Source organism: Canis lupus, chromosome 11 (genome assembly GCF_048164855.1).
Source record: "Canis lupus baileyi chromosome 11, mCanLup2.hap1, whole genome shotgun sequence".
NCBI lineage: Eukaryota > Metazoa > Chordata > Mammalia > Carnivora > Canidae > Canis > Canis lupus.
In genome coordinates, this window is record NC_132848.1 from 42,221,540 (window position 1) to 42,293,628 (window position 72,089).

Sequence of the window (72,089 nt, forward strand, 5' to 3'; positions counted from 1 at the left end):
CACTAATTCTCCAGATTATTTTATTATTATAAATTTATGTGTTTTCTGACTCTGGTTCCCTTAAACATTACCTCTAGACTATGAGTTCTCTGATGTTCTGGAATATGTCTCATATACCACTTATATCCATATTTCCTGTAAAGCACTTTATATATAACAAGCTTTCAGCAATTTATTTTTATTTTTATTTTTTATGAAAGAATGGATATGGTAATAGTAATAATTGCTAATGTACATGATCTGAATACAGTGAAATAATGATTTATCTTTTCCAATTTGAATATCTAGAATTATGGTTTTTCTAGAAGAAATTTGAAATTACATTTCTAACCCAAAATCTAAATAAAAATGAATAGTTAGTAGCATCCAGGAAGAAGAGAAATCTGTTATGAATGTTAGAAAAGTGAAGTGGTTTTCATAATGTCTATCAGGTGAATATATGACAAAAATTTGGGTGCTCCAACCTTTGTCTGAAAGTTGCTGTTTTTAATTGTTGTAGATTTGGCAGTTCTTGCAAAATAATGGTAATTGCACTGCCTCCACATTTTTGGATTTTTCCCTTACTATCTCACGGGCATAGACTGTGACAAATTAGTATTTTGGTTTCTTGTAACATGAGTTTAATAATATTTACCTGATGTGGCTGTTAAGAGGATTAAATGAATACTATATTTAGCACAGTGCTTGTCATTCATTCAACAACTCCTTTAGCACTGAGCATGTGTCAGCCCTATTCTATAGGCTGTTGTAGAGCAGAGGCCAAAAAAAAAGATGAAATTTCCCAACAGAATTAGTATTCCTACCAAGCTAGGACCTCAGATTCCTTATTCCTTTACCTAAAATGATTGATTCTCAAAGCATTAATTGAATTTTGGTTCTTAAACCCATCTTCTAATCTTTGCTTAAAAACGATATAGATATGTTTAATGATAATCCTCTTATATGTTGCTGGATTCTATTTGCTGGTATTCATTGAGGATTTTCACATCTATATTCATAAGGAATTTGGTTTTTTCCCTTATATTTGTAAGAGATCTGTAATTCTTTTTATATGTGATGCCTCTTTTTGACTTTGGTATCAGTCAATTATGGCCTTATACAACAAGTTGAGAGGTATTTCTTTCTTTTCTACTTTTTTAGAAGTTTGTAAACATACTATTTTTATTTATGCTTATTAATATTTGATTCATATTTTCTATTTTTTCTTCAGTAAATTATAGTAGTTGTGTCTTTTGGGGGATTTCTCCTATATTTATCCTTTGATATCAAATTTATTAACACATAGTTGTTCATATTATTCCCTTCTAATCATTTTTTAAAGATTTTATTTATTTGTTTATCTATTTAAGAGAGAGAGAATATTAAGTAAGCTCCATGCCCAAAGTGAAGCCTGAAGAGGGGCTCCATCTCATGACCCTGAGGTCATGACCTGAGCCAAAATCAAAAAATTTTTTAAAGATTTTATTATTTATTTATTCATGAGAGACACACACAGAGAGAGAGAGAGAGAGAGTGAGAGAGGCAGAGACACAGGCAGAGGGAGAAGCAGGCTCCATGCAGGGAGCCTGATGTGGGACTCGATCCCGCGACTCCAGGATCACATCCTGGGCTGAAGGCGGCGCTAAACCGTTGAGCCACCCAGGCTGCCCATCCTCCATCTTTTTTTAATGCTATATCATTAGTAATGTTTCCTCTTTAATTCTTTTTTTTTTTTTTAAGATTTTATTTATTTACTCATGAAGGTGAGAGAGAGAGAGAGAGAGAGAGAGAGAGAGAGAGAGGCAGAGATAGGCAGAGGGAGAAGCAGGCTCCATGCAGGGAGCCTGATGTGGGACTTGATGTGGGACTTGATGTGGTCTCCAGGATCAGGCCCTGGGCTGAAGGCGGCGCTAAACCGCGGAGCCACCAGGGCTACTCTCCTCTTTTATTTCTGATATTTGTATATTCAGGCTTCTCTTTTTTTTTTTTTTTTTTCTTGGACTTTCTGGCTAACAACTGCCAGCTTTGTTATCTTTTCAAGAAACCAACTTTGGATTTTATTTATTATCTTTATTGCTTACTATTCTTTATTTTATTAATTTCTTTTCTAATCTTTTTTATTTACTTCCTTCTGCTTGCATTAGGTTTAATTGTCTCTTCTTTTTTCAACATCTTTAGGAGGAAAGTTAGGTTATTGATTTGAGATCTTTTTTCTTTTATACTATCAGTATTTATAGATATAAATTTCCCTGTCAGAACTGTTTTAGCTGAGCTTACACTGGTATGTCAAGTTTTTATTTTAACTCATCTCAAAAAAGTTTTATCTCTTTCTTCACCTCCTTGTTATTTAGGACTGTGTTGTTTAATTTTTGCATATATATGAATTCCCCAAATTTCTTTCTATTATGCATTTCTATTTCACTCCATTGTGGTTAGAGGATATACTTTGTTCAAAGCTTTTAAATGTATTAAAATTCATTTTATGGTCTAGGATATAGTCTATCCTGGAGAATGTTCCATGTGCACATGAGAATGTATATAATATGCTTGCATAGAATGTTCTATAGATGTCTATTTGGGCTAGTTGGATTATAATGCTGATGAAATCTTCTATTTTATTTTTCATCTCTCTCTAGATGCTATATCTGTTATTGAAAGTAAGCTATTAAAGTTTTCAAATACTATTTTTGAATGTCTAATTTTTCCTTCAAATCTGCTAGATTCTGCTTCATGCAATTTAGGAATATGTGGTGAGGTACATATATATCTATACTTATTAGATCTTCCCCATTATTGACTCTCTAATAATTATAAAATAAACCTTAGCATAGCTGTCTATGATTGCTACTTGTATTATATAGTAGACTGGCTATGATCACCCAAAAATATCAGGTTTTACTTCCTAAATTCCCCATTACTGACCCTCATATCATTATAAAATAAACCTTAGTATATGGTTGCTACTTGCATTATATAGTAAGCTAATGATCACCCAAAAATATCAGAACTTAATTCCTAAAACCTAAAATCTAATTCCTAAGACTTAAATCCTAAAAACGTTATCTGAGTAGAAGGTATGATTAAAGATATGATTAAATTACAAGACGACATAATGAGATTACAGGTAGAAGTCTAAATCAATTTACAATAAATAAATAAATAAATAAATAAATAAATAAATAAATCCATTTACAAGTGTTATAAGAGAGAGACAGAGGAAGACCTACTCACAGAGAAGAGTAAGAGACAATACGGCCAGAAAAGCAGAAATATGAGTTTTGTAGCCAAAAAAGAAAAGAATCTAGCAGTCACTAGAAGCTGGAAGAAGCAAAGATTAGATTCTACTATATTTCCTCCATTAGGAGTGCAGCCTCTTTAATGTTTTAATTTTGGCTCAGTGAAACTTATTTCAGAATCAGACTTCCAGAAAAGTGAGAAAATAAATTCGTGTTGTACTAAACTATCCAGGTTGTGTTAATTTGTTATAAATTAACCATAGGAAACTATCACAATGGACATAACATTTTCCATTCTTGGTTCAATTTGTTTGTATCATTGAGTCTAGTTTGTCCCTTTGTAGGGAGTATATAATTAGATCTTGATTTTTTTATTATTCTGAAAAATTTTATCTTGAAAATAAAAATTATAAAATTTTGTTAAACATTCTGTAGGTTGTCTTTGAGTTTTGTTGATGGTATCTTTTGCTGTGCAAAACCTTCTTATCTTGATGAAGTCCCAATAGTTCATTTTTGCTTTTGTTTCTCTTGCCTTCATGGATGAATCTTGCAAGAAGTTACTGTGGCCAGTTCAAAAAGTGTGTTGCCTGTGTTCTCCTTTGTTATTCTATATGTTGGCAAATTGAATACCAATAAAAAATAAATGTATAAAAAAATAAAAATTAAAATTAAAAAATTTAAAAAAATAAAAATTACTCTACCCTAAGAAAAAAAAACAAAACTTTGTTAAACAGTGAAATCAGTACTCCTGGGGAATTTTATAACATTGATTGAATATATTCGAAAGGAATAAAGATATAAAATCAATAATTTAACCTTCCAACTTAGAAAACTGGAGAAGAAAAATAAATTAAGTACAAATTATTCAGAAGAAAGTAAATAATACAAATCAGGACAGAAGGGCAGCCCAGGTGGCTCAGCGATTTGGCGCTGCCTTCAGTCCAGGGCCTGATTCTGAAGACCCAGGATTGAGTTCCACGTCAGGCTCAATGCATGGAGACTGCTTCTCCCTCTGCCTGTGTCTCTGCCTCTCTTTCTCTCTGTGTGTGTGTGTCTCTCATGAATAAATAAATAAAATCTTAAAAAAAAAAGGCAGAACAGAAATCAATTAAATTAGAAACAAGAAAAGGTGACAAAGAAAATTAACAAAACCAAAAGCTCATTTTTAGAAAGATCAATAAAATCAATAAGCTTCTAGCAAAGTGAACTAAGAACCGAGAGAAGACACAAATTACTAGCATTAGAAATAAAATAATGGTCATCAGATGTCTCATGAACATAATAATCTAACAAAGAAATATTATGAACAAGTCTATTTCCACAATTTTGATAGCTAATATGAAACAATTCCTTGAAAGACACAATCTGCTGAAACCTCACAGAAAAAGAAATAGGTGCTCTGAATAGCTTGCATTTATTAAAGACATTGATCAATAATCAAAAACCTCCCAAAACAGAAAGTACCATTCCCAGAGGTATTCAATGACGAATTCTACAAAACTCTTAAGAAATAAATTCTAAATTGATAATTCTAAATTACCAATTCTATTCTGTGTGCTATCTTCTTAATTCCTAATCAAAGAAAATAGTTTCCAACTCATTCTATGAGACCAGAGTCACCCTAATGCCCAAATCAGACAGACATTACAAGAGAACTAAAGACCAATAATTCTCATGAACACAGTTGCAAAATTCTTCAGTAAAATATTTGCAATTCAAATCCAATAATGCATAAAAAGAATTATGCATCATAATCAACTAGGTTTTATCTCAGATATGCAAGGCTGGTTCAGTCTTTGAAATCAATTAATGTAACCATCACATCCACAGGCTAACGATTTAAAAATCACATGATTATATCAATAGATGCAGAAAAAATTTAACAAAATCCAGCAGTCATTCATGATAAAAACTCTCAGCAAACTAGAAATAGATGGGGATTTCCTAAATATCTACAAAAAAATCTACAGTTAAGATTACATTTAATTATAAGAAACTAGAAATTTTCCACTAAGATCATGAACCAGGCAAAACTATCCCTTCTCATCGTTGTTCCTCAACATCTCACTAGAAATCCTACCTAACGCACTAAGACAGGAAAAGGAAATAAAAGATAAATTAGGAAGAAAAAATAAAATTCTCTTCATTCACAGATGACATCATTGTCTACAGAGAAAATTGGAAAGAACTGATTTAAAAAAAAAGAAAAAAAATCTCCTGGAACTAATAATCAATTATAGCAATGTTAGAATTGTACAAGTTACAAGGTCATTATATATTAATTTATTACCAGCAATGAATAAGTGGAATTTAAATTAAAAACACAATACCATTTACATTAATGCTGTCTAAAATGAATTATTTAATATAAGTCTAACAAAATTTCTATTAAGCAAATTATAAAATCTTATGAAAATATCAAAGAAGAACTAAAGAAATAGATATTCCAAGTATATGGGCAGGAAGACAATATTGTCAAAATGTCAATTCTTTACAACTTGGCCTATAAATTCAATACAGTTCCAATAAAAATCTATTAAATTATTTTGTGGATATTTTTTTTATTATTTTGTGAATATTTTGAAACTATAATGCTTACATAAAAAAGGCAAAGACTCAATGTAGCCAACTTGATATCGGAGAACCCACATGATCCAACTTCAAGACTTTATATAGGTACAGTAATCAAGACAGTGTGGTGTTGGTGAAATAACAGAAAAACAGATCAATGTAACAGAATATAAAACATAGAAATGGGGGAGCCCTGGTGGCTCGGCGGTTTGACGCGCCTTCAGCCCAGGGCGTGATCCTGGAAACCCAGGATAGAGTCCCACGTCCGGCTCCCTGCGTGGAGCCTGCTTCTCCCTCTGCCTGTGTCTCTGCCTCTCTCTCTCTCTGTGTCTCATGAATAAATAAATAAATAAAATCTTAAAAAAAAAAAAACTGTTTCCTAAAATAGGCAAAAAAAAAAAAAAAAAAAAAAACTCTCAAAACTCAACAATAAGGAAATGAACAACCCAATAAAAAAAATGGGCAAAAGACCTAAACAGACATGTTGCAAAGAAATATACAGATGTTAAGTAAGCATATGAAGGAATGTTCCACATCATATATCATCTGGGGAATACAAATTAAAACAACAATGAGATAGCACTACACATTTAATAGAATGACAAAAGTCTAAAATGCTAACAAAACTAAATTCTGGCTAAGATGTGGAACAACAGGAACTTTCACTATTGCTGGTGGGAATGCACAATGGTACAGCCTCTATGGAAAACAGTTCAGCAGTGTCTTAAAAACTAAATGTACTTTTATCACAAGGTCCAGCAAATGCACTCCCTCGTATTTATCTAAAGGAGTTGAAAACTTATGTTCACACAAAAACCTGCACATAGATCTTTATAAGGTTTTATTCAGAATTACCAAAATTTGAAAATAACCGAGATGCCCTTCAGTAGGTGAATAAATAAATAAATAGGCTCATCCAGACAACAGGATATTATTCAATGCTGCAAACAAAGGAGCTACCAACACATGAAAAAAAATAAATTAGATGCATCTTGCTAAGTGAAAGAAGACAATCTGAAAAAGCTACAAACTCTATGGTTACAACTATGTGACATTCTGGAAAAGGCAAAACTAGGGAGACAGCAAAAAAAAAAAAAAAACAGTGGTTGCCAGCTGTGGAATTGTACTACTGCGTATTTATCCCTCAAATACAAAAACATTAATTCAAAGGGATACATGCACTCCTATGTTTATTGCAGCATTATTTGGCTGTTGTAAGCCAAACTATGGAAGCAGCCCAATGTCCACTGATAGATGAATGGCTAAAGATATTATATATATATTATAATATTATATATTATATGTATATTATATATTCATATATAATAACAATATTACATAAAGATATATAAATATATTATATACTATATAATGTAATATATAATATACAATGGAATATTATTCAGCCATAAAAAGAATGAAATCTTGCCATTTGCAAATGGCAAGATTTCATGGATAGAGCTAGTGAGATAATGCTAAGCAAAATAAGCAAAATAAGTCAGTCAGAGAAAGACAAATACCATACGATGTCACTCATATGGGATGAATAGGCAAAGCACATAGGACTTTTAGGGCAATGAAACAACTCAGTGTAATACAACAATTGTGAATACGTGTCAGTATATATTTATCTGAAGTCATAGAATATACAACACCAAGAATTAATCTTAATATAACCTACAGACTTTGGGTGATAATGATGTGCTGATGTCAGTTTATAGATTGTAATAAATGTACCACTCTGGTTCTGGATGTTCACAGTGGGAGAGGCTGTGCTTGTATGGGGAAAGGAAGCATATGGGAATTCTCTGTACTTTCTGCTTAATTTTATTGTGGTTTAAACTGCTCTGAAAAGTATAACTTAATAATTTAAAAAAGCATAGATTTAACATCAGTATAGAATATGGAATTTTAAAAACCTCGTTTATTTAGTCTGGTCACATTTAATATTATTACTGACAGATTTAGGTTTATATCTGTCACTTTACCTTTTGCTTCATATATATCTCATGCATTTTTTGGTCTTCTATTCCTCTTTTTATATTTTTTACGTTAATATCCTCCTGTGTAACATGTTAATACTTTAATGAATATTTTACTACCATTTTTAAAAATTGTTTTCTAAATAGTTGCTCTAGGGTTTCCTGTTCTGTTTGATGATCATCCCAGCTTTCTTTAATTCTTTGATCATGGATTCTCCAAATTTCAAATCTTTCACTATTCAACCACACATCTGGGCCCTATCTTTAAGTCAGTTTCTGTTGCTTGCTACCTTTCCTATATTGAGATACAGTTTTCTGGTTTTTTTTTTTTTTTTTTTTTTTTTTTTTTTCAGGCTCATAATATGTGGTTGAAAACTTAACCTTTTAAGTAATATTGCAGTAACTCTGGATACTGATTCCCCACTCTCACTTCCAGAATCTACTTTTATTATTGGTGTCTTTATTTGTTTAGTCTTGGCTAGACTATTTTAGTCCACTTTCCCCCATGTTGTAAAATTTCTGATGTCACTTCAAAGGGCAAAGACTTTGTTATCCACCTCAATTACCCTGGGATTACTGAGATTTTAGCTGAGCTTTCCTTGACTTTCTCCTTATCTAATATGTCTGTTAAACTCTCTGCCTTATTGTTATTACATCAACTATTATGTCCCATTAATGGCTGGCTGATTGCCCTATTACTTTCAACAATGTCCTTAGGCATATATTGCTCTACAATCTGATACAGGTAAATTCAGATAAGGACAATGTTTTAGACGAGTCTTTCGCAGTTTTTTCTATTTCTAGAAGGCTCTTCTTAGGTGTCTTTTTCCCTAGTTCTCTCTGGTGATATTATGGTGATTTAGTTTGTACCTCTTTTAGATCTACCAGTTCCCACTTAACTGATTACCATGAATGTCTCCAATGTTTTGAAGAGTGCCCTTGGTTTTAATTTCCCCGTATTTTTTTTCAGATAAGAAGATCTTGGTTTCCCTCTCCTCCTGTGGAATCTCCACCCTACAAGCAAGCTGCGATAAAGACTATCAGAGCTCCAGGGTTCTCAGCCTGCCATTCCTGAGGCTGACCCCTGACTTATTAGTGGGAGGTAAGTGGAGGAAGGGAGCTTTGACCTCACCAAGAATTTAGCCTCTGTAAATTGGAGGGGAGATATTGAGAAATACTGGTGATCTCTCCAGGTGACATACTATATTCCTTCGTTGGGGATTAAGGAGAGAAGGGACCTCGTATCCTTGTTGTATCTGCCTAGAGTAGAGCCTCCATCAAGCGAGCTGGTGGGGTAGGGTGGTGAGTAAGTGGGTCGTCATTCATAGAATTGTGTCCTTACTGAGATTTAGTAGATTTTCTTGAATAAATGTTTCTCTATTTGTTGTTTGTTCTTAAGATAATTTCCAGATATCCTGTTCTTTAAAAACATAATTTTTACCTGCTTATGTTTGTTTCATGGTAGAATAGGTCCACAAGGTTCCTCATACCACCATTACAGCAGTGAAATTCTCACACTAGTCTTTCTTACCAAGGATGAGTCAGGTGAGCACAGAGAAAGCTCCAGGATAGAAGATATTACCATAAAATCCTTCCATCTCTATAAGTCATACATCATTTAAAAATACCATTGTTCTATTAATAATTTTCAAAAAGGTATTCATGATTAATAAACTTTTATAGCTTTGTCAGTTTAAATATACAGACACACAGAGAGACACATACACATATTATTACCTCAAATGGGGACATGATGCTTCATTTTTCCACACTGAGCCATCTTGACAATCAGCATGTGTTGCTGAGAGTTATCCCAAACAACTACATTCAAATAATATTTCTATACTAATATCTAATTCTTAATTCAAATGATTACATATCTATGCTGTTTCAATAATTTTGGACTATTTCAATTATAATTCATCCCATTAAAAAAATTAGCCATTGAACACTTATTATGGGCCAGACAGGAAAATGGGGTAGAATAGAAATTTCTGGGGCACCTGAGTGGCTCAGTGGTTGAGGTCTGCCTTTGGCTTAGGGTGTGATCCTGGAGTCCTGGGATCGAGTCCCATATTGGGCTCCCCACAGGGAGGCTGCTTCTCCCTCTACCTATGTCTCTGCTTCTCTCTCTGTCTCTCATGAATAAATAAATAAAATCTCTTAAAAACATTTCCATTTCACTTAATTTTTTTTTCATTTTAAGGACATTTCATTTGACATAACACAATATGAAAGCACTGTTCAAAGAGTTCTGTTATCATTGACCTCTGTCAAACTCAATGTGTCTTTTCTCTTTGAGAGCCACTTCTCTGGTGCATTCCATCATAATCTCTCACCCAGGCTACTGCTGAATCCACTGAACTAGTGCATTAACTGCTATACACCAGCAGTAAATGATAGAATATAATGCACATCACATATGTAATATTTAAATGGAACATTTTAGTTTAAGATAATATGGATTCGCAGTTTCATCTACTGTTGACTCAGTTTCCCCCAATGGTAATATCCTGCAAAACTATAGGATCATATTACAACCAAGATATTTATATTATATTACCATCTACCAGTCTTATTCAGATTTCCCCAATTTTCGTATACTTGTGCACACACAAACATATGTGTGTTGCATGCATTTAATTCAATGCAATTTTGTCATGTGAGGGCTCATCACCATACACAATGAAGATATGGAGTAGCTCCATCACCACAAAGATTCCTCATATGGCCCTTTTCTATTTCATTCCTGAGATTTTCTGATTTTTCATTTGATTCAAGAGACTTTATAGTTAATCCTTCAAACACTTTTACGATGGTTGTTCTAAAATTCTTCCTAGGTGGGGTGCCTGGGTATCTCAGTCAGTTGAGTTTCTAACTCTTGATTTCAGCTCAGGTCATGATCTCAGGTTGTGAGATGAAGCCCTGTGTGGGGCTTTGCGCTCAGCAGGGAGTCTGCCTGAGATTCCTTCTTTCTCTCCCACTGCCCCTCCCCCTGCTTGCTCCCACAACACACTGTCTCATAAATAAATAAGTAAATAAATAAATAAATACTTAAAAAATAAATAAAATTCTTCCTAAATATTTCTGATTCATCTCAGTGTTAGCATCAGTTGATTATCCTTTCTCTCAAATATTGAGATTTTCCTATCCCTTGGTATGACAGATGATATTCAGTTGCATGCTGGATACTTTGGTTATTGTGTGAGGAGACTCTGAGCCCAATTTATATCTTTTATTTTAGGAGGCGGCCACCCAGTTGTATTCATCCCTCAGACCTTGACCTACTTTTGTAGGCTGTAGTTTTAATGACCATTTATTTTCAGAGCCTTCCTGTTACTCTTCGGCTCAGCTCAATTTATTTGCTGCTGCTCAGGCTGTCACTGGTTGCTGTTGGCACTGCTTATGATGGTAGAGATTCCCTGGGTGAGTTACTTGTTGCTTCTAAGTGAGGGAAGGGAGGATCTGGCCAATGAATGCTTCCCAGGTGGGGTTTCTTGTTGCCTTTGTGTTCTGGCCACACAGTGACTCTTGGTGGTGGAAGAGAATCTCAGGTTCAGTGCATGAGGAGAAATTTTCTCTTGGTCTTTTTTTTTTTTTTTTTTTTTTTTTTTTTTTTATTTATTTATGATAGTCACATAGAGAGAGAGAGAGAGAGAGAGAGAGAGGCAGAGACACAGGCAGAGGGAGAAGCAGGCTCCATGCACTGGGAGCCCGATGTGGGATTCGATCCTAGGTCTCCAGGATCGCGCCCTGGGCCAAAGGCAGGCGCCAAACCGCTGCGCCACCCAGGGATCCCTCTCTTGGTCTTTTACTGCTAGCAGGGTTCCCAGTAAATGCGTTGGGAGATTCTGATGGAATCGCAGTTTTGTCAGCTGATCTCCCATTTGATCAAGGGAAGAAATGAACCTCCTTTTGGCCACATTCTACGTGTAGGTTTGGATTCAGAAAATGTCAGGCCTGGGTTACTTTTTTCTATTGGATTGGCTTGTGTGATACTCTGCAACAGTGATGTACTTTCACTGACAATGTCTCCAATATTTTTCGTTCACTCTTTATTCAGGAATCTTCTTGATTTCTTCTTTATTATTTCTAGGATTTAAAGTTATACTTAGTGGGGAGGAGCAGGAAGAAAAATGTCAATTCCATCTTGTCCAGAGCAGAAATCTTTATACTATTGGGGCCTCTGGGTGGCTCAGTCAGTTAAGCATCTGACTCTTGATTTCCGTTCAGGTCATGATCTTAGAGTCCTTGGATTGAGACCTGAGTAGGGCTCCACTCTCAGTAGGGAGTCTGCTTGAGGATTCTCTCCATCTCCCTCTCTCCCTCCCCCACCAAAATAAATGAAATAAACCCTTAAAAAACAAGAAATCTTTATATATGCAATTTAAATCACATTTTAAAAGTAAAAAGATGAAATCAAATTTATTAATATATTATCCAATATACCCAAAATATTATTTAACATATATGTTGAACCACCATATTAGACAGTACAATTCTAGATATTTTCATTTATTATGTACACAGTAATTATGAGGATATTCTTGAAAAATATGGTAATATTTCTTCTTGCATAAATCCCTTCAAAGACTTTCCAATTGACAGTGGAAACATTCTAAAAATTCTGATCATAGCTTCCAAGGCACAGAATGAGGTAATTTTTCCTCATTTTTTCCCCTGTTGATTCTTAGTAACAATTCAGATGTTAGCTTAATTGTCACACCCTCAGGGAAGCTTTCCCCAAACCCCAAAATAAGTCAGGTCTCCCTGTTAATACCTCTCAACGTGCATTGTGCTTTTTTTGTGCAGTCCTTATCACAAATTTATATAACATATTTAATTATGTAGCTATTTGTTTGTTGATTATATTCCCTTTTACACTGTATGCTCCATGGAAGCTGTATCTTATCTATCCTATTCACTACTGTATCCCCAGTGCCACGTACAATACCTGTTGTTCAAATGAATAAATGAATTTCACTAATTCAAATGTGGAAGCTGGAAACCAAAATCATCCTATTCTGAAAATGATAGTCACAGAACTTCTAAATGGTTAGTTTTAAAATGCATAAGGAATATTATTTTAAATTATTCTTACTGAAATACTAGCTCATTTCTTGTTTTATGGTATAATGAAATTTATATGAAATGCTTATTTGCTAGTATAGCCTATGTTCATAATCCCAAATGTTATCTCTCTAGATACTATTTGCAGTAGAAATATAAAATGGATTCCCAGAGAGACCCTATAAATTGTGTCTTAGGCAGACACTAGTAAGTACTATTATCTAACATTAGGTTGTATTAGATAGTAATATTATGCACTAATCTTAGATAATAATCAGAAATTAAGAAGTTTTCCTTGGTAGTTTTGTTCTTGAGTTCTCTTTCATCGCTGAATTAGAATATGATGACTGAAACTGTGTTAAAGAACTAGAAAGACAAGCATCCCTGAGAGTGAACTTCAGCTTCCCATAATTTCAGTTATGGCCTCCAAATTGTTTCTTTAAGTTCTGTCCTACGGACATATTTCCAGCACCTTCTTGAATTATACAAGACAGGACAGAAATGTTTATTTTCACTGAATTTGTCTAGTATTTCCAGTAAGTTAAATTCCAGAGAAAATTAAAAAAAAAAAAAACTATGTAGCCTTTTGCATCTTTGACAGGCAACCAAGTTGAGGACTTTCATTTGAAGAATATTGAGTGCATGTGTGTGCATGTATGTGTGTGTGTGTGTGTGTGTGTGTTACTCTATAGTCACCTTCAGTAAATTCTTTATTCAGAGTTGGGTTTCTCTTTCCATCCATCACATTTGGGATCAGCATTTACCACTTTTCTTCTACTTGAGATACGCTGGAATTTTAACTTTTTGTAATTCTCTTTCCCTCAAATTATAGTTAGAATATCACAACAGCTTAAATGTTATAAAATCTTCCAAATTCAAATATCAGTGTACACAGCTTAAATGTTATAAAATCTTCCAAATTCAAATATCAGTGTACTTTGGCTCATGTCTGATTATGTATGAAAACATATGTAGGTAGAGCTAACGTATAGAAATATAGGAAAGAAGATATAGATACAGAGTCAACTACAGATATTTTGAAAGATCGAGGAATACAGGCATTAGATACTATAATACTCAATCAAATCTACAATTCTTCCTTCACTGGGATTACTTTTCAGTAAAGTATTTCCACAATTGGAGACAGAATTCAGCGTATGAAGATTATTAGTCTGCAATTTAGCCCCAAACTTGCAATGTATATTGTTTTACTTTAATTTTTTTTTTTTATAAATGAATACAACAAAGACATTGTTACATTGGTTTGAAATACCAATTTTGACCAGAAAAAAAGATTTGGATTGTGTCCACCTGAGTTAATCCAATATTTCTAAACAATATACTGGTTAAGTCAGTGTGCCACAGTTGTTGTTACTTCTTTCCACATGGTAATTAGAAAGACAGGTGACGGTACTGTCAGCAATTTGGCTATTTCATGTAAGCAAATGGAGTACACTTTTTCTGCCATTTGAAAACATTTTGTTCACTTACCCTTAATAGTGGCAATATTTCCTTATACACCCAGTTTTAAAAAGATCACTCTAAATGATCCTCCTTAATGAAATTTTGTGGAGTGCCCATCAAGTGCATACTGCTGTATTAGGTATACTCCTTAGATAATTCCACCCATTACAGAAGATAAGATTTCCTATATGAGAATTATAGTCTCTTCAGATCAAATGAGCTTACACTGAATCCCATTTCAACTGAGCATTATTTGGGTTCTTGGTATAAATCACTTCACGAGTGAGCACAGTGATTTTAAAAAAAAAAGTCATCACTAATTTTTAAACAATTTGAGAAAATGAAAACTGCAAAGACTATTGAATATGCATTGGTTTGGAGTTGAGATTATCCCATTACCTCAGCCATGCCCTTCACCAAATTCCCTTTGGAATCATTGTGAGGAGGAATTATACGTCTTTCTCCTCATGCCGGCCAGATCAGACACGTTTTTGTATCAATGAAGTCTGTTTCAAAGGCACATTGCCAAGATGATAATTTACCACAAACAAAATAAACAAGACGGAGGATGGGATATCAGATCCTGGCAGAAAGCGTGGAGAATGCAGAGAACGAGTTCTCTCCCAGCACCATTGGTGCTGCCTCTGCCAGAGCAAACCATGGTAGCAAAAGAGTCCCTGAAAATTTTTTGAGATTCTTTTAGATTACAGATTTTATTACAGAATCTTACATAGTTACACTGTAAATATGTTCACACTAGATGTACATATATACAGCTGTATATATGCATGTTTGTGTGTGTGTACATACTACATATATATCTCTGGTTGACCCTTGAACAACAGAACACTCAGGTCCACTTACACTCAGATTTTTTTTAGATAAAAAACAGGGACAGTGCTGTAGATATACTTTCTTCTTCCTTATGATTTTCGTAATAACATTTACTTTTTCTTTAGCTTCCTTTGTTGTAAGAATACAGTAAATAACACATATAACACGCAAAATATACATTAATTGGCTGTTTACACTATCCATTAAGTCTTCTGGTCAATTATAGGCTATTAGTAGTTAATATTTGGGAGAGTCAGGGATCCCTGGGTGGCGCAGCGGTTTGGCGCCTGCCTTTGGCCCAGGGCGCGATCCTGGAGACTCGGGATCGAATCCCACATCAGGCTCCGGGTGCATGGAGCCTGCTTCTCCCTCTGCCTGTGTCTCTGCCTCTCTCTCTCTCTCTCTCTGTGACTATCATGAATAAATAAATAAAATCTTAAAAAAAAATAAAAAAAATAAAAAAATATTTGGGAGAGTCAAACGTTTATATGCTGATTTTTGACTGTGTAGGGGGTTAGCACTCCCCTACAAATTGTTCAAGGGCATATATATATATATATATATACACAAATATACATACATATATATATACACACACATATAGTATACATACATATATTATGATGGTTCAAAATTAACCTATAACTAGGATTATATAGTTTCACAAACAAAAGAAAATTTTTTTTCCTGCAACTCTCTCCTTCAGGCCTCAATATTTTCAGGGAGAAAAAAAAAAGTACCAAAACTTTTGTCACACAGATTCAACATCAGCTCCAGCAGCTGTCTCCCTGTCACCAACAAAACAACAAAATAAATTATGCATTGTGCTTTTTAAAAATTCCTGGGGACAAAAGTGATTCGATCAATTTAAGATCCAATGAAGATGGCACTTTAATCTACTACCTCTGCTCTGCATATCAATGAGTTGTGTGCATGGTGGAGAGGAAGAGTTGCTGGAAGAACTCAAATAGATAAAAGATAATAGGACAGGGGAAGTTGTCAGTAAGTACCCAGAGAAGTGCTGGGAAAAATGACCCGAACTAGCCAGAATGAGAGACAGGATCTTCATGGAAATAAGGAAAAACTCCCAGATTAATCATTTGCCAACCATTGTAAAGAAAGCGTTTCAATCCCTGAGAAAAATGGAGCCAACATTAATAGAGGTGAGGATGACAGGCTCCGTAGAGAAGAACAGGAAAAGGCCTGTGGGAACTGGAGTTTAATACCCTGTATCCTAAGACATTGTGACATTACGTTATGACGCAGCAGGCGAAATTACGGATGAAGGATGGATCCCAGGACGGGGGACCTGGGGAAAATAAGAGCAGCATGTCCTGGGTAAGTGAGGGCATGAAAAACTAAAAGCAGAGAGAAACTAGCTGGAGTGTAAATCCACAGTTAGAGTTGGCAAGAAATTTAATCAGAGAAAGCGCTTAGGAGTGAAGCAGAGAGACACTCCGAGGACAAAAACCAAGGAGCCCCGTGGCTCTCGGTGGATCTCACTGGGAGAAGATCTGGGGAGGTAATGAGGTGTGGGCAGTGTAATTGAGAAGGGAACAGGAGGGAACTGAGATACATGAATAACCAACGTAGGGTTAAGAGACCATTTGGCAATTATTTTGTAGTAACTGGCTGGTGATAATTGGAGCTAGGAAGAAAATGGGATCTGCGGGTGTGACTAGACCCAAAGCAAAGCAAACAGATAAAGAGCTGCAACTATGAACATTGCACTGGCATAGTCCAGTTGTAGATTTCAATACATAATCACAGTTTTATTTGCATCAACTTCATTATACTTTTCACAATTGCATCACTCCTCCCCCCCCCCCCCCAAGAAGTCTGGGAGTTAGATCTTGAACATGCAGTGTCTTGTTCTTTGTGCTTTTACACACACACCCCCACCACATGTACATGTTCACGCAATTGAGTTCAGATTGACATGTATCAATATTCAAATGGATGTGCCCTCTGTTCAATATGTGGTTCAGTTCTAGGTCTGGAAATGAGATGATCCTCTCTTTAAGAAACACACAATCTAGAAATGGAAGAGATGGCTCCTTTTAAAACAGCCTAGCAAGTTGGCAGTTGCTATCCTAGTAATGGAAACAGAGTAATGAGGGAACCTACAGAAGAGAAGCAATTAGCTGCCATGGACAGGAAGTGCCACACTATTCCATCCAATTAAATAATTTGTATAAAAGAAGAGTTGCTCCCTATCACATGCCTGGATTATCATTTGGAGTAAATGCATCTACATTAGTGGTCCTGCCATTGCTAGTTGCAGAGTGACTCCCATCTCTTGTTTCTCTTAACTCTGCCTTTACGCTTAGAAGGAATCTCTTCATTATACCTTACTTCTGAGTGTTCCAGTGGTTTCCTGCATAGTGTGCAGGTCCCACAACCTTCCTCCTGATGTTTGCAGCTGATGTGCCTCTTTGTCTTAAAAATAAATCCTGACTAAGTGTAAATAGTAAGATACATTTTTTTCTTCCTAGAATGTCTACAGTTTGTAGATAGATCATGGGATACTGCCATTCATGCACTCCATTATATTGAGGAATTAACATGGTCACAACGTTTTATCAGCAAACTTTTAAATTTGTTTACTCTTATTTTATTTATGCTACTTTTATTTTATTATTTTATTTTACTTTGGGTTAGATAGGGTTTGCTTTGGAGAAAATGAATAAGAAATACTGGAGGAAAAATAGAATTGCCTCCTGGGTTTTTTTCCACTCCAATACCCAAAACTCTTAATATTGCAGCTCCTGGAAAATAACAGGTGCTGCAGGTGCCTTTTCACATGATTTTGATTATTTAGGAGCCATTCAGTTCAATGCTGTGGCTATGGGACTGAATTTTTGGATACCTGGTGACAGAGTTTTATACAATAGGTGACACCCAACTTTAAAGTGACAGCTTTGATAATTCGTAGCTGATGATTACATTTCCTTTAGATGTGAGTGTCCACAGCACCATGAGTGCCATCGTGAGTGGCATGCTGGAAGGAAACAATTGCACAAATAAGCACTAGGCTTAATATTAGCAGCAAAGTTTCAACTTGGGCAATGTGCATCTGCCACAAAGAAAACACATGTGGCATGGTTTTATCATAAAAACATAAACTTTCTAAGGTGGTAATCTTACTGAGAAAATGTTTTTATCTTGAACTTATAGCCGTCATAAAAGCTACTCTGGAAATTCTTCAATGGCCCAGCATTCCACCTATTTTATATACTCTGTGTCCCACAAAAATCCAGTGAGTACTGAGGTATGAATATTCATCTCAAATATAAAAACATTAAAGCTATCTTGAACAATAGCTGCTAAGAGACAATTTTACATGGACTAGAAACACTCTCTCATTAATGCCTTCTACATGGTTGTTTTCCAGTACACATAGCCTGACTTACTGGAACAACAGATCCATTATAGATATAAGAGAAAAAAGTATTTCTGCAGAAACTACGTTTATATTTATTGATCCATATTAGTTAACCTCCTTTTAAAATATCTGTCAAAATAAAATAAAATAAATAAAATAAAATAAAATAAAATAAAATAAAATAAAATAAAATAAAACATTTGTCCATGCATCTCTTGCTAACTGAAAGTGAAGAAGTGGAATGGATTTGCTCAGGGGAAGCAAAGGAGGGAGGGAAGGAGGAGTGACACAGGTCTATGTGTATTTACCAGCCTGGGGACCTTGCAGGCAAAGCAGCACAGGCCTGAAGTGATAACTTTCAGGCCGATCACTTTCTTGTTCTGACTTGGGGAGGCCACTTCCTGCCTCTGAAATAGGCATCCCCCTATGTGAAATGGAATGATGGTATGTGCTTGAGCCACATCACAAGCTTGCTGAGAGAAGCGAGTGAGAACATTCTCCTGAAAGCACCCTGAGATGCCCAGAACAGCACCCTGCCCGGTTCTGACTCCAGGATTCACATGGGTGACTTTGGACTCATTTGCCTCACTTCTCTCTACCTGGTTTCCAGATCTGGAGAACCGTGGTGCTGAAATCATCTCCTCTTAAGGAGCTGTTGTGAGGATCGTATGAGATCATGTGTGTAAAACATTTAGCAAAGCACCAAATCTGCTGTCATAACCCAACAGATGACTCCATCATTATTCTTTCTGTCTAAGCATTGAAAGTTTACTGGGGAAGCAGTTTGACTGAATTGCAATCCTTTGCATTTCTTTGCAGTGTATGCTGTATACACGGGAATGGTTTTTATGGTTCTTACTGTGTCTTTGCCCTTAAATCACATGGATTTCGGCAGATGATTTCCATTCATTAGGGTGCTCCTGGAACAGTATTGTTTTTCGTAGCAGAGGGAGAGCTTGCTTCGTTGATCGATAGCAGCGAACCTCCCTGGGATTATGTCACGTGATGAAATAGGCATTAAAACAACAACTAATGGGCACCTCCTCTTTTTGTTGCTTGCCTTTGTTACAATCTCTCTGGTGCAATGCTCTTGGCATAACTCAGGCAGCCTGCTAGCAATGCCAAGGCTAGCACTGTGGTGAAGAAGTGAAACAAATCTCTGCTAAAAGTTTTAACCAGATTTCCTCCATTTAAAAATGATGATTTATGGTTACGAGTCCTCAGTTTAATATGCATTAAGAATTCAAATGCTATTGCGATAATTTTTTAGTAAAAGCTGCTTTTTAGGACTACCTTTGCACATTTTCTTCACAAGCAATAATTCTTCATCTGTGGAGTAATTTATTTCTTCTGGTTTTAATATGTTACAGATGAATGGTTGTATGTCTTTCCTGTTAGAGCATTACAAGACAGGCCACTTTTGCATTAGGCTGGTACTACAACAGATACCTGTGGTGCTCTTCATGGTTCATGTGGTACTAATTTAAATGGGAAGTTGCACATATTTCATTGAAACACTTGGTAAAGCCAGCTTTCACAGAAGGGTGCAAATGATGGACTGTTCTCTGTGTGCAGCCGAACTGCTTTAAATGTGTCAGAGAGGGTTATGGATCATTTCATTCACCCATCAACTCTGGTCCGCTGTGTGTACAAATCACAGCATAGTGTCATCCAACAGAACATTCCTGACAATACTAGAACATTTATAGTACTGCCATTTTTAATAGGAGTTCTGCAACCCCGCTTAAATAGTATTACCTCTTTAACACTTTCCTTCCTGACCCTTTGCTCCAGCTGGCTTGGCTGAGGTTGTAAGGTTGACTGGGGTTTATTATCACCATTTAGTCTTGGTTAGAGAGTGTTTGGGTAAATCTCACCTCACACCACAGTTGGGTCCTAACTTGAGCGATACCTATACTCCTATTAGGTGCTATATGTACCTCTTTCTTTTATCAAAAGCAATGCACTGATGTCTCCGTGGTTTGTTCTCAGGCACAGTGCCCCATAGCATCTCAAACAGGCAGCTCTGGTTTCCAATAAATAAATTGAATAAGTGGACTGTAAGTGTTATTTGATTACTAAATCCCTTGCTTTGCCTTTAGTATTATTAGCTAAGAAAACTAAAGCATTCCATGATTATAATTTTTTTCCTAATTGTGAGACTCTGTCAATTGTTTTAAGATTTTGTTTTATTAGGATAAAACAGCTTGGGGACTACTGAAAATAAGTGTATTGAGGTCTGTTTTCCCCAGCTTAAATTATAGGCTTCTGGACAATTGGGCAAAAACCCGACTCAAAATGAAATGACAAAGATCCCACCTAACACTGTCTATACTGCCATCACGAAAGAGAGAGATACATCACATGTATTTTGGGAACTCATGGCATTGTTTATATATATATTTTTTACTTGAAGTGTAATTGGCATACAACATTATATTCATTTCAGGCTATTATTTATGTTTGGATGCTTATTTCAGCTGCCTGGCTAGTGATACGAGTAGTTGCTTTTATGTAAATTGGTAAAGAAATGTGGTTTACAAGTTAAAGCTCATTGCTGACTGAAAGAATCTAAGACAAGTTTTAAAAATGATATTATAAATATGGAGAACACTAAAAAGGCAAGATGAAGCAGATTGGCTGATATCCCTGGGATTCTATGTAAAATACTAATCCAGGTCCTGGAGTAAGACTGTTTTGTTGGAGTAAATGGAGTCAGACATAATGCAAACATTCAGAGATCACCTGCTAGGCAACCCTCAGAATTGAAAAATTACAACCTCAGGTAAAAAGTAAGCAACATCCTTCAAAAAAAAAAAAAAAAAAAAGTAAGCAACAGATATTATTCATAATTCTTAGAAATTAGCTTTGCCTTAGCCGCTGTATTTATTTACTGGAATAAACAGGAGCAAAATTACCCGAAGAAGGGTTCTATTTGGGATGCATGGGTGGCTTGGGGGTTAAGCGTCTCCCTTCAGCTCAGGTCATGATCCTGAGGTCCTGGGATCAAGTCTCGCATCAGGCTCCCTGCAGGGAGCCTGCTTCTCCCTCTGCCTATGTTTTTCCTCTCTCTGTGTCTCTCATGAAAGAATAAATAAAATATTTTTAAAAAGAAGGGCTCTATTTGGAGCATGACTCTCTCAAATTTGAGGTTTATTGTATCATGAAATCTGTGAGCCAATGACCCTTATTTTCCAGTTCTCTTTTGAGGTGAATATTTAGTCAGTGTATGCACTGTTAGTTTCAGTCAATAATATGAATATGACAAAAATTGGAAGAGTAATGCCATCCTGTGGCCTCCAGGGAGATTCTGGCTGTGGTAGGACCTCAACTGCACAGCTTCTTGAAATGAGATGGAAATAGTGGGATCTATCATGAAGAAGGAAAGAGGACCTTGAAAATCCAGCCTGGGGGATCCCTGGGTGGCGCAGCGGTTTGGCGCCTGCCTTTGGCCCAGGACGCGATCCTGGAGACCCGGGATCGAATCCCACATCAGGCTCCCGGTGCATGGAGCCTGCTTCTCCCTCTGCCTATGTCTCTGCCTCTCTCTCTCTCTCTGTGACTATCATAAATAAATAAAAATTAAAAAAAAAAACTTTAAAAAAAAAAAAAAAAAGAAAATCCAGCCTGTAGCAAAGCATTAGAACATCCTAGCAGTCAATGAAATTTTAAGGTGAAAATACTCTGTGATTGTGGGATAGGAAACACAAATATTTTCCTGTGTAATTAAAGTAAACGGAAAGATAACTATTGATCCCTCAACCATTTCTGTTAAGGCAAGTGATACAGTAATTTGGTATTGCTTAGAATCAGGAAAGAACTATTCTCCAAATATATCTGAAGCATGCTTTCTCCCAAATAAATGAATATGCTACTGATCAATGACATCGAAGTATCAGGAAAATCAGTATATTCAGTATTCTTCTGTTGTTTCCTTGAGTCGTCAGGGTCCAGAAGTGGTCTCCAGAGATCGTTGAGGTGAGGAGAGTTTAAGAGGTCTTGGGTGGAGGGCACCTGGGTGGCTCAGATAGTTAAGCATCTGCCTTCGGCTCAGGACATTATCCTGGGATCCGGGGATCGAGGCCCACATCTGGCTCCCTGCTCAGCCTACTTCTCCCTCTCCCTGTGCTTCTCTCCCTATTCCTTCTCTCCTTCTCTCTCTCTCATAAATAAAATCTTTAGGAAAAAAAAGAGGTATAGGTGGGATTCGGGGAACAAATAATAGTGTTACTGCCTCTGGTCTACCTCCCCTCAGAGGCCAGAAAAGGGAAGAGGCTCACAGGACAGAAGTCCTTGCAAAGGTGAAGACAGACTGGTAGCAAAAGTGGCGTATGGGCCCAAACTGGGATAAAGCCTCCCCCAACTTGTCTGTTTCTCAACCCTCTCATCCAGACTGGGGCCTCTCATTGGCAGAACCCTACTTGAAGCCAGAGAACAGCCCATGGAGGTTAGCTTCCAAGCACAAAGCCAGGCAGACAAGTGTGGAATAGCCATCTGGCTGGAGAGAGAGGGAACTCACAAAACAACAGGCAAAATAGCCACATAGGAAAGCAATATAATTTAATTATCTCTGTTAGATAAGCCAAACAACCACAACCAAAACACTCTTATAGTCACCTTTTCTTCCCATCCTTGTCTTTGGCTGTTTAAATCCTTAAAATCACCTTACAGAGCCCTATTTGGGCAGGTGGCATGTTAGAGCCTATGGCTTTTCTCTACTGAGGTTCCTCATCTGAATTATGGAACACAAAACATAATTTTAGGTCATTTTCTCAAGTCTCCCAAGATTCATGACTGCTCCCACCTGAAGGAATGGGAGAAAAAATAATTTATTACATATGGTGAATGCTATTAGCATTAGTATTTGATTTCCCAGAAGAACCCAGAGGATAAATGCCAGAGAGCCAATGTTCTGGATCTTTGATGGAACTCCTGATATGTGAGTGGCTCCTTTTCTGACAGAGGTCCCATTCTGTCACTACTGGACTCTCTTGTTGGTGAAAACACATCATGGCTTTGCTACATCTTGTGAAAATAAATGTTTTCAATAGAAATACCTCATTTCCCTGTGTCTAATGCAGAGCAGGGGCAAACTGGTGGATGAGCAAGTGAGTGAATGAATGAATACATTGACGTTTGGGCTGCTAAGTGAGGTCAGAAACCAACTCTCAACTAAAACATGGAAGCAACTTGAAAGAAAATCGTGGACACACAACTTATAATGGGCTTTATTTTGGTGATTTAAAGAATCAATTTGGAGAGGTACTTAAATATCTCTTTAAAAGGAGCAACACAGTCTTTCCTTTAATACCATCATTCCACTCATGTGTTTGTCATGATTTTTTTTTTTTGCATTCCATTTATTTCCTTCCTGTGTCTTGAGTCGGTTAACTTCCTTAAATGGCCAATTTTCTAACTTTGAGTGTCATTTGAATCCATGTGTTGGCCACTTTCCCAATCCTTCCAAACATAAGTGCTCAAATTTAATAAAATGCATGGCTTCCCATCTGTGTTTTAATATCAAACTTCTAGAGAAATCAACATGTGAAGTATGTTCAAGGCTGTCAGAAAACATGGTCATGTTAGGGTGAAAAATTGAAAGAAAGATTTGAGGAGGAACCAAAGCAGAGAAGGCCTGTGTGTTCCTTCTCGGGCTCTGATTTTTCTATGGCTGTGCGGCAGCACTGAAAGGCAGCTAACACTCCCCATTGAATAGGGAAGGGCATAAATTCAAGCCCTGAATGTGTGAACTGCATTGTACCCTCTTTGTGAGCATTTCTGAATGCTACCCTGTTGTAAGCATTTAATTTCATTCTATAATAATTCAGTTGCCAAAGTCTTTGTCCTGGCTGCCTAACATATGCCCCAAAGGCTTGTTTCTTGCAAGCAGATGCCATTAAATATGTTTATTAAGCTTAAAGATAGAAAATACTACCTAAACCTGCATGTATGTTGTATTACAGTTTCAAAATTTAATGAAATATTCCCTTAAGAAAGTATTACATTGATTTCTATGTGGCATCAAATCATAGGCTTCCATAATTTCAAGAACTAATTAAGCAGATAGAAAGTAGTGCCTGTGGCTTAATCCTGTGATAAATCTGCATGAGCCCCAGACATGGGGGCATCTCTCCTTTGAATTTGCATTGGATCGACAAAATAAACTAAGTTCTGGAAGAAATACTTATTGTATAATTATAGTTTAAATATATGCACTAAAGTAATTATTTCAGTAAACAGGACTTGCAGACAATTCATGGAACTACAAGAAAAGGAAGAGCTGTGAATTCTGTAAACTGTAAATGCTTTTCCTTAGAAAGAATGTGCAATAAGCAGGTTAGAATTGGCGAAATTCCTAAGCAGTGAGAAAATCTCTCACTTGTTTCCCATTGATATGCCACAAAAGAACCAAACTTGGAAACCAATGTGGTTTTTCGGGAATAACTGAATAGAACCCTCAGGGGCATGCCGTTTTCAGGAGTTGGCACGTTGTTCAGTTTTGTCCAATTATCAATAAGTGAGAGGGATTAGCTGTTGGTAATAGCGCAATGGATAAAAGGCTCAGGTCATAAGCAGTGAATTTTGAAAAGTGAGAGTGTACTTAGGGGGGGAAAGCTTTTCTAAATTAGCAATAAAATGAGATGATTAGGTTAACTGTTTAGTTTCTAAAGTAGGTAAATCCTGGTGATATGAATTATACCCTGAGTGGTATGTCAAGGTTCATCTAACTTTTATTTCCTTACTGAAAAATAATCACTTAGGCCTTCGTCTAACAGGCAACAGAAGACCCCGAGTAAAATTTAAAATGCCTTTGGAAATGGCAGAAAATGACCTTGAGGAGAGAAAAGGACAAAGACAAACAGAGGAAAGCAAAACTCTGAATGGTTAATATAAAGTTTAGATTCAGATTAATGATTTTCTTTGTTTAAATGCCAGTGCTTGTATTCACATGAAAATCTGTCCTTAAAAGTACAGTTAGAATGCATCAATCCTTAAATGCTGCATACCAGAGATAAATGAAAACTCATTGTGCCAAAAAAATGTTGATTTATGGCTGGCAGGAGCTGACTACTAGCTTTTCTATCATCATTTTGGGGTATCAGTTTAACAAGAAAAATGTGCAAAGATAATTAAGAGAGGCAGAAAATTATGAATTTAGAATGCATTTTGAGACGTTTCTAACCATCCACACTATTCACATGGCATGAACTAAAGATTAAAGGCAAAAAGAGGTGAAAACACTTTTAGTTTATTCCTCAGTCATTTAAAATTAACCTGTATTCACAGTACTTCAGTGGATCATATTTGCCTCTAGGAGGTGATCCAGACTTGATTGGGGTGGAGGTGGGGGGTCACGATCAAAGCCGTCCAGCTTCACTGATGTCCTAGTACATGTGACATTTCACCATCTTGCAAACACACTCTTCAATAACATCAGGAAGATCCAAGAAGTGTTACTTGTTGTTGTTTCCTTTTTTTTTTTTTTAGAGCTTTCCAAATGCACAGAGAAAGCACACAGTTAATATTTGTAAAAGCTTAGCAATAGAAACCCCAGCCAATGGAACATTATGTGAGATCTGACATCACGTGTTGTATAATTAACCGACGAAGTCCACCAGGCATTCTCTCTTTTGTATTGTGTAAGACATAGCAGTAGTTGCAAATCCAATTCACAAGCTGTCTGAATGAATAATTTGTGGGAGGAGTGAGGAGAGAGATGCTAGTATTGTAATATATTTTCATTTAAAAATGCCACCTTTTCTGCAAGCTGGGCCCCTGGACTTGGCGAGTTTCACTTCAGTACATAGAAATTGATACTTCAAGTTAAGTTAACTCTCTAAACAACACCACAAACATGGAAATGTCCGATGGGTGTTTCGTCGTTAAAAATGACTAATTTAGTGAGCTGTCTCTTAACTCATTTTTTTTTTTTAATTGTAATGAGTGTGCCTAGCAAGGAGATTAAGGAGCTACTTCTGTCTGCTTTGTCTCTGAGATTTGATCTACAAGGGGAAAAAAAAATTGGAATAAGACAGATGGGGGATTCTGTTTTATGGAGAATCTCCTGGTGTTACATAGTTTCAGTATCTTAAAATTCAGTATATTTGAAATTAACTATATTGGTGCTAGAAAAAGAAATGCATAATGTTACCCTTTTATCAACAATTGCCCCGCCTACTCCAAGTCACCCTCTTACCCTCTACTGCAGTGACCTGTTAGTAGTACAAATAGTACATCTCTCTCTATATATATATATGCATTTAGTTAGTGGACAATCTCCTTTTGACCACTTAAGATATAATTAAGCCTTTGTTGGAAAAGAATATGTCCTTATGTAAAGTTTGAAATTTAGGCTAAAGGTTTGGTATATTTTAGGTATATAGCCTGGGACATGGCAAACATTTGCTAAACAACTCATGCTCATTGGCAAGCATTTTATGAATAGAGATAAGACACTTACACAAAACAAATATAAGAGAATTCGGAGGGAGGAGGGAAGTGCTGTTTGTTGTTGGAGTAAATGAACTTTAAGTAATAGAATCATTTATTCTGTATGGAAAACCTCCAAAGACTGAAGTCAAGAATGCCAGAAAGAACACCAAAGTTCACTTGTTTCAAGAGTTTGCATGTATATTTGACAGACTTTTTTTTTTTTTTTTTTTGTGCTGGGCACATGGTAAACAAGGAGATGGCCTGCTGCATGCCCCCAAACCCTCTAAACTATGACTCTTGTTAATGAACTGCGAAAATGTGCGGTGCATTGCACCAGACACCACACACACCACCTGAGCCTCAGCATTACCCTCCAAGGTAGGTACAATTAAACTTAATTGATATGTGAAGACAGTAAGGTTTAGATAGCAGCAGTAACTTGCCCACATCCACAGTCAGTGGAATACCATAGCACGGTAAGCAAGTTCATATACTTTTCCATTACTACTAAAGGATAAGACTAAAGCCTTGCCCTTGGAAGCCTAATGGGAGAAGAGGAACAAACTTCTCAAAGGGAATGCACACCCATGTGAAAATTGCTCTAGTCACAGACTCCTAGGCTTTCAGATAATAGCACAATGCAAGAAGATGTGAAGTTCAGAGTTAATTCTGAAGGATAAGTAAGAATTTCCCAGAAACATGGAGCAAGAGGGCAGTTTGTAGGCCAACTAGCAAGCATGGCGATGTTGATTTCTGTGGAATGCATACATTGTGAGGGCAAAATGGCTTACTGAAGCCCAGACAGTATCATGACTTTTGTTTTTTATACTATCCCATGATTTGAGAAAAATATTTCAGGGGGCACCCAGGTGGCTCAATTGGTGAAGGGGCTGACTTGATTTCAACTCAGGGCATGATCTTGGGGTCCTGGGATGGAGCCCCAAGTCAGGCTCTGTGCTCAGCGGGGAGTCTGCTTGAGATTCTCTCTTCCTCTCCCTTTGCCCCTCTCCCTGCTTGCACATGTGCACATGTTCTCTCTCTTTCAAATAAATAAATCTTTTTAAAAAATCTTTTAAAAGTAAAAAATACTTCAAATTCACTCATATAGGACAAGCAGATAGATGTACATTTCAACTCCCCTCTCTCTCTTTTTCTCACTCTCATATCATTATATGTATATATATTTGTGATATACATAAAATTACAGATGAGTAAATTCTCCTTTCCATAGAGAGGTAGACAGTTGTCCTTTCATTCAGTTCAGAGAGTTCAGATAAGCTGTTCTTATTGTTGTTGCTTTTCTTTTATTAAAAATTTACCATTATTTATTGTGAATGGTAATGTAGTTTAAGGCAGTCTATCATTACAAGCTAAGGATCACAGCTAATATATTAAACCTGCGTAATCCGGGTTATATTAATATAACCGGTTATAATATATTAATAATTCATCTCACCTTAAGAACAAATTAATTTTATTTCAAAAAGTCAACTTCTCTAAAGAAGTCCATTCTCACTATACCTTTAGCTCATTTCCATTCTTCCTTATGTATATAATTGTGCTTTCAAATAGCTGCAAACATTTGGAAGTTCCATCTTGGCATACTATCCTTGACAATGTTGAGTTCTTGATGTAAGCATCGGATTCTTTAATCATTATGTTTAACTTTCTGTTAAAAGATAACATTAATACAGAAACAATTTCAGATTATAAATGGAGAGCTCAGTGAATTTGCACTGAGTGGGAGGGCCATCCAGATAAAGAAAAAGACCATCACCTAACCTAGAAGGTTCCTTACAAGCATTCTTCATTTTTTCCTATAGCTTCTCCATGGTGTCATTATATTTTCTGTAGTTCCTATAAATTGACTGTTGTATCTAGAGGCTTAATCAGATCTCTTTGTTCTCTTTCCTTCCCTGCCCCTCTTCTCCCCTTTCTTTCCCTTTTTGGGGGCTATTTAATTCAAAGTACTATGGGTCTCCATCAAGAGGCATATTATATTGAATTCTCCCTGTTTGTGAAGTGAGCAACCACTGCAATGAATGTGAAATTCCATTATTTTGTCAGGGATTGAAAATATTCATATTCTAATTTTGTCATTTCTTATTCATTTCTTATTTGGAATAATTCAGTAAATAGTACATGCGTATTTGTTTTAATATTGTTGCTTTGATATCTTCATCAACTTAATGACTTAAATATATTCAATATGTTTCAATTCATTGCCTTTATATTTATTGATGTTCAAATTATCCCATTATTTGTAATGAGGACCCTTACAGTTGACACAGCCCTTTTGACATGACCCTCTGTCATCTTTGTTAGATTCCTTATTATCTTGTTTGATAAGCTCTTCATGCTTATTTTGTATATCCCTACTCTCTTCTCAGGGAGCACTGGAGGTAGTATTAGAAGTCAATGTTTTGGGTGCTGGGGTGCTCGTGATAACTGAATTAGTCATTGTTTCTAGGCATTTTCACTGGGCAAAGGAAGGACAGAACTAAATATATCACAGGTTGATACTGATACTAGCAAATGAAATTCAGGATTATAAACTCGCTTTTACTTAGACTCCTCCATATTACAACTTTATTTTGTCCTTCCTCCCCAGTGGGTTCCCATTCTCAATGACCTTGGGAATAATGAAATCAGCATACCTTATGTTATTCATTTACCACATCATCTATGATACACATAACAGTTTTATAAAAATAATACTGACACTACCACCAAGAATATAATTACAAGAAACAGTTTAAGATTTCTTTTTCATATTCTCAGTGCACTAACAACGTACAGTTAATTACTATTTTAAAGTTTTAAAGTTTTTTTACATCATTCTTACCTGATAGTTATAACACTAATCGAATGCATATTTACATTCATGGCTTCTTAAAATTTAGGGATTGTTTTTAGAATTTAATTTTCTTTTACAATTATATATTTGAATGATTCCGACATCAAATTTCAGTAAAACATAGTATATAAAAGAAATCCTCTAAAGGCATTCCTATAAGAAGCTACTTTAAAGCTACCACTTGGGTAACACAGTCGTTAAGCGTCCAGCTCTTGGTTTGGCTCAGGTCATGATGTCAGGGTCGTGAGATAGAGCTCCACATTGAGCCCTGCACTGGGCGGCGTCTGCCTGAGATTCTCTTTCCCTCTCCCTCAATCCTCCTGCTCATGCTGTCTCTCTCTCTCTCTCAAATAAATAAATAAATCTTCAAAAAAAATAAAAATAAAAATGCTTTTACAATTTAGCTTTTTATTTTTTGAAAATATAATTGTACATCTGTATCTGCCTATTATCTATCCTCTTGTCTGTCTATCTATATCTCCCTTCCTACCTAGTTATCTCCTTTCATAAATAGTAGCACACTATACATACTTTTTTCTACTTTGATTCACACTTACTAAATAGCTTGGAGATTGCTCATTAATATATATAGTAATATTCATTATTTATTTTCACAACTTCCTAAAGTCCACTGTGTGAATGTGCTAGAATTGATTTGGTTGGTCCAGTTGGAATGATGGACATTTGAGTTGTTTCCAGTCTTTTGCTCTGTTTTCTGCAGTGAACATCCTTGTGCATAAGTCTTCCAATATTTTTTGCGAGGCTAAATTTTAGGCAGTTTGCTAAAATTGGGACTACAAAGGCAAATGTAGGTGCATATGCACTTTTGCTGGAGATTGCTAAACTCTTCTTCATGGAATTTGTAACATTTTTATACCTACTAGCAATGTATAAAAGTCTCATCAACAGAAGGTTTTACTGATTTTTTTTTTTCATTTCACCAACTAATAGATGAGAAATGATTTCTAGGTATGGGTACTTTAGAATGCAATCTTTTGGGGATGCCTGGGTGCCTCAGCAGTTGAGTGTCTGCCCTTGATTCAGGCCATGATCCTGGGTTCCCAGATTGAGTCCCGCATTGGGCTGCCCACAAGAGCCTTCTTCTCCCTCTGCCTGTGTCTCTGCTTCTCTCTGTGTGTGTGTGTGTGTGTGTCTCATGAATAAATAAATAAATCTTAAAAAAAAGAACTGCAATTTTTCTATCATGAATAAAGTTAAGTATCATTTTGTAAAGTTAAGAGCAATTTGAATTTTTCTGTTGATTGCATCTTTATTTTTACAAATGTAATTAGAAACAAGCCATTTGTTTTCTTTCAAATATTTTTATTTATTTATTTGAGAAAGAGAGACAGTAAGCACACAGAGAGGGGGAGAGAGAGAAGAATCTCAAGGTGAGTGTGAAGTCTGACACAGGGCTCCATCCCATGATCCTGAGATCGTGACCTAAGCCAAAATCAAAATCCAGATGCTCAACTGAATGGGCCACCTGGATGCCCCAGAAACAAACCATTTCAATAATATTCACAAATATGTACACATACCACATATGTATGTGCACTAATGCATATATGTACATATACACATGTGTAGAGTGGGAAATATATGTGAACATATGCATACATGCATATGCACATGTATGTGAATATATATTTATTAGCATCTATTTCTAAGTTACTACTTACTGCACACAGGGGTGTGTTTTGTATTTGTGAATCATTGAGCTATAAACTCACTATTCTTGTGCTTTCTTGTGTTTGTGATAAACTCCTCTGTAAAATGTAAAAACAAATATAATAAAATAGAAATTAATGAATTTTTCCCTAATGTAATCAGAATATTAGAAAAGCCAGTATGTTGCTTAATTGGGAAAAGCCAGAATCTTTCCCATTAAATCAAGAATAAGACTAGGTTGTCCATAATTCCCACTATTTAATATTACAGTGAAGTAAACTAGTAGATATGTCTTTCCCATCTTTCGTATCAGGGACACATGATACCAATATGATTTATCATTAGTGGTGTTTACCTTGATCACCAGTTAAAACAGCCTGATTTCTCTACTGCAAAATTACCAGTTTTCTCAAATTACTAGTTTTCCACTCTCTTCTCATTCAAAGTAAGTCACTCAGTCCAGATCTTGCTCAAGTAGACAGACGTTGAATCCCATCTCGTGCTGGGAACAGCTTCAATGAATTGTGGCCGTGTATGAAAACAACCAAGCAATTGGTAAATATAGGGGAGATATTTTGAGGCTTTGCAAGCATACTATATCCTTTAAAGTTTCTCCAACTAATTTCAACATTGCCTGATGCCATGTTACTGTGGTATTCTAGTAGAAAATTTCCACTTAGTGATATTTAGTTTCTTCTTTCACTTATAATCAAATATTATATTTAATATTCTTCACATTTCCGGCCTTGATCATGAAGACATCTTTCAGGTTGGCTTCTGTGTCCCATGGCATGCCTTCATCTTTTTTTTTTTTTTTTTAAGCAATTCTTTATTGTCTGGCACTACAAAACACTACAGTCTTGTCTAGTGTCTTGTGTTTTCTCCTTCCCGGAGCTACATTTAGGCCTTTCTCCAAAGAGCCTTGGTTTCTTTTAATGAAGAATGTATAAGAAACCAACATCTGGGTGCTGGGTGTATATATGCTGCTACTGGGGTGTCGCTGTTTTTGGGACCCCTCAAGAGGCACAATTAGGACATATATGCATTTATACTAATCAGCATATACACTTCTATCTATAATTATTTCCACATCTGTTTATTTATTATACATTTGTATATTAAAGTGCATAGGAGTTAATACTGAAATCCCTGAATCTAATTCAGGCCCATGCATGGTCTATTCTAGCCTTTCTTTCTTGTTGCTTGTAATTTTTTCTCTGTTATAGAGAAACTTGGATTCTTATTGTCTAGATTTTATTTGCATGTATTTTTTACTTCTACTGTCCATGAGAAATTGTTTCTGAATTGTTAACCTGGACCATCTGAGAAACAAATTTAGCAACTTGATGGCAATGTTTATATGCAGACCTTTTTGTTTTCAACTTTATAACTTCAGGTTAAAGCACTTTTTTCCATGGTTGTTTAGTTCAACCTCTTTTTCCTCTGTTGCAGGATTGCAGAGTTCTTGTCTCATGGAGTCAAAAAATGAAATCTCACAGGCACAAAAGGATGAAGTGAAGTGAAAGTTTTTTAAGTGAAAGTGAGAAGAGAAAAAAAAAATCTGGAGTGAGAGGAGTACCAAATGAGTTGTTGTGAGGGCTTTTATGGATGATCTTTTATAGAAAACTGATCAGGGAATTTGGTCTCTAACATTTAAGACGAGCAAGGTGGATTTGTAACCATCATGTAAATATCTCATCCATATTTAGGACAAACAATGTAGATTCTATGTTCCCTTCTCTCTAGTTAATACCTCATCTATAACATTTCTCCATATGTAGGATTTCTGTGAGACTAGTTAGGGGAATTGGGGGCCTCCTATCTTCCCTGCCTTTACTTTAACCTATTCCTTACTCACCTCCACCCTCCTCCGTAGCATTATCACACATTTGTATTACAGTTAGAGCTATTTGTCACACTTCATTCAATCCTAGGATCACTGAATATCCTGGGTACTATGATTTTATCTGAGCACAGTTTAATTTGTTATTTTTGTGTGTGTGTGTACATTCTGTGGGTTTTGATAAACCCATAAAATAAGGTATCCACCACAGGAACCAGTTCCTTCACCCTAGATATTGGTTTTGGGGTTCCGTTGTAGTCACCTAATCTGCTTCTTCCAAACTCTGCCAGCCACTAGTCTATTTTCTATTCCTATAGTTTTATCTATTTTCAGAATGCCATAGTATGCAATATGGATCCTTAGAATTTAGCGACTTTCACTTAGAAAAATGTGTTTAACTTACATCAACGTTATTGTGTAATTCAGTTCTTATTATTGCTGAATTGTGTTGTATGAATGTAAATTTTCAATTAAGTTATGGAAGTAGGGATCCCTGGGTGGCGCAGCGGTTTGGCGCCTGCCTTTGGCCCAGGGCGCGATCCTGGAGACCTGGGATCGAATCCCACGTTGGGCTCCCTGCATGGAGCCTGCTCCTCCCTCAGCCTGTGTCTCTGCCTCTCTCTCTCTCTCTGTGACTATCATAAATAAATAAAAAAAATTAAAAAAAAAAGTTATGGAAGTAGCTTGGAGGTAATTATAGGTCATATGTAAGTGTATGATTATCTTCACAAGTGGCTCACAAATTGTTTTCACAGTGGCTGTACAATTTTGCATTCCCACTGGTGTTAAATAAGCTTCCCTTGTGCTTGGTATCTGTTACTAGTTGAATTGTGTTCCCTTCAAAATTCACATGTTGAAAGTCTACCCTCAGTACCTCAGGATGTAATCTTATTGGATACAGGATTTTTACAAAGGTACTCAAGTAATCAAGTTAAAATGAAGTCATTAGGATGGCCCCTGATTTTATATGACTGGTATGTTCTTAAAAAGGGTATAAATTCAGACACAGAAACACACATAGAGGGAAGATAATGTAAAAAAACATAAGAAAATGATCATCTACAAGCTAAGGAGAGATGCCTGAAACATATTGTTAACAGACCGCTCAACCCTACCAACTCCTTGGTGTTGGACTTCTGGTTTCCGGCAGTACATGACAATACATTATTATTGTTTAAGTTCCCCTAGTTTGTGGAACTTTGTTACAGCAGCCCTAAAAAACTAACACAGATTTCTTGTCAGCACTGGGTATGCTCAGATTTATTTTTTTAACCATTATCAGAGATGTATAATGGCATCACACTACTTTCCATTTGAAATTCCCTCATGACAAATAATATTGAGCATCTTTTGGTCTGCTTACTTTATGTTTATATATCTTCTTTGGTGACATAGCTGTTCAGATTTTTTGCTCTTTTTTTTTTTTATAACTTAGATTTCCCCCTTCACTGTTGGGTTTAAGACTTATTTATGGGGCAGCCCCAGTGGCTCAGCGGTTTAGCGCTGCCTTCAGCCCAGGGTGTGATCCTGGAGACCCGGGATTGAGTCCCACGACAGGCTCCCTGCATGGAGCCTGCTTCTCCCTCTGCCTGTGTCTCTGCCTCTCTCTCTGTCTCTGTATCCCTCATGAATAAATAAATAAAATATTTTTTAAAAAAGACTTATTTATGTATTGCAGATGTAGGTCCTTTATCAGCTATATGATTTGCAAATATTTTTCCCTGTTTCAATCTGCATACTTTCTACTTAGCTATATTCCAGATCAAGAGTCCTCTCTTTAGCTGTGTCTAATCTGTTCTTAAACAAAAGAGTTGAGTCTGTAATTTCAGTTACTTTATTTTCAAGTCACACAGCCACAAGTAAATCAGTTTGGCCAACAACCCAAATGAGCTTAGAAATGACTATTTTTCCAGTTGAACTTATAAGTGAAGACCTAGCCTGTCTGATGGTGCTTATGACCTGTGTGACTCAGAATAGGGAATGCAGCTAAACTGTGCCTGGACTCCTGACCCATGGAAACTGAAGAACAAAATAAATGTGTGCTCTTTGAAGCCCTTATGTTTGTGGTAGTTTGCTATTCTACAATAGAAATGCGTATAACTTCATCGTTTATATTGTTTTTATGGTCATCTATGTTCTTGAATATGTAAATCAATTATTCTGAAAACTGTGTATAATGATCTTAATAGCTTGATTGCCTATTGGTATAGTTCACTGTCATATATCTTAGACTGTTCACTGACTCTTTAATGAATAACAGAAACCTTATATTAAAAACAGGTATGAACTCAGAGTGAAATTTTATCTTCCAACCATCAATTTAAAAAGGGAGAAAATCATCTTAATCCAATCAAAAGCTAAGCTATTTCAGGACTAGGTTTCCATTTTTGTAAGGACTCATTTATTTCTTATTCACTTTTAGGTCTCATATTTCATTTATCTCAGTTGAAAATCTACAGTTTTCCAGAATCACTTAAAGAGCTCTATACTTAATTTGTTTCTCCTCAGCCCTTTGAGACAATCAAAAGCTGTATTACACTCCTTTATTTCATGGCTCCTGTTTTTATTCTTGGTCTCTCATGCTCTCTAGTTAATACCTCATCTATAACATTTCTCCATATGTAGGGTTTCTGTGAGACTCCTTTATTTCATGGCTCCTGTTTTTATTCTTGGTCTCTCATGGCTAGTGGCCATAGAGAGAATACCTTGAATGATACGGCAGGTCAGACTTTTAGGCTCACTTCTCTATGACCCTCTTCTCTAAGGTAACTGAGTAACTCCCTCTTCTCTAAGGTAACTGAGTAACTCCCTCTTCTCCCCTCCTCATACACAAGTTCTGGCTACCTTAATAGACCTAAATTTCATATTTTTTCCCCTAAGCCAGTGCAATTCCCAAAATATCAGGAAAAATTATAGGTCTCTTAGAATTGCTTAATTGTTGGCTTCTTAACTCTTCTTTTGGAGTGTTTTAAAAGTATCAAGTGGTTTCAGTAAATAGATCTATAGAATGTTGGTCTCATTTAAATAACTTTTCTTTTTTCCTGGAATCTTGGTCCCTAAGTTCCCAATCGCCTTGGTCGTTTCCTGATTACATTTTTTTTCTTAATGAATCAGGCTTTTCTAATTTTTCCTCATTTCAGTTGGCTACAAGCAAGTGTACCATTACTACAAATGGAACCTTTCTATCACAGTGCTGTGCAGGAGCCTGTTTGTAGTGTCTCACAAAACATGAACTTGCACATTTTTGTCCCATTTCCTTGTGCAGTGACATCATGTTGGTAATTTGAAATTATATTCAGTGGCAGTATTTGTGGCACAAGTTTGGGAAATGGTGCAAATCTAGGTGTTTTATTTGTTTTATTTTTTCAAAAGCTAGTTGATCTACATGCTACATCTGTGGTGTGTTGTTTCAGGTTTAAGGAAAACTAGGCAAATTGAATTGTCCAGTATCTGTGAATGGCTCACAAAACGTTGTGTGGAGAAGAATTTACTGTGAAAATTAAAAATTTAACTTCCTGAGATCATGTCTGAATATTATGATATCAGAAATCACATTTTTGTGATTATCATCTTTGTGAATTTGTGTCATGTGAAGCACTGACCTAGTTTCCTTCACTAGGCATGTAGGCAAAATCTTGCCACTTTCTAACTTTCTTTTTTATTCTTTTATTTATTTTTTCTTTCTGGTTGTGTTTTAACTATCTTGATTACTGGTCTGCATATATGGCTTTTTTGGTCTACTTAGTGAGGTAAATATTTCCTGGTGATTTTCTCCTGCTTCTCTTCCCTTTCTCACTTTCTAGTGGATCTGGCATTTCCAAAATAATTTCTGAAATCAATTTCCAAATGTGTACCCCTAAAATATCCTAAGCCCTTTCAAAGACTTTAAGGGAATCAGTTCCCAGATTCTCAGCTACAATATGTACTTTCCTAAAACTGATGTGCCTAAGAACTCCCTAGTATCACATTGCCTCTCAATTCCCCTCTCACTTCCTTAGCATTACTATTGTTTATTTCCCCAGCATGGAAAGTATTTGAGATATCAAACAAAAGGATAGTTTGAAATCTTCATATAGGTATTACAAAAGTAGAAAACCTCAAAGTCGAGGTAACGAATACTTTTGTAACTCGGTTTATTTCCAAGTCTTTTTTTTTTAGTAAAACTCCAAAAAATACTTAATCCAGCAAGAAATTGATAAACCTCTAAAAAATTTTTTTGATGACAGATCGCTATGAAATTTTTGGCAAAGGACATGGAGGAATTGTAAAGGAATGGCATCATTGTAGCAAAAAGTATACCATTTTCATTTTTTAAATTAAGGACAAACTTTCTGGTAGCTTACAATTATAGAAATAGAATAAATAAATGAGGAATAGAATAGTATTGAATTCTTTTGCTCATTCCAGCAAAAATTTATTTAACTTCCCTTTTTAAAAGATTTTATTTATTTACTCATGAGAGACACACACAGAGAGAGGCACAGACATAGGCAGAGGGAGAAGCGGGCTCCCTGCAGGGAACCCGACATGGGACTTGATCCAGGGTCTCTAGGATCACGATCTGGGCTGAAGGCAGCACTAAACTGCTGAGCCACCAGGGCTGCCCTTAATTTCCATTCAGTAAAATCATGGGATACAAAATCAACATGCAGAATTCTGTTGCATTTTTACACACTAATAATGAAGCAGTAGAAAGAGAAATTAAGAAAATAATCCCATTTACAATTGCACTAAAGATAATAAAATACTTAGGAATAAACCTAATCAAAGACCTGTACTCTAAAACTATAAAACATTGATGAAAAAAAATCAAAGATGACACAAGGAAATGGAAAGATATTCCACATTCATGGATTGGAAGAACAAATAATATTTAAATGTCTACAGTACCCAAAACAATCTACATATTTAATTCAATCCTTATCAAAACACCAATAATATTTTTCAAAGAACTAGAACAAAAAACCTTAAAACTTATGTGGAAAAGAGCAAAAACAATCTTGAAAGAGAAAAGCAAAGCCTGAGGTATCACAATTTCACATTTCAACTTACACTACAAAGCTGTATTAATCAAAACAGTATGGTACTGGCACAAAATAGACACATAGATCAATAGAATAGAATAGAAAACTCAAATATAAATCCACAATTATATGGTCAGTTAAACTTTGACAAAGCAAGAGAGAGTATGGAGAAAGAGATGGTTTCTTCAACAAATCAAACTGGGAAAACTCAACAGCTACAAGCAAAAGAGTGAAACTGGACCACTTTCTTATGTCATAAACAAAAATAAATTCAAAATGGATTAAAGACCTAAATGTGAAATAAGAAACTATAAAAATCCTAGAAGAGAGCCTAGACTAATTTCTCTGACATTAGCCTTATCAACATTTTTCTAGATATGTCTCCTGCCTGAGGCAAGGGAAATAAAAGCAAAAATAAATCATTGGGGCTACATCAAGATAAAAAGCTTCTGTATAGCTAGGGAAAACAATCAGCAAAACTAAAAGATAACCTATTGAATGAAAACAGGTATTTGCAAATGATGTATCTGATAAAGGGTTAGTATCCAAAATATGTAAAGAACATATATAATGTAGTACCCACCCCCCAAAAAACAAATAATCCAATTATAAAATGGGCAGAAGACACAAATAGACATTCTCCAAAGAAAACATCCAGATGGTCAACAGCACATGGAAAATGCTTATCATCACTCATCATCAGGGAAATGCAAATCAAAACTACAACACAATATCACCTCACACCTATCAGAATGGCTAAAATCAAAAGCACGAGAAACAACATATCTTTCCATTTGCAAGGACATGGATGGAGCTAAAGAGTATTATGCTAAAAAAAAAAAAAAAAAAAAAGTCTCCAGAGAAAGACAAGTGCTATACGATTTCCTTTGTATGTGGAATTTAATAAACAAACAAAAATGAGAAAAGGGAGAGAAACTAACCAAGACATAGGCTCTTAAGTTTAAAGAACAAATTGATGGTTACTGGAGGGGAGATGGGTAGGAGGGATGGGTGAAATAGGTGGTGAGGATTAAGGATTGCATGAGTACAGGGTGATGTATGGAATTGTTGAATCATATATTGTACATTTAAAACTAATATAACACTGTAAATTAACTATACTAGAATTTTAAAAAATTTTAAAAAATTTATCCATATACTCACTAAATAATTTTTAATTACTCCACTCTGATTAAAATGTTTATGTTAAAATTTTATTTTTATGTTTATAAATTGTGATTAAAAACTTAATACATTTTGATTTCATTGATATTAAATATAAAAATAACTCAATCCATATTTTTAATACATAGAGCTTATGGTCATAGGAAACTAGAAAAATTAATATTAAACTTTTATTCACAATTTTATAGCAGAAAATGACAGGGTGATAAAAGACATAATATTGGAATTTTTTATTGGAGTTCAATTTGCCAACATATAACATAACAGCCAGTGCTCATCTCATCAAGTGCCGCCCTCAGTGCCTGTCACCGCCACCCCAACCCCCCCACCCACCTCCCTTTCCACCACCCCTTGTTTGTTTCCCAGAGTTAGGAGTCTCTCATGTTCTGTCACCCTCTCTGATATTTCCCACTCATTTTTCTCTCCTTTCCCCTTTATTCCCTTTCACTATTTTTTATATTCCCCGAATGAATGACACCATATAATGCTTGTCCTTCTCCGATTGACTTACTTCACTCAACATAATGCCCTCCAGTTCCATCCACATCGAAGCAAATGGTGGGTATTTGGTGTTTCTAATAGTTGAGTAATATTCCATTGTATACATAGACCACATCTTCTTTATCCATTCATCTTTCGATGGGCACCAGGCTCCTTCCACAGTTTGGCTTTGTGGACATTGCTGCTATCAACATTGGGGTGAGGTGTTCCAGCGTTTCACTGCATCTGTATCTTTGGGGGTAAATCCCCAACAGTGCAATTGCTGGGTTGTAGGGCAGTTATATTTTTAACTCTTTGAGGAACCTCCACACAGTTTTCCAGAGTGGCTGTACCAGTTCACATTCCCACGAACAAAGCAAGAGGGTTCCCCTTTCTCCACATCCTCCCCAACATTTGTTGTTTCTTGTCTTGTTGATTTTCACCATTCTCACTGGTGTGAGGTGGTATCTTATTGTGATTTTGATTTGTATTTCCCTGATGGCAAGTGATACGGAACATTTTCTCATGTGCTAGTTGGCCATGTGTATGTCTTATTTGGTGAAATTTCTGTTCATGTCTTTTGCCCATTTCATGATTGGATTGTTTGTTTCTTTGCTGTTGAGTTTAATAAGTTCTTTATAGATCTTGGATACTAGCCCTTTATCTGATATGTCACTTGCAAATATCTTCTCCCATTCTGTAGGTTGTCTTTTACTTTTGTTGACTGTTTCTTTTGCTGTGCAGAAGCTTTTCATCTTGATTAAGTCCAAATAATTCATTTTTGCTTTTTTTTCCCTTGCCTTCATAGATGTATCTTTCAAGAAGTTGCTGTGGCCAAGTTCAGAAAGGGTGTTGCCTGTGTTCTCCTCTAGGATTTTGATGGATTCTTGTCTCACATTTAGATTTTTCATCCATTTTGAGTTTGTCTTTGTGTGCGGTATAAGAAAATGGTCTAGTTTCATTCTTCTGCATGTGGCTGTCCAATTTTCCCAGTGCCATTTATTGAAGAGACTGTCCTTTTTCCAGTGGATAGTCTTTCCTGCATCATCGAATATTAGTTGACCATGGAGTTGAAGGTCCATTTCTGGATTCTCTATTCTGTTCCATTGATCTATGTTCTGTTTTTGTGCCAGTACCACACTGTCTTGATGAACACAGCTTTGTAGTACAACCTGAAATCTGGCCTTGTGATGGCCCTGGCTCTGATTTTCTTTTTTAATATTCCCCTGGCTATTCAGGGTCTTTTCTGATTCCACACAAATCTTAAGATTTGCTCCAACTTTCTGAAGAAAGTCCATCATATTTTGATAGGGATTGTATTGAATGTGTGCATTGCCCTGGGTAGCATTGACATTTTCACAATATTAATTCTTCCAATCCATGAGCATGGAATATTTTTACATCTCTTTGTGTCTTCCTCAATTTCTTTTAGAAGTGTTCTCTAGTTTTTAGGGTATAGATCCTTTACCTCTTTGGTTAGGTTTATTCCTAGGTATATTATGCTTTTAGCTGCAATTGTAAATGGTATTGACTCCTTAATTTCTCTTTCTTCAGTCTCATTGTTAGTGTATAGAAATGCCACTGACTTCTGGGCATTGATTTTGTATCCTGCCACGCTACCAAATTGCTCTATGAGTTCCAGCAATCTTGGGGTGGAGTCTTTTGGGTTTTCTACGTACAGTATCATGTCATCTGCAAAGAGGGAGAGTTTGACTTCTTCTTTGCCCATTTGAATACCTTTTATTTCTTTTTGTTGCCTGATTGCTGAGGCGAGGACTTCTAGGACTATGTTGAATAGCAGTGGTGAGAGTGGACATCCCTGTCGTGTTCCTGATCTTAGGGAAAGGCTCCCAGTGTTTCCCCACTGAAAATATTTGCTGTGGGCTTTTAAGATGCTGAGGAATGTTCCCTCTATCCCTGTATTCTGAAGAGTTTTGATCAGGAATGGATGCTTTATTTTGTCAAGTGCTTTCTCTGCATCTATTGAGATCATATGGTTCTTGGTTTTTCTCTTGTTGATATGATCTATCATGTTGATTGCTTTACAAGTGTTGAACCAGCCTTGCATCCCAGGGATAAAGCCCACTTGGTCATGGTGAATAATCTTCTTAATGTATTGTTGGATTAAAAAAAATGTACTGTTGGATTCTATTGGCTGGTATCTTGTTGAGAATTTTTGCATCTGTGTTCATCAGGGATATTGGTCTATAATTATCCTTTTTGATGGGGTCTTTGTCTGGTTTTGGAATTAAGGTGATGCTGGCCTCATAAAACAAGTTTGGAAGTATTCCATCCCTTTCTATCCTTCGGAACAGTTTTAGTAGAATAGGTATTGTTTCTTCTTTAAACGTTTGATAGAATTCCCCTGGGAAGCCATCTGGCCCTGGACTTTTGTGTCTTGGGAGGTTTTTCATGACTGCTTCAATTTCCTCCCTGGTTATTGGCCTATTCAGGTTTTCTATCTCTTCTTGTTCCAGTTTTGGTAGTTTGTGGTTTTCCAGAAACCTCAACTTTCTAGAAGAAATTTCTTCTAGATTGCCAAATTTATTGGCATATAGCTGCTCATAATATGTTTTTAAAATCGTTTGTATTTCCTTGGTATTTGTTGTGTTCTCTCCTTTTTCATTTGTGATTTTATTAATTTGAGTCTTTTCTCTTTTGTTTTTAATAAGGCTGGCTAATGGCTTATCATATCTATCTTATGAATTCTTTCAAAGAACCAACTCCTGGTTTTGTTGATCTGTTCTACAGTTCTTCTAGTCTCTATTTCATTGAGTTCTGCTTGAATCTTTATTAATTCTCTTCTTCTGCTGGGTGTAGGTTTTATATGCTGTTCTTTCTCCAGTTCCTTTAAGTGCAAGGTTGGCTTGTGTATTTGAATTTTTTCCAGTTTTTTGAGGAATGTTTGTATTGTGATGTATTTCTCTCTCAGGACTGCTTTTGCTGTATCCCAAAGATTTTGAACAGTTGTATCTTCATTTCATTAGTTTCCATGAATCTTTTGAATTCTTCTCTAATTTCCTGGTTGAACCTTTCATCTTTTAGCAGGATGGTCGTTAACCTCCACGTGTTTGAATTTCTTCCAAATTTCTTCTTGTGATTGAGTTCTAGTTTCAAAGCACTATGGTCTGAAAATATGCAGGGAACAATCCTAATCTTTTGGTATCAGTTAAGACCTGATTTGTGACCAAATATGTGGTCTATTCTGGATAAAGTTCCATGTGCACTTGAGAAGAATGTGTATTCAGTTGTGTTTGGATGTAAAATTCTGTAAATATCTGTGAAATCCATCTGGTCCAGTGTATCATTTAAAGCTCTTGTTTCTTTGGAGATGTTGTGCTTAGAATATCTGTCATTTGTAGATAGCGCCGTGTCAAAGTCACCAAGATTAAGTGTATTATTATCTAAGTATGTCTTAACTTTGGTTATTAATTGATTGTCATACTTGGCAGCTCCCACATTAGAGGCATAAATATTCATGATTCTTAGGTCCTCTTGTTGGATAGATCCTTTAAGTATGATAGTGTCCCTCTTCATCTCTTACTACAGTCTTTGGGATAAACTTTAATTTATCTGATATGAAGATTGTTACCACTGCTTTCTTTCGAGGACCATTTGAATGGTAAATGGTTCAACTTTTCATTTTCAGGCTGTAGGTGCCCTTAGGTCTAAATGAGTCTCTTGTAGACAGCAAATAGATGGGTTTTGCTTTTTTATCCAGTCTGAAACCCTGTGTCTTTTGATGGGATCATTAAGCCCATTCACGTTCAGAGTTACTATTGAAAGATATTAATTTAGTGTCATCATGATACCTATTCAGTCCCTGTTTTGTGGGTTATTTCTTTGGGCTTCCTCTTTCTTTTATAGAGTCCCCCTTAATATTTCTTGCAGAGCTGGTTTGGTGGTCACATATTCTTTCAGTTTCTGCCTATCTTGGAAGCTCTTTATCTCTCCTTCTATTCTAAATGAGAACCTTGCTGGATAAAGTATTCTTGGCTGCATGTTATTCTCATTTAGGACCTTGAATATATCCTGCCAGCCCTTTCTGGCCTGCCAAGTCTCTGTGGAGAGGTCTCCTGTTAATCTGATATTTTTCCCCATATAAGTTAGGGATCTCTTGTCTTTTGCTGCTTTAAGGATTTTCTCTTTATCTTCAGAATTTGCAAGTTTCACTATTAGATGTTGAGGTGTTGAATGGTTTTTATTGATTTTAGGGAGAGATCTCTCTATCTCCTGGATCTAAATGCCTGTTTCCCTCTCCAAGTGAGGGAAGTTTTCAGCTATGATTTGTTCAAATACATATTCTGGACTTCTGTCCCTTTTGGTGCCCTCTGGAACCCCAATTAAATGTAGATTTTTCCTTCTGAGGCTGTCATTTATTTCCTTTAACCTTTCCTTGTGGTCTTTTAACTTTTTTTCTCTTTTCTTCCTCAGCTTCTTTTATTGCCATCAACTTTTCTTCTATGTCACTCACTCTTTCTTCTACCTCATTAACCCTCCTCATTAGGATCTCCAGTTCAGATTGCATCTCATTTAATTGATTTTTAATTTTGGCCTGGTTAGATCTAAATTCTGCAGTCATGAAGTCTCTTGAATCCTTTGTGCTTTTTTCGAGAGCCACCAGCAGGTTTATAATTGTGCTCCTGAATTGGCTTTCTGACATTGAGTTGTAATCCAAATTCTATAACTCTGTGGGAGAGAGTAATGTTTCTGATTCTTTCTTTGGTGGTGGGTTCTTTGTAGTCATTTTGCTCAGTGTAGAGTGACTAAAAAAGATTTGTATTGGAAAAAGGAAGAAGAAAAAAGGAGAAAAAAAGAAAAAGAAAAAACAAACAAAAACAAAAACAATAAACAAGGAGGGGCATCCTCTGGTTCTACATACTGTAAATCCCTCGACTTCCCCTTGAGCTTTCCAGTGCTGCTCGGTCAAGAACTTGCTCTTCCCCTGTCCTTCCAGCTGGTCTTCTGAGGGAGGGGCCTGCTGTGCTGATTCTCAGGAGTGTGCCCCTGGGGGAGCTGCAAGGCTGGGTGCTGGGCTCAGCGGGAGCTGTTTGTCCTGTGAGGCCCCTGTTCCCTGGTGGCCCTGCTCTGTCCCAGGCACAGGGTGACACAAGGAGGAAGAACAAGACTGGTGGCTGCCAGCTATCCAGTCCTGGAGTCAGCACCTGCAGTAACTCCTACAGCTCCCAGGCTGCACTGGCCTGGATGCTCCCAGGGTGGGGGGGCTGACCTGCACAGCTCGCCTGGTGGCAGGAGCGTCCTCGCTGTCCTGGGGGTTCCCCGTCTCCACCTGTCCCAAGGAAAGTGCAGGATCCTGGCCGGTGTTCCCCGGCACCCTGGGATCTGGGGCCTGTGCCGCTGGAATCGCGCCTCCGGGCCACGCAGCCCCCTTTGCCCTGAGCGGCCGCCTGAGCTGCTCCCGAAGCCTGGCTGGGCGCACCCCAGCCCTTTACTGGGCTTGGTCAGCGAGGTGTGGTGCCCTCTCCCCCAAGGGCGCACCTCTTCTCTTAGTGACCCCAGGAGCCTAGAGGCTCCACTGCCCCTCCTGGGATCCTGACCAAGTTCCCTGCCAGTGCCTTTCCCACCGGGAAGAATCTGGTGCTGATTTTTAAAAGTTCCCACTTCTCTGGGCCTGGGCTTTCCTGTCCTGGAGGATCTCGCAGCTCGCTGGGCCTTAGCCCACCTCCTCATGGGGGCCTCTCCCCCACTTGATTCTTTTTTATTTATTTATTTATTTTCTGTCTTCCTACCTTGTTAGAAGTGCAACTCTTCTCTGTAGCATTCCAGCTGTTCTCTCTTTAAATCTCAGGCCAAATTTGTAGGCTTTCAGGATGATTTAAAAGTTATCTAGGTAAATTGGTTGGGACAGGTGACTTGGGGACCCTAATCTTCAGCCATCTTGCTAATATTGGGATATTGTATATAGAACAAGAAAATGAAATTGTGAACTTAAGAAAAAAAGTAATTTAAAATTTCTGACTTTAAAAAACGTTTATCCTTTGTTTTTAAATGATTTTTCATAAATAATTATGAACATTAAAGACTTTGGAAATATAACAAAGTTATGGAAAGTTTCTTTTTTAAATGTTATTTCATAATACTAGGATTTACATTTTTTCATAAAGTATATATTTCTTTTATATACATATAGGTTTCCTTTCATGTAAGAATTGGATTGCTCATTATTAGTGATTCATGACCTAGCCTCCCGAACTCCCTACTCAGCTCACGGTTAAACAGTTTGTGATGTTCCTCATCTTCCTCCAATCCCATCCCCCCAGATCCCGCATCCAAGGTCACTGTATTGTGAGCCTCATGTTTCTCATTCTCTTGATTTTTAAAAATGTAGTTTTATATTTTATGTGTAGTTTTAGTTTAAAACAGCAGTAATGTTCCTATACCTACATAGGATAAGTAGAGCATTAGAACGTGTATTTTCAGGGCTGCTGGGAAGATTCTCTTTCTCTCATTCCTTGAGGATATTGAAAATTCCTATTCTCTTCCTTGTAGGAGATTTGCAAGAAAGCTTATAAAAACACAGGAGAACCCAATCTCAGTGTTGGACTGTGGAAAGCAAGGTCAAGAGAGAAAAGAAATAGGGCAGTTATTGACCACTGGTCCACTGGAAAATACCATGTTTGGAGTCCACCTTACTCTTTGTTTGCTTATTTGATGTTTTTTGTACTTGTGTCAATATCCTTAATGTCCATCATTTTCTTGTCCTTGAGTTTGAGTTGGTTTTGTAGATAAATCAACTGATAAGTACACTCCTTTCCAACCCAACCCTGCCCCACTCCTTGCCAGTCCAATCCATTCATTGCCTCTGAACTGTGCCCCCATACCTCCGATCTGCCTCTCTCTTCTTCTTCTTTTAGGCACATGATATTATCTATGATGGGACTGTGTCTGTTTCTTCATACCAAAGAGTCAAAATAAATCACTTTCCATCCAGCTGCAAGCTATGGACAGAGAAAGCTGCTTTTCTGAAAGAATGTTACTACATATGGCAATTGTTCAGAAAGTCCCCATGATAAGTTTTTGCATCTCTAGTTTCTGGGAAGATGTTGAGATATGCCAAGAGCAGGTACCCAGAATCTACCCTTCCTGTGCCCATCATAGCACTTACCATGTCCACATGTATGGTGCCTATGTAATTAATCTTCCAAAACAGAACACTTTTGAGAGTAAAAGGGAGGAGAAGTATTGATAATTTTTCCATGAGTAGAAACTGAGACTGTCCCAGAAAACCTGGGGTGGTTGGTTACCCTGCCCATGAGTCTTCCGTAGAAGATGGGGAAGGAGATTAGGAACCTCTAGGCATTCCTCCTAACAACATTCTAGCATTATTTTTCCCTTAAAAGGCAGAGAAAATCATTTGACTTCCTTAATCTCTCATTTCTATTAAATTGCCTCTCTACACAGGAGGGTTAATTTTATTTTTATTATTTCTAAATGAGCAAATTGAAATTCTAAATGGGAAAACACAAATAACTGTTGCATGAATTGAAGTCGGGCAGCAGGGTGGGAGTAGGGGTGTTTTGAAGCAAGAAATATTCTGTTGGCTAATTAGACATCTCGGTCTGCTCCTCAAAACATATGGAAGCTAGGTGCGAAGTAGGTGAGTCTGTTAATTCGTTGCAGGGCACAGTGCAAAATAAATATTGGGACCCTTTGCTCATAACACAGGAAAAAAAATGTTGTTAGAGGTTCTGAAATATCAAATTTTACTTTTTCTTTGGTCTCTTTCTCAACTTGTCACAGTGTTCTTTATTTATATTTAAGAAATCTTTGCATCTGAGGGAGAATTCATTTTACGTGCCAATCAAGAATAAATAAAAATGTTAGTTCATAATTTTTTCAGAAAAAAACATTACATTTTAACATTTATTGATTTCAAAATGCATTAATGATGAGTATGGTTTTATGCATAGTATCCACTGCTTGCTTTCTTCTTTTTTTTCCCACTTAGTGAAGTAATCCTGACAAGAACACTGATAAAATAATAGCTCATTGCTTATCACTTTTATTTATTCTCCAAAAATTAATAAACATAATAGTAGTTTGCATTATAAATCTGTTTTTCAGAATTACAAAGGGCAGAGTTCACTAACAGGGAGGAGTTTGCATCCACTTTGAGGTTATAAATAACTTCATAAGAGAATACCATTATGTTTAGTTCTGTACATCTGATAGTATAAAGATGATGTCAAGGGAAAGGAGGTGAGTAGACTGATATTTGGAAAACAAAACCAGAGACAGATCATCTTGACTTCTCTTTATATCTCTGCTCTTGACAATAAGTAAATACATCTTTATGTCACTATTTATATTACCTGGAGCTGTACAATCATGGTAGGAGAAATAGAAATATATGAAAGTTATAATTGTGGTGGAAGTCAAAATGTATTCATAGCCCCACCAATATGAAAATTGCATTTGTGTGTGTGTGTGTGGGGGGGGGTGTTTCAGACTTTTCTTTCTTTACAGACCCAATTCCTAATATTCCCATTGGACGTGGTATGAAGACTGCTGCTTCATCTCAACTCTAGGACAGCAAAGGTGGACAAAGGACTGCGAAATTTAAACTGCAGAGACTCTCTGAAGTCACTTCCAGTTCAATACAGTTAGAAACAATTGACACACAGATAAGCTTCAAAGCATATTTGTGAGAAATTTGTGGAGAAAGTTTACCTAGGTTTACTTTGGCATCACTCAAATAACTAACTGCTTATTTATACCCACCCATTTCAAAACAAAACTAATTTCTGAGTAGCACACCTATAGTAAGAATTCTCAAACTTTAAGGATATGACCCACTGGAGAATCTTATTCCAGTGGAAGTTCTAATTTTAGCTGTCAAGGGTGGGGCCGGAGAATCTTCCTTTCTCAAGGAGTCCCCCTATGGTAAAGTTGCTTTTCCTGGAACCATATTTGTGGTGTCAAAGCCCTAAAAGACACACATGCAAGTATAATATAAAGACAAGTATAGTTAGATTAAATGGTTAGAAAAGGTAGTTTCTTCAGAAATCCCAACCTAAGGAAGTACCTGATGTCTATCTAGTACAATATTTTGCTACAAACTGGCTGTCAGTCATGGTGAGAAGGAAGCGCTTTTATTTCTCATTGTCATTTTTTTTTTTTTTGGCAAAAGTAAGCTTTTTTCTCAAAATAGTGTTTTGTTTGGCTCTTAAAGCAATATTAAATAATGTAATAGAGATGTCTTTGGTAGAAAATGCAGAACAGATGCAAAAAAACCCTTAAAATAACTATTTATTATTATATTCTTGTTTCACATTTAAAAATAAAGACTTGTATCCTTAGTTCTATGTCCCTCATTTTTGTTTGTTTGTTTCTTTCTTTGTTTTTACAGATTTGTTTTCCTCTTCTACCTGGGTCTGGAAGAACTGCAGTCCCCACCTGATTCTCCCATTGAAGGATCCTTCAACAACCACAGAGAAAGCCCTGGTCTTTTCCTGAGCACTTCAATGGATCTGAGATAAAAATCACTGACATTCCTTCAGATAATCTGATCCACTAGTACACTAAGGGATGATATATTCTTGATAATATCTGTAGGCAATATACAAACTGGCACTATACTACTGATTTACATACGTTAGCTTGTTTAATTCTTAAAACAACCCTGTGAGGTAAGTTCTAGTATTCCCATGTTAAAGATGGAGGAATTGTGGCACAGAGAAGATAGCTGACTTGTCCAAGTTCACATAGCAACATATGGTGCCAAGATCTTGCCCCAGGATGCCTTGCCCCAGGGTCCTTACTGCAAAGGGTGGAATGTGTGGAGAAATGGTGAGAAAAATGCTTTTAGATCCAGATTGAGTCACTACACTTACTTAGAGGTCTATATTCTCCCCTCCTTGCCTCATTCAACAGAAAAGAAAACAAAAATGTCTTGTGGCCCAGCATCAAAAACAAAGGACATTCCTTATTTCAGGATGAACATTAAATAAGGGAAAAGTTTCACAAAGCCCTTGCATGCTAACCCAATAACATGGAAGCACAGTGAAGAAACAAGGTCTTCCCAATGAAGCACAGTGTACATGGTGCTCTGTACCTCATTGTGCCATTCTGGAACTTTCAGAGTGAGTGACTGAACATGCTTCACCTCATCCTTCTGACTTCTTCCTTCAGTACCTGATGTAACCTTGCTATTTGCCCCTAGGCCATCGTATAACATAGTACATGGAAATATTTACTCCCATCTCTTGTTCATTTATCTTCACTATTCAGATCTCTGCTCACATACTTCTTTTTCAGAGGTTTTCCTGAATCTTCCTTGCTCATGTCATTTACACGATTTCATAGCTTCCTATAATTTTTGTTGGTATTTTGCATAATACTCATAATACTGTGAATAGAGATATTTATTTAAATATTAAGTGTTGGTTTTCCATTTTAAAAAATGGTAACCGAGATCTTCATTGTTGAGGACCATCTTGTGAGGGCCTCTCGTTTTCCATGGAGGGTCTATGAGAGGTGATATCAGTAAGAGAAACCTCCAGACTCTAATTTCAATACTTCTGAGGCTCACCTGATACTCTGGTAGCCTCTTTTCTAATTCCAGTTACAGATACAGTGAATAAAATCTGAGGGCTCCCAATAATTTTGTGCCACCAGTATTTCTTCTCAACTGTACACATATCTCTTTCTGCCTTCACCTGGTTACTTTGACAGCTCCCTCTCAGTACTTCCACATGTGTGATGAGCTCATATACAAAGCAGTTCATGCCTATGGGGCACCCTCAACCAATGGGGCAGAGGTAGCAACCAATGGACAAGTGGTCTCCCTTTGTCTACCCACATGGACAACTCTGAAAAGATCTTTTCATCAAACTTTTATCTCAGGTATATTTTTGGGGAACCATGGCTAAGAAATATTCTCATGCTATTGAAAGCTGCTTCTTCAGCATAAACTTAAGCCTCGCCCTGGCGTTAGTCTTTTATTTATTTCCTTAAGAGTTTGGAGACCTGGGTGTCCACCATTTTGTCTTTTCATTGGTATAAAGTTTAGATTCACTTAAAACATATTATAGGAAATCAAAGTTTCTTACATTTCATTTATGTTTAAATATTTTATCTGTGAAGAGATTATTTTGGAAGAAGCATGTGGTACTTTGAAAACTTATCTGGTAGAAGAAGGACGTTTGGTCCTTTTGTGTCTATTTATCAATAATAATATGCTTCCTTGGTCATCTGATTATAGTGTTTTCTTCAGCCTTTTTACAACTCTATTAGGATGTTGACATTTGGGTTGATTTTTCAGGTAAGAAGGACAACTTATTGATTTAATTAAAAGGGAAACTAATCCAACACAAGTAAAAAAAAAATTATAACTTTGTGACCATGATAACCTACAGTTAATACATTTCAAAGTACTTATGGTAGATGTAATTCAGACTGCAGGTGAATTGATTATCTCTCTTACATATGACCAAATATTATTTCATATGTTTTTATTATTAATTGATGTGAACATGACCATTTTGATTTATTTCTTACAGAAATCCGATAAAATTGCTATACCACCTTCCTGAGCATTTGATGTAACTCAACTTTATTTTCCACTTCATGGAGGAATAATCACCATCTTTATTGACATGTCAAAGAAATTTTTTTAAAAGAAATTTCAAAAAATAATCTCTGTCAAAAAAAAGTTAAAAGAATTAATAGCATGCAAATGCCTAGGAATTCAAGGCTTTTATGAATTGTTCCACTCATGTCATTTGCTGTGACTACATGTAATAATATGCATATGATGTATAGACTCCTTATCATAAGCCTTTAGCATATGGCAACTATGTGGGCAGGGATAGTGAGTTCCTTCTGATTCTCAGTAGCTAGCAAAGAACATACTAAAATAGAGACATTACTGATAATTCTAGAAGGAATTAATTATTTTTTCTAATACTGTAGTGCTGGTATTCAGTAAAATGAATTAAACATGTTTGATGATATTTCTAGCTTTTTTAGTCCTTATGTAACTCTAAAAGTGACCAAAATTTCTAAACCTCATTGAAATCATCCTAAAAACCACAATATGGAAGGAAAGGGATTATGTAGATATCCTCCAATTGTCCTAAATAAAAACGAGCATCTTCTAGGTGTAATCCAAATGTTTGGATGCTCTGAAAAGTAAAATGAATGAAAAACTACCTCTTGTCCTTAGGAACTTACAGGCCATCCTGGGTGGTGTCAGACAGAAAACAATGTACAGAGGGATTGGTTAGACTTAATTTGGAGTAGCCTGGCCTAAAGCACACGGGAGAGTGAAATCCTCTCCCAATTACAGCAGAACTCTATTTTTTAACCCATCAAACAGTCAACTGACCACCATAAAACTAATTTTCCTCTGCCTTATCTCTCTACAGTTTTATGACAACTACATTTCCTTAAGCTTCTGAAAATTCTTTCCCACCCTGAACATCTACCACTACATCACATCAACTGCTACAAAGATGTCTCCAGTTTTTACAGTGCTTTGGTAGCTAAAAACTTTAAATTACAAAAAAATAATCACATTAAGCATTTGAATCAAACCTTCAGTAAACTGGGCTGGGTGAACTATACAGCTCAACACGGGATGATATATTAGGCTGTGCTGTGCCTTTCCAGTCTTTATTTGGTGTTTTTAACAAGCTTTATTTGGCATATTTAATATTTCCAGATCTTTCTTTGGTTTGGTGAGGACATCTGCATCTCCATTTTATGTCTATCTAGATGAGCCAAAGAATAGAAGCTCCTTATTAGAAGGACCTTCTTGGTCTTGTTCAAATCTATATCTCTACATCCCAGAAGAGCACTTTGGAGTAAGGAGAGTATTCAGTACCATCCCCTGAATAATAAAATACATTCAATGCTTCAACTACTTGTAGGTGGGGTGAAGGGGATCCTGGAGAATTTCTTCATCAAAGTTTTCAGTATTGAGATTTCAGAGAGAGTTTTATGGTATCCTAGAGTATCCAAGTTGGGTAGACCAAATGGGATAACCTTCTCATCATAATAATGGCTCACATGGTTCCCATAGGGTCACTGAGCCCAAGACAAGATACGTCAGAGGTTATTTAGAACAAACCTTACTATTTTTGATTCTTGATTTCTGTCTTTAATCTCCATCAATCAATTGTCTGATATATGGCCATTCCTGTGGCAGGGGAATCATTTTGCCAAAAGTTATGTCATGTCAGACAATCTTTTCTTATGCTAAGGTGAAATATGTTCCCCATACGATTTACTTTGTTGTCCTTTTGGTGACTCTTGGAATCATTAAAAAAAAAAGTGACTGACCTCTTTATAGTGCAATAGTCCTTCAAATATTTGAACTCAAGGAAATTATTATTAGCTGCCCTAACTTACAGTTTTGTATTTCTTGAATCACACACTTGCCTTAGCTTTTGTGTGGAAATAAATCCTTATTTTTTTCCATTCCTAATAATCATAATTTCTGCTAAAGGAAGTTATTAATGGTAACATTCCGATGATAGTGTTTCTCACACTTGGATCAAGTTTCCTGTTATGAGTGAATTTTTTTGCCTCATCCATTTTTCTTCTGTAGTTGATAACACTTCTTATTATGTTTTATTATGTCTCTCTTATGGTTTTACCACAAATATTTTTTACTTGCTTAAAAATCATCATGTAATCCTGCCAATACTCTGCACTTTACTGGAGCCTTCTTCTCTTGACCTTGTCTTACTAAGCCAGGTTGTGGGGCTTCTATGCAGCTGCCATATTGAGGCTACTTTTTGCTGTCTTCCTGTTTGCCATACTCTGTTTTTCTTTTCTGCATTAAACTGAACTCACCAGTAATGTCCTAAAAAAGGATTCCAATGAGCTAAGTTATCGTGAACACATTATTGTGTTGCTATATTTTATTGATAATTTGACAAGACATAGGACTCTAGGTGAATGTCTTTTTTCTCTCAGGATTTGAAGGGAAGCTGCATCACATCTGGCTGCTATCTGTGCTATTGAATAGTCAAATGCTGTTCCCCTTAGTTACTTGGTATATGGCCTTATTTTTCCTCTTCTCTGTAATCTTATAGGCTTTTTTTCCTTTAAATCTCTGGTGTTCTAATATTTCAGCATGATATCCTCTGATGTGGGCATTTATTTTTTATTTGTTTTGCCTGGTGGATCTCTTCAACAATATACATTATCTCAGTTAATCCTCAAAATGAAAGTGGCTGTTATCATCTTCATCTTTCAGATGGGGAAAGGGAATTTTGAGCAAGCTGTGAGATGTCTCCAGGACCACACAGCAGAAATAGCAGAATGAATTCTGAAACCTGAACTTTAACTACACATCTACCTACTCTTCCCTCATACCATTCCTTCTGGCCAAGTTTTTGTCCCCCCTACTCTGACCTCCAATCGTGGGGTTTTCCTTATTTGCTTATAATTTCTGTGAACCATTTATTGTAACCACTATGTAATTCTGAGTCAGTAAAAATGAAAATCCTTCTCTAATTTGACCAAATAGTTCTGGATGCCGACTATGCCATTAGTTGCATTATTAATTGCTCTCAACTTGATGTCATCTCCAAACCTGATAAATAAGGCATAATTCCCTTTCGATAAGAATTTTCCCTCCAATGACCATAAACCTGTCACTTTGGGATACTTTTGGTAAGATAATGTTAGAATAGCCTGTGTGGCTTAAAAACATGGGTCTTGGATTCAGACAGCCCCAAGTTGAGAAAGCAAACATAAAATGATTTCTTAACCTTTGAGAGATTCCTGATACGGAAAATTTATATGAAAACAAATTGATATAAGAAATGTAACAGGACTATTTAAGAAGTGGCTATTTAGAGTTTTGAAGGCAACTTCTGAGGTAGTTGGTAAGTATTCATAAAGGATATAAAATATAATTATGGTATATTTTGCATAGTATGGAGCAGAAAACAATCTTTCCCTCAAAATACTTGGAATACTGTGGAATGCAAAATATACATACACATTATTATTTTTTTTAAGATTTTATTTATTTATTTATTCATGAAAGACACAGAGAGAGAGAGAGAGAGAGGCAGAGACACAGGCAGAAGGAGAAGCAGGCTCCATGCAGGAAACCCGACGTAGGACTCGATCCCAGGACTCAGGGATCACGCCCTGGGCTGAAGGTGGGTGCTAAACCACTGAGCCACCCAGGGATCCCTACATACACATTATTATATTAGTTATAATAATCCTCTTATAAAGGGATTAGATTTAATTTCTTTTTAGTTAAAGAATAGCATCTGTAATGTACTGAGCAGATGTCAATAATAACTTTCATTAGAGATAATTTATTTTAAGGAATTTTCAAGCTATATGAGATTAGAATATTTAACTCTTGGCTAACTATCAGGACTCATATTTGAGTTAAGGAAACTCATCTGAAGAAAAAAAAAAGGAAACTCATCTGTGTATATGTGTGAGGAGGTACGGTAAGTCTCATTCTGGATAGCATTGTATGTTTGATCTCACCTCACAGTGGTGTCACTGTGGCTTTAGGTAATTCTTGCATATTATCTCAGTGATGGGTTCTCATAATCTAAAATACATATGTGAGATGGTTATTTAGAACATTATTGATTTTGTGTGTGTGTGTTTGGAGAGAGAAAGTGACATTGATTTTTTTTTTCTCTGAAATATCTAGTTTCTACCTTACTGAGGAAGTTGTATTTGAAACATCATGTGATTCTTTCATTTTGATGTTAGATCCATGTGTTTGGATAATGTCTTGAGAGTTGGATCCGAACAAACAACTATGAAAATATTGGTTTAATAAATCTCTTATCAATTAATTAATGCTGGGTAATAATAAGAGGCTCCTGTTTGCTTAGAAGAGACTGGATAACTTTAAGTGGAGTCCAAGGAAAATTTATCACTGAGATTGCTATTGCTGATATTTATTAAAGAAACCAAGGCTAAGAGTCCAGTGGTCTCCATTGCCATTTGTTGATTGTCTTAACAATCATGCTTCTATAAATGTTCATAGTCCACTAAGTTTTCACCCTAGAAGTAATGGTAGCATTTTATTTTGGGGCAGAGACCTTTTCTTTCTTATCAGTTCGTCTTGACTAGATCTGTATTAACTGTGGATACATTAAACACCACAGGCAGAGGTGTGGGAGAAGCCCAATGCAGCCAATGATTCAGCACACCTGTTGTATATAACTTTCCCAATTAGTCAAACCTGCTCTATTGAGAACTACAGTTAGCTAATAAATTTGGTTTCCAAAAACTTTAAGAGAATCTGTCTCGGCAGAATAATAGTTGCTATCCCTTTTCTTATTTTTAATAATGATTCTCATTGCTGCCCATCTGCAGTTTATGTCTTGAGAGCGATCCAATTGGTGATAGTGTTGATTGGGTCCTAAGAGCCATGTATTCATGAACCTGAAATGAAGAAGAGCAGCCATCTGACAAAATGGTTCCTTGTTTTGTAAACATCAAAATAAAGCTTAAGCTAACTTAATGGTTTTCTGCTTACATATATGTAGTATTGCTTCTCATAATACAATCTGGAGGATTTTCACATATTCAAATAAAAAAAATTGCCGAAAGATGAAGGGGAAACACTAATTATAGGGGCACAAAGTGAAGACAAAACAAACATCAAAAGAAATGTTCATTCCAGGTTGAACTTGCAGCAGCAACTAAGAACTTAAACATATCTGAGAGCATTGCATGACAATTAAACCACTGTCACAGTGTGAGTTCTGATGTGAAACAACAAAGACTAACCCAATGAAAGGAAAATAAATCTATTTTTCTCTCTTTCTCCATCTATGTGTGTGTGTGTGTGTATTTACATATATGTATATACACAATATGTACAAATATTTCTATTTGTTACATATATTTGAAAATCTCTATATCCACAAAGAAAAGTCACAATCACTGTAAGGTTTAAAAACAGTAATCCCATGAAGTGAGAAATAAAATCTGTTCCATCTTCCTCCTACATGGCTTTTAAGCTTTCAGTTTGCAGGAAGTAACCTAGAAGCATTTAGATCAGGCAGTCTTTTATGCTTAGAAAGGCAAGCTCTGTGATGATATTGATTGATTTCAAGGGCATATTAGAGATGAAGCCAAGCCTCTGGAGAGAGGTTGCCATCACCTTGGCCTTGGGTCAGCGTTAGACCACTGACCTTTGAACCTAAAGACCTATCTACCAGATTCTGATATCTTCCATGCCACCCGAGCAAGTCAGCAGGGGACACACGTCGATGTGGCTCTTGCCAAATCAGAATTGACTGGCCAGTAGGAAGCCTGCGAGCAGCGGGAAATGTGGGTTAAAGTATGTCAATAATGTTTCAGAAGAACGATTTCTCCTAAGAATTGTAGCTGTTGGAATGTTTTGACATTTATTCGGTAGAGAAATGTAGCATGTTTTGTGAAGCACTTCAAGAGAGCTGCTGCTAACTGCTGTGGTATATTGATCTTTCTGTTAAATTGCATGGGCACACTTGGGAGATCATTGAGATTCAGGCAACAGGACAGAAAGGACCGGCTGCACCCGATGGTCACTAATGGTAATTGGTTTCGATCCTTGCACTTGAAGAAGCCATGATTTACTTGGTTCACTGATGAATTGTAGACACTAAATATTTTGAAAAGAAAAAAATACATTTTTTTTAACATTTGCAAGGCAGCACCTCCATTCTTGAATGTCTCATACATAATAAATTTGGCAATGTGGAAAATATACCAAGTTATATTGTTGAAAGTTCTAATTTTCTTGCTGCTGTTGCTACTCTATAAGTATACTATTTGTTTATTGGTTTGTTTCTCAACTTGCTCAAAGATGAATTTAAGGTAGTCTACTCTCTTTATGTGTTTTCACTTAAACTTTATTTTATAATTATAAATGAAATCTATCCTCCTTGTGATGGGAAAAGAAAGAGGACATAAGGGCATAAAGTGACCTTTCCTTCATTTAGTCATGTACTTTCCCTCAGATTTTTTTATACTACAGAATTTTTTAACTTACTATAACACAAATGCTTTCACACATATACCAATAATTCATTATTTGAGTGATTACATGGTAAATAATAGTACGGTACTCATTTTCGACCAGTAGTTAGACTACTGCTAGGTATTTCATTTCAATTCTTTTGCTAGTTCAAAAATTCTGCAATATATTTCATAATGCATGTGTGTGTACTGTATATATAATCCATGTATTATATATATAACAGAATTGTTAGAGCTAGCAAAAAGAATTTTAAGATTACCCACATATTCTAATATTCTGAGAACTGGTGCTGGTTTATCCTAAGTACATTCCCAAAAATGTAGTCATTTTAATCTTTTTTTTTTTCATTTTAATCTTAATAAATATCACCACATTTTACTTTAAATAATTGTACCATTTTATATTTTTAGACCATTCTTTATTTTTTCCTATCCATGTTTATGATCCTAAGATAATACTAACTAAAATGACTTGAAAGGCTTCATTAATACTAATATAATTTGGGAATTCAAATATTAAATAAACATTAAAATTAATTGGAGAAAGAATGGAATCATAGCCTTTATAAATCAACGAAAGATCTTAAATTTCATTCATATTACATTATTCAGTTGACTTGCAATATCTTTCACATTCGTATTATGGGTTTCATAATAATTCTGTATAGGAAAAAAGTCCCCTATCATCTAAAGTACAGGTGAACTTTGATTTAGGGTCTATTTCTTTAACCCACAGTTGGATGAGAAAGAGATCTTCCTGATTAAAAGCATAGAAGAAGAAAGAGAACTGCCATTGGCTATTAGAATCAAAGACATTCTGCAATCTTGTGTTACATGGGAAACTCCACATATATTTCAATGAACCACATTCATGAGGAATACGTAGTCCTTAGTGGTCTCCATTGTGTTAAAATGTAAAATGTTCACTAGAGCCCCCTGGGAGGCTTTTGACCATGAAGGTAAATGACACCATCATTTCTTTGGAATCTCATTTTCTATTTCTGGTTAAAGATAATGTTCACCAGAGCCATCAGCAGGAACCACTGGAGACAGACTCTGTAACCACTGCCATTAGGGTACTGGCAATGAACTGGCCTTACAGATTCCTGACAAGTATTCCAATCTTCTTTTCTGGAGGGATCAGCACTAGTGGAGATAAGATTTTCCTTTCTGTCCATCCCATTCACAGGATCGCATCCAACCTCAACAATAAATGTGCTAATTAATGCTAATTGCTCTAATGGGCACTAGTCTAGTAGGACCTAGCAGATACCACCAATTCACTCTGAGAGGATAAATTTTGTTGTAGGCTAGGAGTGCATGGGTTTCAGCAGTTTATTTCAAAGTCATAGAAAAATATACTTCCAAACTTCTCATAATTTCTAATGCTTGTTTCTTTGTGTTTTGAAAGAATGCTTAAAATAAAATAGTTTCTGCTTGATTTTCTAATTTCACCAATGGGGAAAAGTAGTTATCTCCCATGGCAATGGATTTGTGCAAAAGCAGTGTGAGACCAATTATGATGCTAGATTCAATTCCAAGTTTCCTCTGTTCCTAATATTTCATATTCAGTTCTTTCCAGCAATTTTCATATTCCCTGATATCTTCCACAGAATTATGTGTGCGTATTCCCCCTGTCGCTGGAGGTTTCCCAGCCTGTAGCTTACAGGTGATTTCTGAATCTTAGATACATAGAGAGAGACAGACACACATAGACACAGATATAATATACAGTTGACCCTTGAACAACACAGGTTTGAACTGCATGCGGGTCCACTTATATGGAGATATTTTCCGTAAACTCATTAGAGTACTATGACCATATTTTCCCTTCTTATAATGTTCTTAATCACTTTTGTGGATAAACTTCCTTTTTTTTTTAAAAAAAAAAAAAAAAGCTTCCTTTTTTTATAAAGCTTACTTTGTTGTAAGAATACAGTATATCATACACAAAGCATGCAAAATATTCATTAACCAACTGTTTATGTTATTGGTAAGACTTCTAATCAACAGTAGGCATTCATAGCTAAGTTTTGGGAGAGTCAAATGTTATACACAGATTTTTGACTGTGCAGGGATTCAGTGGTCCTAACTCCTGCCTTGTTCAAGGGTCAGCTGTAGATAGAGGTAGAGGTAGATCTAGCAGCTTGGGTAAGTGGTTGCCCTAACCCATGAAATAGAATCATGACCAGGTTCCTGGCCCTGCAGCTGAAGCTCCTAGCCTGAATCACATTCTATAAAGAGTTTGAAGGTTTCCCAAAGCTTAAGGATATTACCCACAAATCCTTCTTATTCCTATCATCATCATATTATAATTTTGAGTCTTTTTGCCTTTCCATATATACTTTAGAATCAGTTTTTTTTATTTCCACACAGTAACTTGCTGAGATTTTGATTGGGATTCTGTTGAATCTATACATCAACTTGGGAAGAACTGACATTAACTTAACAATATTGAATCTGCATATACATGAACATGGAATATTTTTCCATTTATTTAGATCTTTGATTTCTTTCAACATCATCATATTCTACAATTGGCTCAGAAATGCTGTCTTGTGTGTGTGGAGAGTCCTTGAAAAAGCAGAAGTAACCATATTAACCAAAGAAATAGCTCTCAAATAAAATAGAAGCTATTTGTAGGAAAGAAATTGTTAAATTCTTTAAATTCACAATGAATATTCAGGGACCTGGTCAAAATTACACAGACATTCTCAGCACAGTACAATAGAAGTATTTTCTGTTATACAATTGAATAGGTCCACTATATAAGAATGTGAGTTTTTAAAAAAATTATTTAAATGATAAATATTTTTCTCACACTTCAAAGAATCATTCCTTCTCTAAGATGGATTGTGAACTACAGTTAGTTGGTGCTTTTCCAATTTAGACCTTTTTGTGTCAAAAGATGAGGGTGGTCAGTAGAGCCAGTATATGGATATGCTCTTACACACACTTATGGCAATGTGATCTCTTGGAGAATTTGGTGAACCATGGTGGTGCTAAATTAAGGAAAGTGAATCAGTTCCTCCCAATTTCTTTTTGACTCTTTTAAAAACTTTCCTCTAAGATTAAAGATGCCATTTTTATAATGTTGAAACATTGGATCAAAACATGATATGATATAAGAAAAAATGTTAGGAGAAATAAAAATGGATTGATTATAATTTTAATGATGATGCATCCTTTTCAGCACCATTGATGTGGTCCCTAGCTCCATAGCATTTACAATTGATTACACACAGCTCCAACTTTTGAAATATTTACAAACGTTAGATAACAACAACCCCAGGAGATAATGTGGAAAGCAGAAAGCACACAGAAGATAGCCCAGGGCAATCACTGATTAGGTCAGATCTATGTGGTCTGTAGGCTTTACTGGAAATCCTTTGCTAAAATGTCTTCACACATGGTTTTGGGCTTTGGGATGAAGGAACTGCTCACCAAAGGAAGGTAAGGATTATTTGTTGCCATCAGAAACAGGAAATCCAATATTAAATGATACAAAGGTTATTATCTATCACACATGGAATTTACCAGAGCTGTTTGGCAGTTCTCATAGCAACAGATCCCATCTTTAGCTGCTCCAAGCTATGTTTCAGATAAAAGTTCATGTGATCACTTTAAAGGACTGTGTACTGCTAATCAAGAAATTTTGCTCCAGGCACCTTGTTTGTTTTTTACTTCAGGCTATTCAGCACAATCCAGAAAAGGCTGAATCCCACGGGTCTGCAGCTGAGCATGCTTCCATGGGCTTATGCATTTGTGTCAATAAGAGGCAGCAAGTGAGTCTGGGAGTTGATGTGGCTGTAGCCAACTATTGGTTAGAAAACCAATGAATAGAGAAAGATTTTACCCACTTACCAAACTAGATATTTGAATGTTGTTTCTGATACCATGTTAATGCATATACATATTCTGTACTCAAGTTCTCTGTTGGCTTATCTGTTTCTGGTATCTGATGAGAACAATTTCTCCAATGCAACACTGAGGGGGAAATAAAAACTTCAGTTGCTCCAATATTGGTAGATCTTCTAACCCAGAATTCTGCTCAAGTAATTAGGTCCAACAAGCTCTCAAGGTTGCTATTATGAAAAATTCTTACAAATTTCCAACAATAATTAATGTGTTATTTTAAGCATCTCTATTTGTCCAGTACTGTGTGACATTCTTTATATTTATGTTGTTATTGAGGGAAGCATAATTTGCATTTTACTTAGGAGTGAACTGAGAACATCTAGATAGTAAGTAGTGAAACTCTGGATTCAAATATACACAATGCAAAATCAGTATCCCGTGTTAAGATGTGATTTATTTATTCACCAACAAATATTTATTGAGTGTGAACCATATGGTTGGTCCTGAGGATACAGTTATATCTTCATCTAAATAGAGCTTATATTCTAGAAGGGTAACAATGATTGTCAATCCCACTCTACAGGCACCTATTGAGACAATCAGGTCCTTGGAGTTGGAAAGCAGCCCCATCTGCACTCAGCTCAATGTCAACAAATCCACTCTGCCACCAGGAGACTTTTTCAGGCCACCAGCTCTCTCTCTCTTACCCAACTCCACCATTCTCAGGGTACATGTCAGTGAAGTGACTCTTTTCACAGTCCTGAATTGCATGGGATCTTTGAAGCTCCCCACAGGCCTACACACCCATTTGCTATGTCTACTTTAAGTCCCACAGAGAGAAGGTAATGTTTTTGACACAGGGTTGACTACCCTCACAGGCCACCAAATGGGAAATAGTCACAGCATTCTAGCTTCTGCATTGGGATTCTGTGATCCAGTATCATGGTCCCAACTTTGGGGAGAGGTTCGGGTATAAGGTTCCTTTTCTGAAATCCCACAACACCTTTTTTCTCTCTGCTACTTCCTCTCCCAGCCCAGTCAATCTAATCCTATTGCTGACAGAACTGTGGATGATTTCGACCTAAGTTTTGTTTAGGGACTAGATTGTTCACTAATCTAATCTTGTTTTTTTGTTTTTGTTTTTGTTTTGTTCTGAGCCAAGAGACTACAAAATTGAAATATTAGAAATATGTTCTGGTAGTCATATAATGTATTCCATATCTCTTCCTGGCATGTTGCATATTTGTATACAGCAGTACAATTTTCTTTCTAAAAAGTTTTAGGGGATCCCTGGGTGGCGCAGCGGTTTAGCGCCTGCCTTTGGCCAAGGGCGCGATCCTGGAGACCCGGGATCGAATCCCACGTCGGGCTCCCCGTGCATGGAGCCTGCTTCTCCCTCTGCCTGTGTTTCTGCCTCTCTCTCTCTCTCTATGTGACTATCAAAAATAAAACAAAAATAAAAAAAATTTTAAAAAGTTTTGGGATCTAGTGTATGGCGTTACTTAAAAGATTGTTGCATTCTTTTATCTTTTTATACTACTTTTAAATGGATTTTCTTTGTTGTATTTAATATTCATGGTTATATTTGGAATCTCACCATTTATACTGAGGGCTGATACACCATTGACACCCAGATAGGAACCGATGTATTAGTATAAACATTTACATATCTTCTTATTTTTACGTAAAGCAAAAAATGTATTTCATCTGCAAGCTTCTTAAGGAAGAGTATTATTAGAATTATTTTAAAGAGAAAAGCCTTCTAGAGAGAATTCTAATAACACGTATCGCAGGGCTACATTACCTACTTCTATGATCATCAAACTTTTCAAATGTAGGAGTTTGGTTCCACTATATCTTATCAAAATGCTGCAAAATCTCTGTTCAAAATTATTGCTTAGGGCAGCCCTGGTGACTCAGCGGGTTTGGCGCTGCCTCCAGCCCAGGGAGTAGTCCTGGACACCCGGGATCGAGTCCCACGTCGGGCTCCTGGCATGGAGCCTGCTTCTCCCTCTGCCTGTGTCTCTGCCTCTTTCTCTCTCTCTGTGTCTCTATGAATAAATAAATAAAATGTTTAAAAAAATTTATTGCTTAGAGTTAACAAATGTAATTTGTGCTGTTGTCATTTAAGTCTGTATATCTTCCTTATCCATTAGTCATAAAAAAAGTTATCCTTGACACTGCAATAAAATTTTTTCCATTAATCTTAATGTCATAGAATATTTTCAAATATACGTATAGATTCTGTTACATGAGTCTGTTTACTTCTACTTTTGTTTACTTATTAAAGCTACAAAATGCCTTCAAGATCAAAGATTATCATAGTTCAAAGATGTCTTGGGAAGTTTAATACCAAAACTAAAGTTTTTTTTTTTTTTAATTTTTTACTTAACTTTAATTTAGATAACATGTACTGTTTATTAAATTCAGGGTAGAATCTAGTGATTCATTAGTTTCAGATAACACCCCATGCTCATTACATCAAATGCCCTTTTAGTGCCCATCACACAAATACCCCAACCCCCACCCACAGTCCCCTCCAGCACCCTCAGTTTGTTTTCTATATTTAAGGGTCTCTTAATGGTTTGCCTCCCTTTCTGTTTTCTTTCTTTCTTCTTCTTTCTTTCTTTCTTTCTTTCTTTCTTTCTTTCTTTCTTTCTTTCTTCTTTCTTTCTTTCTTTCTTTCTTTCTTTCTTTCTTTCTTCTTCTTCTTTCTTTTTTTTTCCTTCCTCTTTCTTCTTTCTAATAAAGTATATATTGTATGATAATATAGTCTAAAACTAACAACTTAGTTAAGGTTAGTATCTTAATTGTTCTCATTTGAAAAATAAGATTGTTAGGTTTAGATGCCTTCAAGGACTGAAGTTGTAACATTCTTTGTCACTATTATCTGCAGCCACTATGTTTGGGAGTGGTTACATAGCAATAGATAAATTACAGGACCTGGTAATACAACCTAGGAATATGGGGGAGTTTATGACTTAACCAAAGAGACAGTAAAATGCAAACATCCTTCAGATAAATTCCTGACTTTATCTGCACACTGAACTGATCTACCTGTACAGTTGTTCATAGATACTTATACTGATTTGACTTTTCTCTAAAGGAAAAAAAGATACTCTTTTAAAATTATTTTAGGGCAACCCGGGTGGCTCAGCTGTTTAGCACCACCACCTTCAGCCCAGGGCCTGATCCTGGAGACCCGGAATCGAGTCCCCAGTCGGGCTCCCTGCATGGAGTTTGCTTCTCCCTCTGCCTGTGTCTCTGCCTCTCTCTCTCTCTCTCTGTGTCTCTCATGAATAAATAAATAAAATCTTTAAAATGAAATAAATAAATAAGTAAATAAATAAATAAATAAATAGAATTATTTTAAGCATTCTAGGATACCTGATAAATACCATCCTTAAAAACCTAAACATATAAAGTAATCACTAGTATACACATTAGCCCTGGGGAGAAAATAAATATGGGTGGGGAAGTGATGCTTTCCACATGCTATGATAAGATGTTCCAATTAAACATTCTCAGATGATTATGAATCTTGTTTGTTTTTAAGGTATAGCACACTGAGCATTATCTTTCCTCTAATTAAAATATTTTTAAGACTGTGATATATTTAAAACTGCCATTATCCTTTCAATTGCATGCCACAGATTTTTTAAAGCAGAATTGGAAGTTTTCATTAATTTCCAGTAATTCAGTTTAAATGTTAAGAATTATACAACATTATCACTAGAGCTCAAAATTAGAAGAAAATAAACTCCTTCTTTTAGTAATACTATCTACTTGTAAGAAAAAATAAATTTATTAATTTATATTCTACATAATAAATATATGTTCAAAATATTGAGGTTTAAATAAGGAGAGTATGGTGTAATTCACTTTTTAGAGGATCCATAAATGTGTATTTAATTAAGTCCAATAGTTGTATAAATTTTGCTTAGTCTTTTCTAATTAAATAAGACTTAGGTTTTTGATGACTGGTAGTAGGAAATGTATCCTCGCATGGGCTTAATAGCAGCCCCTTTCTGAACATGTGACATGTCCAAAGAGCATAAACTGTATCATTTTAATATTTGTATTTTCTGCCCAACATCACAGCTGACATCCAATAGAAATGTAATAAATGTTCACTAACAACATGGCTCATAACACCAATCATCTGAAAGTACTTAACCACACATGATGCAAGCATACCTATGCCAAATTTTATTTCTTTTAATTTTTATGATATTTTAAATAATATAAAACAAGAGAAACTACAAATTTAAAATTATAAAGTGACAAGCATTGAAAGGGCTCCTCATTCAAATATGAGGAGCCAAAGTAAAATCGTTTGCAATCAACAAGTCCTACACATTTCATTCATTTGATAGTGAATTACGTTGAAAATATATTTAAATATTTCAAGACAAGGGACGCCTGGGTGGCTCAGTAGTTGAGTGTCTGCCTTCAGCTCAGGTCCTGATCCCAGGATCCAGGATCGAGTCCCACATCAGGCTCCTTGCGGGTAGCATGCTTCTCCCTCTGCCTATATCTCTGCCTCTCTCTCTCTGTCTCTCATGAATAAATAAAATATTTTAAAAAAATAACTCAATTAGTAGTGGCAAAAAACCATTATTAGAAAACCGCATCAATATTCCAGGTTAAGGAAATTGTTTCTTCCTTTATAAGATATTAACTCAAATTTTAGGTACATAATATCACATTTGACTTTAGGTTTCTGATAAAATTATTTTACTTTATTTTTTAATGTTATTTTTAAAAATATTTTATTTATTTATTAGGGAGAGAGAGACAGTGTGAGCATGAGCCAGGAAAGGGGTGGAAAGAGGAAAGGGGCAAGCAGACTCCCTACTGATCATGGAGCTGGATGTGGGGCTCAGTCCCAGGACCCTAAGATCATAACCTGACCTGAAGTCAGACACTTTACTGAGTGACCCAGGTGCCCCTTGGATAAAATTATTTTAAAAAAATGTATTATGTATACTTATAATTATAGTAAGTGATTATTGAAGGCAATTTGGAAAATGCATAATGACCAATGAAGAATTTAAACTTGTCTGTGTTCTTAACACCTAGTTAGAGATTGTGTCTAAGTGCAAATTATGACATTTTTTAGAGTTCAACATTATGGAAGTTTATTTCACTGTCATGTAGAGGTTCACTCCATGCTGTCAGGGAGCTAAGCTTTTCTCTGATGCTGAGCCACAAAAAACCTTGACTGCATGGTTCACTCCAACATGGTAACTTCCACATCCCAGATGGCAGAATGTGAAAGTAACAAAGAGAGCAAATGATGAATGTGGGCTGTTTCTTAAAGAGTCTCAGAAATTGTGACTTAGTCATATTATCACACCTAATTACAAGCATCACTGGGACATGCAGCCTATATTTTGAATGGACACTGCCATGTATTTTTTGTAATAATGTGAGAAAGGCACTCAAGATTGTTAAGGGAAGACTAGCAATCTATGCCACACCCATGATGGCCTCAGTTAAAATATTAATGTTTTTATTTTTTATAAGATTTTTTTAAATTTTGATTTCAGTGTAGTTAACATACAGTGTTATATTAATTTCAGGTATATAATACAATAATGTAACAATTGTGTATATTTACTCAGTGCTCATCAAGGTAAGTACACTCTTAATCCCCTTCATCTATTTTACCCATCCCCCCTCCCCTCTGGTAACCATCTGTTTGTTCTCTGTAGTTAAGAGTCTGCTTTTTGTTTGTGTCTTTTTTTCCCTTTATCTTTTTTCTTAAATTCCACATAAGTGTGAAATCATATGGTATTTATCTTTCTCTGACTTGCTTATTTCATTTAACATTATATTCCCCAGCTCCATCTATGTTGTTGTAAATGGCAAGATTTCATTCTTTTTAATGGCTGAATCATATTCCTGTGTGTGTGTGTGTGTGTGTGTGCATGCACACACACTGTATCTCCTTTATCCATTCATCTATCTATGGACACTTGAGCTGCTTCCATAAATTGGCTATTGAAATAATGCTGCACTAAATATAGGGGTGTGTATATCCCTTCAAATTAGTGTTTTAATATTCTTTGGGGAAATACCCAGTAGTGTGATTATTGGATGATAGGTATTTTTAATTTTTTGAAGAAATGTCATACTGTCCTTCACAGCAACTGCACCAGTTTGCATTTCCACCAACAGTGCATGAGAGAAGGGAAACAAAGCAAACAAAAACTACTGGGACTACATCAAAATAAAAAGCTTCTGCACAGCAAAGGCAGCAACCAACAAAACTAAAAGATTGCTACTAAATGGGAAAAGATATTTTCAAATGGCATACATTATAAAAAGGGTTAGTATCCAATATATATAAAGAATTTATATAACTCAACACACACACACACAAAAACAGATAATCTAATTAAAACGGGCAGAAGACATGAACACACATTTCTTCAAAGAATCCATGCAGATGGCCAACAGACACATGAAAAGATGTTCATCATCACTCACCATCAGGGAAATGCAAATCAAAACTATAATGAGATATCACCCCACACCTGTCAGAAAGGCTAAAATAAAAAACTCAAGAAACAAATGTTGGCAAGGATGTGGAGAAAAAGGAATCCTGAATGTCTCTATTTTAATTTTTTTAAAGATTTTATTTATTTATTCATAGAGACAGAAAGAGAGAGAGAGAGGCAGAGACACAGGCAGAGAGAGAAGCAGGCTCCATGCAGGGAGCCCGACCTGGGACTCAATACGGGGTCTCCAGGATCAGGCCCTGGATTGAAGGAGGTGCTAAACCACTGAGCCACCCAGGCTGCCCCTCTATTTTAATTTTATTTCTATGCTTACATATGCATAGTTTTATGTAACACCAAGAGACATACTGAATTTATTCTTAAATTTAAGTTCATTGACTGATATTCTTCAATGATAAGCATTCCATTTTATGGATAGGCCTTAATTTATTTAAGTAAATTCCTAATGTTGAAAATTTAGCCTTTCTCAAAATTGTGTTCAAATAATAAATTTGTTGTAACAAACATTGTCTTACTGAAATGTTTTCATATCTGGTCATTCCCTTATAATTAATTATATTTTAATTATCAAGGAAACCTCTTTGGCATGAAAAGGAGTGCTTACATTAAACATATACTTTTTCAATCAACTGTATGTAAAATCATTCAAATTATACCTTAAAAGTTGAAGTTGTAGGGGCACCTGGGTGGCTCAGTGGGTTGATCATCTATATTCGGTCATGATCACAGGGTCCTGGGATAGAGTTCTGTATCCATCCAGCTCCTGATCAGCAGGGAGTCTGCTTCTCCTTCTTCCTTGCCTCTCCCCCAATTCATGTTCTCTCTCTCTCAAATAAATAAATCTTTAAAAAAAATTGAGGTTGTGTTAAGCTTTTAAGCTAAGTTTAGAGATCATGTTATGTAAACCAATAACATTTTCAAATGTAGTAGTATTTGTAAATATAAAATCAATCCCAGGACACCTGGGTGGCTCAGCGGTTAAGCATCTGCCTTCAGCTCAGAGCATGATCCTGGAGTCCCTGGATCGAATCCCATATAGGGCTCCCTGCATGGAGCCTGCCTCTCCCTCTGCCTGTGTCTCTCTCTTATGAATAAATAAATAAAACTTTAAATATATACATATATATATATATATATATATAAAATCAATCCCTTCTTCATTTTAATTAACTTTTGATTTACTTATACATTTAAAAATAAAATGTCCCTATTATTTAAAGAGAATTATCAGTTTCATTAACCAAGTTCTTTTAGACATTGTAAAATAAATTTCAAATCTATAATGGCAGAATTACATATTAATAACATAATAACTAACATAATAACTCTTTGTAAGTACTTAACCTTCTTTAAAACTAATAAATTAATGTTTTAAGGATTTCATAAATCTTTTAAAAAAATTAAATAATGATTATACCCCCCTTGTTACTATCATACTGCTTACTAAAAATATATATTTTTTTATATAACTTCCTGGGATTGTACATCTACTCTTACCACCATGAAAAATCAGTTACCGTTATATGAAATGTGAATATTCAAATCATCAAAAGGCACTATATATATTTAAAACAGAACAAAACAAAACAAAAATCAAAGACTTTATTCATCCTGAGGTATATGTATAATGTTACTACAACATCCAGTGGATTTTTATTTTAGACCTGGCATTCATACTAGATATGGTGATTTCTTGCCATTTGGTATACGAATATATTCATTAGCAAAATGAAAACAGTGACATTGAAGTACTTTATTCTATCTATGATTTATATAATGTTACACTTTACTCACTACTTTTGTTCCGCTTTCACACACATATCTTAATCTCTTTTACACACTGAACTAAAACTGATATTCTAGGAGATAACAGTGACTCAAATAGGCAGATCAACGCCCCTAATGATTGTTATGTCCTAACCCTCAGGACCAAGCATATATTACCTTATATGGAGATGGGAGCTTTCAGATGTGATTAAAATTATGGATCTTGAGATAGGTACATTATCCTGGATTATCTTGGTGGACTCAGTCTAATCTCAACAGTCCCTAAGTATGGAGAATTTTTCACACCTGTGGTCAGAAAAGAGAAATGTGATGATGAAAGGAGAATCATAGAGATGCAGTGTTGCTGGTTTTGAAGAGAGTGAGGGGATCCCTAGCCAAGGAATACAGGTGGCTTCTAGAAATTAGAAAAGGCAAAGAAAAAAATCCTCCTTGAGACCCTTTAGAAATACTTCCCTTCCAACACTTCACATGTAGCCTAGTGGGACAGACGTCATGTTTCTATCCTATACAACTGTAAGATAATAAGCTTGTGTTTCTTTAAGCCAGAATTTGTAAAAATTTGTTATAGTAGCAATTGAAAACTACACAGTGACCTCTATAGCACTAAACTCAATGGCTTAAGCCAGGTAAAATTCTTATGCTCCCATATATCATCACATGATTCCCTTATCTGAATTAATGATATTATAATCTCCCATTTGACTGTTTATCCTTCAATAGACTCCCAGTGGACAGAAATTAAATCTTGATTAAAGTTGTCTTCAGCACGGTGGACAGTACTCAAAAAGCTGAATTACTCTATTTTTCAAGTTTTCGTTCCCATCACCTTCTGCACCATTTGACCCAGTTAAACACTTGTTAATTAATTTAACTCCCACAAATATTTAAATGACTATTATACACAAATTTTAGTTGTTTAGGGAATGCAAATTGAGGTAAAACAACCTCTGCCTCCAAGGCATTTGTAAATCTAGTAGATAGATTGGGAGCTCAATACCTAATTAAGTAAATTGATAGACTAGACCAGAAAATGTCTAATCAAGAATAACCATGCCAAAGAGGAGAAAAGGTATTGGGTGAAGGGAAACAAAGTTGTAAATAATGGAATCTGGAGACTACTAACATAATCTAATCACTGAGTTAATCTTGTTAGTTATCTCATATATAATTTCATACAATGGTGCTCCCTATTATATTTCTACACTGTCAGCTTGAGTCCCATCCCTTCCTCAGTGTACTTCCCCTACCCAGGTATGTGATAGCTCTAACAGTCTTTTCCTCTTCTCATGTGTCTAGCTTTCAGAAATATTTATTAATATTTTTCCTTAGTCTGAAATTATATTTGACTAAATTTTGTTTGGATGATTCCTATTCTTCTGTTCCCACTCCACATCCTTTAGTTCAAGTTATGAACTTCTGCCTAGATATTTTTTCCTTGACTTAATTCTGACTCGATAGCTGATTCCTTCATGGGACTGGGATTCTCTGTCTTTCTTTAATCATCCTTGATGAGCTGGTACTGAAAGAAATGCCTGGTTCCAATTACTCATGAAAAATCTTCCAGATGCAGACCACATGGATAGATACAATTCGACTTGTGGCTCAGGCCTATACTGTGCTTTTTAGCAATATTAAGATGCACTATTCAACACTTAGCCTGAAATTAATTGGAACAACTTTATTTTGTTTTCTCCCACTCCCCCCCCCCAAAAAAAATGATTCTCAGCATATGCTACTGGAAAGTTTCCATGAACCTGTTGTTTCTCTGAGAAGTTTTTAGTCCCAGGTTCTAGCTGTTTCTTCTCCTTCTGTCCTGCTGCCAATAATATTACAAAGACTAACCAAACCCTACAGTCACAGTTAGTGGATAAATGGCCCTACATAACTAAGATCACTTTACTACTGATTCATTCA

General features: G+C 36.0%; 1 long non-coding RNA gene across 1 annotated transcript; it reads left to right on the top strand.

Moving 5' to 3' along the window:
- Window positions 1–16,415: 16,415 nt before the first annotated feature.
- Window positions 16,416–50,199, top strand: LOC140642272 (uncharacterized). Its single transcript, XR_012038761.1, has 5 exons — window positions 16,416–16,474; window positions 18,314–18,407; window positions 27,208–27,332; window positions 48,502–48,573; window positions 49,385–50,199. It is a non-coding gene; the product is annotated as an uncharacterized lncRNA (long non-coding RNA).
- Window positions 50,200–72,089: the final 21,890 nt, after the last annotated feature.